Source organism: Eretmochelys imbricata, chromosome 7 (genome assembly GCF_965152235.1).
Source record: "Eretmochelys imbricata isolate rEreImb1 chromosome 7, rEreImb1.hap1, whole genome shotgun sequence".
NCBI lineage: Eukaryota > Metazoa > Chordata > Testudines > Cheloniidae > Eretmochelys > Eretmochelys imbricata.
The window spans coordinates 116,457,404-116,529,492 of NC_135578.1; the positions used below are offsets into that span (position 1 = coordinate 116,457,404).

Here is a 72,089-nt window from a genome sequence, read left to right on the forward strand (position 1 = left end):
ACCCTCCCCGTCTGTGGTCTAGTGGATCCAGGTATTTGTGAGAGACTTTGCCCCCTAATGGCTTTTTGGCTGCTGACACAACGTGCCCTACTTATGCAGACTTTTGGAGCTGAAAAGATGCAGTAGGGATTATTATTATTTTGGCATGGGTGTTTCCAAGGTTCAAGAGTACTGCTTACTGGAGCACGAGGCATCCTTTCTTCAATATCTCTTAATTCGGTAGAGTAAAAAGGAAAGTCTCTGTCTTAGATGATTTACAAATTTTTAGAGTCCTCTAATAAGGCTTGCCAGTATTTTCTCCTACTATTTCATCCAGTTTTTGGTTCAGCATTTGACAGCCTGTGAAAACGGACGCACACAAATTTAGTGTTTTTCTGCTGAGTCACAAATGGCATCTGGCTACAGAATTTGATACTTTTGTCTAAGCTGCAATTTGCACGGCATCCACTCTTGCATCATGCAAAGGAAAATAAATGGGAAGATAGATGTATACAGAAGAGAATGAGAGACATTATTTTGCCTCCTATTTCCTATGTGCAGCCAGATCCTACATGTCTACAGTCTTTACCTGGACTGATGGAAAGGGAATCCTGTAAAGAGAAGACAACTTCAAACAGCACATCTGAATTACAGCCATAAAACCAACTGTTTAATTGAAGCTATTTAAAAAAACAAGTGAGGCAGTATAAATGATAAAATTATAATTAGGAAGGAATAGCTAGCACTTTTCAAAAAAGCTTTAAAACAGCAACAGGACACTTTACAAAAAGATTTGTAGGGATAAAGTTTTCAAACTACAGGTATTGTATAAAGGTAACACAGGTATCTTATAAAAGAATACAGCAACAGAGACAAAATGGGTACTCAAGCTCCTCTGAAACTAATAATCTTCCGGTGGTCTTGGTTAAAATGTATGTTCAAAAACTATTTTAACAATGACTAAATATTTCAGATTTTAATTTACAGCTCCCCGGTGTAGGCATCACACTATACACATCTTCCAAGCAAACTGGCAATACATTTCCATTTAACCATGAGTAGTATCATCTTCCACAAAGTCTTTGGCCATCTCTGCTGTGATCACATCAATATGACTAACCTAATGGGGGGAAAAATATATATATATTAAAAGTAATGTCTCCTAGATAGTGAAGGCCTCACTTTGAGAAAGTGCCAAATGAGACCCAGTGATGGGACTATAATAGTGTCAATTGAGATGAATGGCTCTAGAACACTGAAGATTGGGATTCTGTGAACTGCAGGTTTTAACTCCTTTTAAAAAGAGACTGATGACAACAGTCAGAACTGGTACTCTTCAAGCGCAGACACCAACAGCTCAAATGCATCTCTGTTGTGAATGTATTACAGACATACAACAAATGAATCCTTGCTATTTTAATCATAATTCTGTCATGCAGGAAGTGGAGACTTCCAACCATGCTGCACAGTCCCAAATCAAGTAGCGGCTATGTGATGTGGACACAGATCCACTAGACACTGAGTAGCCTAAGGTCTCTGTCTACCACTTGTGACTCTAAACAAAACTGAAAATTTAATTTTCCACCCCACTGGGTTAACTTAGTCTCACCTAATGTTCAATATCAGCAACATAATTTTATATGTTATGTTTATTTATATAGACATATTTAAAAAATATTTACCTTGTTTCTGAATTTTACACCATAGAACTTATCCGCTGACTCAAGCAGTTCAGGCCTAAAAGTTGTTGTAATAAACTGGGCGTGTTCAGCTAGTTCCATAATCATATCTGAAAAATAAGGACATCCTTAAGCCAGCTATCTTTTCAATAAACAGGCCACAATTCTTACTAAGAGGCAAATAACAGCTGCTCTTTTCTTGATAAACTAGAGTGTCCAATTTTTATTAGATTTTACATAGTAACATCAATTATGTGTTGCAAGAAATACCACCATTTGGTGTACCAATGAATTGACCCTTTATGAGGAGTCACGGGAGTTTGATTTAGTAAGCATTTACTCCATTTCAGTCATAAGATACGCATGCTGCAAAAAGTTGGATTCAGAAAAATCTGTTTTCTACAAGTAATTTGCCAATTTCAGAACCAGAGTAAAACTTTTCCCCAATTGTAATCTTTTAAGCTGATCTTTTAGAAATTGTATGCTATATGTAGACATTTCCTAAAATTAATTTTGCAGTGACTTTTTGAAGATAACACAGCCAAAGAAATACAATTTATATTCTGTATTCACTGCATGCTGTCAAGTACATGGAAACAATAACATATGTCCCTTTACTATGAAAAAAATATTTTATTTGAATATGAAATAAACAAACAAACAAACATCATTTTAACCAGATTATTCTTTATTGAGGAACAAACAAAACCAAACCTTTACCTGAAACAGCCTTTCTGTGCTGAGCATCCAGAGCTTGGTCAATTTCATCGAACAGGTAAAAAGGTGCTGGATCACATTTCTGGATAGCAAAAATCAGGGCTAGGGCCACCAAGGACTTCTGTCCACCTGAAAGTTGCTGCATTTCTCTCATTTCACCCTGTTTTCCTGTAAATGACACCTAAGAACATGCCATAAAAGGAGTTAACTCTACCGTATTAGGACATCAAATATTGCTGTATGGTGTTTGAATTTAATTATTCATTATAACTGCAGTTTCTAGAGCTCATTTTTAGAAATATAATTACTGGTCTACTAAAAGAGTACCACAAATATTGAAATGCAAAGATTTTCTTTACCCTAATCCCAACTCCAGTGAACTGGTCTACAGATGGCACGCTGCTCTGAGATCCAGATCCCCTCTCACTTTCAGCACTGCCTTCACCCTCATCCTGGGATTGACTGCCCTCCACATCTCCTTTCTTCATCACTAGCGTGGCTTTGCCACCAGGTACTAACTTCTGGAACACCTCACTGAAGTTTTTTGACACCTTGGAAAACAAAAAAGTCAGTGTCAATTCAGGTTCATCTATATGCAAATAGATACAGTCTAATCTGAAAAGCAGATTAGAACAGCTATTTTTACATATTATGACAATAGATTATCCTTAAAGAACAGAGATATGCTTGAATACTATAATCTATAGCATTTACTGTAGAAATCCAGTCAACCAGAAAAATTGGCTTTTTAAAGTTTTTCATCCTTTTTGGAAGGTCTATGGAAAGGGACAAGACTCATAATATTGTAAGACAGTAAATACCATAGGATAAACTTGCGGCTTCCCCAGGGCACGATCCAAAGCCCAGTGAAGCCAATGGAAACTCATGGATGTCAATGGGCTTTAGAGCAGGCCCAAATTAAACAGGGTCTGGGAGTGCTGTAGAGAGAGTTCACCTTGCATTGTATGCAAAGTATGCCCTCACATCCTTGGCCAATATTAGGAGCAGCTTTGATGAGTTCCAAAAAGAATCTTACCCAGTTCTAAGGTGAATTCTGAAGGTAGAGGATTTAAACTAGGGGATTCTCTATAGATGGCTCTTATTCATAGTACATAATGAGGAGTACGAGCCAAAAAGAAAAAGGTGTTTTAAAGTGCTCTGAGAATCTTACTGGCTCTTAACACACTCAAGCACTGATCTATTCCACCCTACAGAGCTACAGCATTGCAAAACTAATTTTCTTCTGACTTCATAGTCTTTATCTAATGGTTTCCAGTATTACCTGTTTGAAAGTAAGTTGGATAGCTTCATATTTTCTGAGTTCAAGGACATTCATCAGCTCCATAATAGATTTGTAGCCCCTGTCCAGCTCCTCCTGTCTTTTTATCAGCTTCTCCTTCTGCTCTGAGAAGTTAACAAACTGGTCTAAAGCTTTTTTATTGACATGGCTGTATTTTTTCAGCTCTGTGTTGCACTGCTCCAGCTTACGGAATAACTGAGGAAAAAACAACAAACACATCACGATGACTTTGGGTTCTGTTCCAGTTTGACATTCAACACGTGTGGCGCTACATTCCCAGGCAAGATCATGTTATGCTTTTGCAATAAAACCAAGCACACTTGCTACCTGTTTTAAACTCAATGTCTGATATTTTTCAAAGGCCTCCTGTGGAAGTGAGCCCAATTCCCTGATTTTCTTCATGCATTCCTCCTTCTTCTTGAGAAGCATGCCTTGCCGATTGGTCATCTTTTCAAGTTCTTTTGTGTCATGGTTAATTGCATCCATGTGTTCCTTCTCCATGTTCTTCCAGCGTTCCATACTTTTTTGGAGATCTTTAATCCCTGCTTCTGTTTTGTCAATTGAGTTATCCAGATCTGAGATGAGAAAAAGCAAAGTGGAATATGCCTGTGTAAAATTAGCAGTTATCCAGCCACTGACCTATTAAAAAAAATAATCAGAAAGCCCACAGAGTAAACATGTTTTTTTGTGGTTGTTGGTTTGTTTTTTGAATATAAAATTACCCATGAGGTTAAAAAGTTGAAAAAAGAAAAAAGTTTCATGGGTATTTTATATAATTAAAAATCTCACTGAAGAAAGTATACAGAATTCTTAGTCAAAATGAACATACTATGGGACTATTTCTTACATTAAAGAAACTCTAGTGTAAGGCTGTGCTAAACTTGGCTATTTGGCTTCACAAGGATTTATGGGGGAAAAAATCTTCAATTTTGAGCCTTTGGGGTTTAACAAACCCAAAATCTTGGGGGTGAAAGCAGATTAAATCGATGAATTCTGCATGAAAACCACTGAGATCTGTGACTGTCACATGACTTCATGCAAAACCCTAAGACAGACCAGGTTTGCCTGAAACTGAGGTCATGATCACAAACCTTAAAGAGGCACACAGTGTAAGTCAGGACCCAGGTTAGACCCTTGAATCATTTAAGTACAGTATCCTGTCTAACACTGGCTAATATTATATAGTTTAGGAGAACATGTCAAGACTCCATAAACAATTATGCAAGAATGTGCCCATAAGGAAGGTTTCTTCCCAACTCCCAGGAGTTAGTGGCTGACTTGTCTTTAAGTCTGACAGCTGATATCTCCTTCACAATTACTTACTAGGATTAAAATATCATACACATTTTTATCCTTTATTGATTACTACAAAATTATTTGCTTCAATAATATTTTGTTAAATGAGTTCCCCAGGTTAATTATATATTGTGTAAAAATGTTCTTTTATCAGTTTGAAATTTGTTTCAATGTTATTTGTTGACTCTTAATCTCATGTTATGCTCAATTCTTTAACCAAAATGAATACCATTGTGATGTTACACCCCATATTCTTCATAGAAATATAGTTATGGCATATTCATATCATAACTAAGATATACTTTATGCAAGGTGGCTCATGTAGGATATCACTGGAAAGGTTATGATTTAATGAATGTGATTATCCAATCTGTATGCATGTATCATATTCTGTTAGGAATATTGACTATGTAACAATTACAAGTGTGTGTGTGTACTTGGGGGAAAACACCCACCAGACAGTAAGCAATCATCCTAAATGACCCATTTAAGAAAGACAATAGAACTCTGAAGATCCTAATCTCCCACTTTCCTGAGGTGCTTCCTGGGATGCTGCATTGACACAACAAGGTCAGGTGATAATGTCACCCGATGAAAAATACCCCCCTTGGACACTGCAGGTACTTTTCCACTGTAGGGGGATGAGGATCAAACAGAGGATTCCCCCTTATGTAAATCCTTTTTAAAGGCTGGAGAGGTGGTTGATCTGGACTGTCCTTCATTGCCTACCCAAGAAGACAAACTGCTGAAAGTACCTGAGGGGAAAGGTAGGGATGAGTCCAGACTGAGACAGGGGTCCAGTCTGTAAGAAAAGGTAACTGGAACTCTAATCTACAGAAACTCTGCATCCTGCCTAATTCAACATTTAGGGTGAGAAATTGCATTTTGTAACCTGTTTCTTTAGTGAATCAAGCTTGTTTTGTTTTATTTGCTTAGTAATTTGCTTTGTTCTGTTTGCTATCCCTTATATTCACTTAAAATCTGCCTTTATACTCAAATTTGTTTTATTATTAGACCCAGTTTGTGTGGTTTCTGGGGGTGGGGGGTGGCAACAAGCTGTGCATACCTCTCTTCACATTGAGGGAGAGGGAGAATTTGTATGAGGTTGCGCTGTGCAGATTTTTCTATACAGCGCAAGACAGTATTATTTTGCTGCAAGAGGCCAGAGAGCCTAATTCAGCAAAACAGGGAGAGGGAATCCAGGCCAGTGGAGCAGAAGGGGCATCTCAAAAGGGGGGGAGGGAGGGAGAGTCCAACCCATTACAAACACATTTATAAGTACTGTAAAGTGTAGAGTATCTTCGTTCCAAGAATCAGTATTACCAACCATCTGATCGTGCCAGGGTATCCTTCACTCGTTTGTTGATGGCCTCGAGTTCTGATGTTGTGGCAGTAAGAACAGTGCCCCCTTCTGTCTCTCGTAGCTCATTCAACTCCTATGGGACAAAAAATAAAACAGTAAGAATAACCATAGCAGGGAATCAAAGTATAAGCCCACACTGCAGATGACATGGGTTAGTTTCTACTACACTGGTCAATATGTCTGACTATAGCCATTAAAATTCTTTTCATAGAGGAACAGATTTTGTTTTAAATTAAATCTAAACCCCCAAAAAATCCACAGCCAGTGCTGTACAGTTCTGTTATAATGTGAACTTGTGTTTAATAATATACACTGTACTTCTGCAAGCTTGGATACACTGTCAGCCACACCTCAAATACGTCCTTAAAAAATTCTGCTTCAATCCTAAAAAAACCCAAAAAACCATAGCTCAGGTTGCATGTTGGATAAACAGACGTAGAAAAGCTATATATAATTATCAGCAGTATATCCGGTGCATAGTTAAGAGAAGAATAGTCTGCCAAATCTCTGAAGGTGCAAGGCAAGAATATTTTACAAAATGGATCTAAGAAAATCAATAATCTTACTTGTTCCACTTGGTCCAAGCGTTTTCTGAGATTCTCATTGAGGTACGTCTCTACTCTTGTGATGATGCCTTCCAGTTTAATCCTCTCATTCAAAAGCTGTCTATTTTCCTGAAAGAAAGTAGGAGAGAATCTTAATTGTATCAAACAAAGGCTCCCAGTGAAGGTTCTTATTTTTTGAGGGAAGAAAACTTTGTAGAATACCAAAAAAATGAAAATATTACACAATTCCTTACATGCGTGGAATTATTTTAATATGTAAGAACGTTTAATATTTAATATTTGTACAGCTATCTAGAATCAAAACAGAGCAAACAGAACCCAACTTTTACACTATTAAACATGGAAAGCTATGTGAAACTTTAGCCTTGTCCAATTCTTTACCAAGACCAAAACAGTTCCAATATTTTATGTCCTTAAAACGTCATGTTCTTTCAACTGACCCAGATGAAACAAAAACTGAGTTGGTTTGTTTATTTCATAGCATAGTTCTGTCTCCCCACACCCTGCAGGGTTTGCTGAAGGAGATGCTGCCCGTTTCAAAACCAAAGCATGGGAACGAGTCAATTTTAACATGACGACTGCATAATAAAAGGTCTTATTGAAAAGCAAAATACACCTAAGTTAAAGAAAAAGTCTAGACAGTATCTGAAAAAAGCATAAATATAGAACGTACAAATATATAGCACAGACAGCAATTAAACAAAACATCTCCCTCATACCACGCAAAGATCACAGATCTACATAGCTGTGGATTAACAATGACACCTCACTTTTCCTACATAAGAAGAAAAAATTTCAATTAAAAGAATGTCTTCTCAGTAAGAAATTTTCCACGTTTAGTGTCATGACATCTTTCCTCTTAGTTCTCCTTACTTGTTGCAGTTGTCGAATCTCATCATTAAGTGCATCCACTCGTTTCTGATCATCTAGGCTGAGCTGAGACAGCAAGTCCGTTCCCAATTCTGCTTTTAACGATTCTCGAGTTGATTCCATGGCATGTAAACTTGCCTCCAAGCTTTGCAAGCTGCGTTGCTACAGAACAGATTATTGTATTAAATTGGATCATCATTCATATAAAACTGCAGGCTTCTCTAAACTTGTCTTTCTACTTGTATGGAGTAAATCCAATGTGGTAGTTTTACAGACAACATGAACAGTCCAGGCAGACCAGTCCAACTTGTAACCTGTCAGAAATGCCAGACTACCAACTCTTTTCTAATGACACTTCTATCAGCATGCATGCTACAGTCTCCAATGAGAAACAATTTTTAATTTTTTAAAAGACAGCTTATAGAAAGGAGAAAACTTCATTTTTAATTGAAAATCATCCCCTTTGATTGCCCCTCCTGAGCCCTGCATGATACTTTCCAACATATGGTTAACTAGTGCATTGTGTGTACCAATTTTTTATTGGTCTACTCAGACTATAAATTCTTTGGGACAGGAAGTATGTCTACTCAGACAATGATACAATAACAATTAACTAAGAAGTCACTAACAAGTTCTTACATATGCTATATACCTTTGGCATAAAGGTTTTTTCAGACTGCTGCCTCTTCTCTTTCAGCATTTTCATCTCTGACAAGATGCTGTCCCGGGAAGCTTTGAATTTTCTCTGTTGGGTCTCAATCTGCTGCATCTGATTCATCAGTTGGTCAATTTCATTATTAATCCATACAGTGGGCTAAGGAAAATTCCAAGTTTTAAATATAAGAGGTACTTTAAACCCACACTATTACTGCAGTTTCTCATTTTTGCTCACTTCCCATCATACCACAACTTCCATAGATATAGAACCAGTCACATTCAGCTGCTCTCAGAGGTCAACACAAAGCCTTCAATTGACCGGAAGAGATTAAATAGGTCAGTTTAGACTCTTGTGGTGCTTTATCCCATTTCCTCTCAGATGTCAAATATGTTGCCTCAGCAGCAACCCCAAGACAGACATATCAGTAGCAGTTTTATAGCACTGTAATCAGTAGGCTCTAGAAACAAATGCAAAGAAAAATTAGTGTGCCTGATTTATTAAGTGCTATTAGGATTAGGCCAAACATTGATGGGGGACAGATTATCCAACATCTGCCCGTTGTAAGGTTTCTTGCAACTTCCTCTGAAGCATCCGGTGCTTGTCAATGGTCACAGACTGGAATATATGGACCACAGGCTGATCCAGTATGGCAATTCCTATCTTCCTCTGCCTTAGATCACAAGGATGAAATCTTGACCCTACTGAAGTCAGTGGGAGCTTTACCAGTTTTAATGGGACCAAGATTTCACCTACGTGTCCACATTACAAATGCTACCATTTGTTAGTCAGAGAGAGAGAGGGAGGGGGTGCCCAAAACAAAAAGACCTTGGAAACATAACTAGACTTTTTGATCCCAAAAGAGGTCCAACACTTTGGTCAGGAATTAGGAATACAGTAGAGAATTTTAGCGCTCTTGAACAGGGCCAGTATTAATTCGTCTCTTAAAAAAAAAAAAAACAACCTTTTCTATAAACTGTAGTGTGCTAGTCTGGAATCTGATGCTGAAAGCAGGTGTGGGCAGACTGGGAGTCTACACATCATTAGAAGCGGGAAACACTGAGCATTAGAAGTTTAATCTTGCTAAAGCTTTTGATTCTACTCCAAGTCTTTATTTATGGCGTTTCCCATGAAACTAAAAGTTTTTAAAAACTTCTTCAATGTTGCCAGAGGTGCTACTTACATACAAATGTTATTTACAAATGAAAAAATTAAGTCACAATTATTCACTCTGGCCTTAAAAGTCTCACCAATTCCTTCTGAAATCCTCCTGCAATAGCTACAATAGCATCCATGTTGTTAGTCATGTAATCTGCATCAGTTGACATATATTGAGACAGCTTGATAACTCTCTATTCTACATATCAACAATTTGAGAAAGCTATAATTTACCTGCTTATAAAGAAACAGCTGTTCTGTCATGACTAAAGAGGTTTACAAAAAGCTAGTGAAATACAGAGATTTAGAAAACTAACTTCAACTTCTCCCCTTTTCCATATGATATTCTTCTGTATTTTAAAACATCTTACTGCTATCCACCTACATATTAGTTTCCTTTCTATTATTTTAGACACGTATTACACATACCATGTTAACAACTGACCTAATTCTATATTTACCTTATGGGTGAACAGAATATATATCTTGGCTAAATAATTACTAAAATCAGAAAAGACAGCTATCTCAAAAGCTTATTTAGAAGAATGCAATAGACACCGAAGGAGAGAAATAATTAAGGGTAGCACAACGGGGTAGAAACAGAAGAAACTGCATGAGATTAAGAAAAGACTAACTGTCAGAAAAAGCTTCCAGACCATGACATCTAGCAGACAACGAAACAGCGGGATGTGGTAGAATCCCCGTTACTTTGTGTAGTTTAAGCCTAAATGCCCTAACACTAAAAATAACTCCGTATGGAACAACCTTGTAGTGACTATGGGATACATCTCAAGAGTTAACAGACCCTTCCCAGCTCTAATATCTATGAGCCTCTATATAAAATAAATAAATAAATTATATAATTCAACATAGGATTGCTTTTACTTTACAGCACTTTGCTATAGCAATATCCTTTACAATGTTATAATGTTGCTATAAGAAGCAGAGTTATGAAAACTTCACTCCAAGCACTGAAAATACTGAGGATTCTCAAAACTAGACTAAAATATTTTATTAGGACTACAATATTATGCACACAGCTTATGGTTTCAAGATGATTTTTTTAACAATTGTTATAATCTAGTAGAGATGTTCAGAAAACAACTTTACTAATTTTTGCCCCTTTTAAATCTAAGGATGCTAGAGCCTAGTAATATTTTCTGAAAGGACATCATGCAGCTGTCTTTAAGATCTAGTCGCTAGTATCTAATAAAATTAACCTTGCTGACATTTTTTTATAGTATAAAATCATGTTTTAAGACCTAGAGATATTGGTCTCTTTATATTAAAAATACAGGTATAGTTTATAGAAAGTTAATAAATTGATAATAGAGGACAAAAGCATGTCAGACATGAGCAGTATGTGTTAAAGGTGGTTATAACTATATCAGTAAAGGTGTTATAAGTAACCTATTGACCTGTGGGTGTCTATATCACTTAATCATTTATTAAAACATCTCCTGAGCACTGACTAATGTCAAACACTATTTACAGATGTACAACTAATCAAGGGTAATTGAGAGACACGTTATATTAGAAATTAAATTCTCCAACAATATAAATCTGGCATAAAATTTATTAACAGATTCATTTATGTGGGCTCTGTTGCATTTTTAATATAGTAATTTTCCTGTTTTGTTTTGTTTTAAAATGTTGACTCTACTCTCATTGGAGCCTCTATACCAGTATATAGAAGAAAGCCTGCATAGGCAGCAATTACAACTAATGCCACAGAAAATAGACAATCTGTAAAAATAAAGTATTAAAACAATTTTTCATTGTGTAATGAAGGTGGGAGAAAATAGAAAGCTCACGAGGCCTTATTACCATGCAACTTTTTCCACACAACATGCACAAATACATCAAAAAGGATATTTTCAATGTTTCTGCGCAAGTTTTCATTGAGTTTTGCTTCAAGTTCACCAAGTTCTTCTTCTGCCTTTCTAACATCTTTTTGTAGTTCAAGCCGAGACTTTCTTGTGTCATAATAACCTCCAGTCAGAGCACCACGATGGCTGACTTGATCACCTATGAACAGAACACAATTAAAATGGTACTTTTGTACTGCACACCCATAGGACATGTTGTTCAAAGCAATTCCTAGAAGCTAATGATTATTCTGCTAATATGTACTTTAAGTACTGTCAATTTCCTAAAGAGATTCTATACAATTCTGAGGAGTCATGCATGCATGTAATGTTTGCAATTAATTTACAAAATGTCACTTTCAAATGTTAACAAGGCAAAAAAAAAATCACATTTATTTTTGTAAAGCTTTTAAAAAGTGTATTTCATGCCTCAAGACTAGCAGATTCCTAGCATGATGAACTGCCTTCTCTCATCATCAAGAAGTTCAATTTCTTTTAACAACTTCTGAAAACATGTAATCTACATGAAAGTCAATTTATACGAACAATGGGGACATCCAAACACCATATCACCACCAGTTTTTTAAAATGCATCATGGTAGAGCACTTTTGAGAAAAGTGGCCAAAACAGGCAGACACAACCAAGGCAAACTGGGCTAACCTGAAACAACTAGTGTGCGCTCTATTAAAACACTCCACTCAAAAAGGAGCAAGATCCAACCTTCTCTTAACAGTTGCTGTTACACTGCATCCTTTTTACCAAGTCTTCTGCCGTACCTTGATCTGTAATTGCCGGCCCGGTTGATCAAAACCTTAGTCTGCTTTAGGCCTGACAGATCTTATGGTTAACTGTTTTGCCCAAGAAACGTTACTTGTCACTAACTGGGATTCTTAAAGAACTGCCTCTGAAGATGCACTCTGGATGAAAACAGCAACAATGCTGCTGGACCCAGAATCTTCTATAATGCAATGACTGTTTGGGTCGTGCAAGTAACATGTGTGGATCCCAACATTTGGACTCCAGGATATAAAATGGACTGTGGCCTCAACTGCCCTTAGTTTGTTCTTACACACTGAAAGATTCATTAAAGTACTCTGGAAAAATACAGGAAAGTGACAGAGTGGATTTGCAGAAGACACCTCACCACAAGAACCAGTTATTGTTAAATAATCTTTTTCTCTCAGAGTGGGTATCTGAGGAACATCTCAAAGGAGAGAGAACCTAGCAGCGTAGCCCATGGGGAGCCACTAAACAGAAGATTGCTCTCCAAAAAACAGGCAGATATCTTGTCAAGACAGACATGTGTCTAGTATACCAAAGTAGCAAACTGCACTTTGTAGTCATTAAGCGGTACATAAGAATGCCATGGAAGTTGTTTTAAACTGAGTGGAATAAGCTTCTCAATTCCTCAGGGACATCAATACCTGATAAAATTGGATACAAGTCTAATCCATTTTGTAAGTCTCTGGGATGAGGAGAAATTCCTACTGATTTGTCACTCAAGTCACAAAAAACCTAGAGAACTTACCATTTAGTTTGTTTCATCGAGCTTACCCAGGTAAATTACCATAGCATCAGGTTTTGCAAAGAACACTAGGAAAGTAATAGACTGGTTTCAATGAACCTCAATCTGCCAAAGACCCTGTTTTTCCATTAAATTCATTATATAATTATGATACATACCTTCCAAAGTAATACAATCCATAGTGAAAGCTCTGGCCAACTGGGTAGACACCTCCATGCTACGACAAATGAGTGTCTTTCCAAAAACATGTTTGAAGGCTTTGTCAAATCTGGGATTGTATCTCAGTTTACTGATCATAGGAATAGCGTCCTAAAAATGTAGCAGTCTCATCAATAAAGCAGTACATACCAACAATAAGAACAAAAAGTTGCACGAATGTGTCACACACAGCCTGAAGCATCCTCTGAGTGCACTGTGCAATTGCCAGAGAAAAATAATTTACAGAGAACCCTTGGCAACCCAACAAAAAGAACAAAATAAAATAAACACTCAAATTTACAATAAGAACTTTTGTAATCTTTTGTAATGTAAACATTAGGAACAGGTCATTCCTATGTATTGAAAATTAATGAAGCAAGTCCATTTAGAACTGTGCATGCCATCATAATTTACATAAATGTCTGTGACTGTGAACCCAAATTACTGTCTCTGTGTATGGCCATGGTGTTCTTTAAACTGCTGCACAATCAATTAGGGGGTATCTTATTACAATTTCCCAGACACACCACAAAATATTGTACATGCAAGTAAGGCACAAATAATTCTGAAAATCTGAAGGGACTGATTTAAGGTTTGATCTTACTCTCACTGGAGCAATGACAGGTCTGCCAGTAATTTCAACAGGAACAGGATCAGGTGCTAAGTAGCAACTGAGTGAGTTTAAATGATTTTTGTTACTGTAACTGTCAATTTAACCTTTTCTGTACAAGGAATAAGATATTGTGGGTGCCACCAGAAACAAATGTATTTCCAAAGTAAACGTGTGTGAAGAATCAGGTTATTCCTATCATTTATGTTTCATTGTTTATGCAAAATTAAATAGACTGTGTAAAAAGTCTACCTGACCTACCTCACCATAGGAAATCAGTAATTTTCTAGCCTACAATTTCAAATAGATATTTACTGTAAGTATAGTATATATTTACTAGTGGAAATAATGGTCTTAACAAAATTTTCATAGTGGCAATAGAGCACAACTTATTTCAAATAATAAATTTCGCTGTCTTATACTACATCATACTATCCTCTTGTCCAGGTCTTGTAAAAAGGCTGCCTTCCAACTTGAGGAAAGTACATTTGACAACTCTTATAACAAATTACCATTTCTATTACGATAACAATGAAATTGTTTCATTCTCACCTCTGTATCTTTTTAAATGCATGAAGTTTAACATTACTTTTTTGAATCTGCCAGGTGTTAGAGATTCTTGAAGAAGTGCAATACTGAAAAAAATATTTAGTTGGACATGGCCAGCCTGAAGAAAATGGCATTATAGAGTAGCACCAGCAAGAGTACGTAGCATCTGTGTGACATAAACATGCGACTTATATGTAATCTACTGGGAGAAAAAACAGAAGTCAGTATCAACACAGTGACTCACATTGGTTTCAGGGTAAGCAGTATCTCTAACATCCAGCTTGTTGAGAGGCAGAAAAGTTACTTCTCCAGGAAGGTTCATTTTATTAAACTCCATTAAGATCTTTGTACTGACCTCATCGGAATCCACAATATGATAAAATAACCTAATTTAACAGACCAAAGAAAAAAAAAACACCAAGATTTTATTATGCCAAAATCATTGATATTTTCTACCCCAAACTCAAATTTCCAGGAACCACTAAACAAGACAAAACCATGTTTTATTCTCTCTACAGGTTTTGGCATTACCACACCTCAGAAAATACAAATGGAAAAAATAATGGTCACAGAAGTTTTTAAAATAGGAAGATAATTTATACAATACTAAAATCTGCTGAAACACCATTTAAGTAGTTGGGACAGGGGTGTTTTTTTGTACTTGTTTTTTTTTTTAAATAGTCATCTTATTCAGTTTCATCCAGATGAAGCCACCCAAGAACTTACTAGCATTGGTCACAGGGAAAGCCCAATAAACGTTTGACCTCAGGTCTTTTTTCTCATCAGCTGTGCATACCTGTCACGTACCCCTGCAATAGCAAGCCTATTCAGTCTACCTTTCTTCCCTGTAAGAGTTTACACAGAAACACCTTGTCCAAGGATAGGATCATGGGTAGACAAAATTAAAATACTCTATTCCATGCAATCAACTTTCAGCCAGGTGCTGAAAGGGTAATAAAAAGCATTTTCCCAGTGGCAGTGGGTGCTATCATCATTAATCAAAGGGAGTCAAAAAGTGTAATTTTAACTGCTTCTGAGATTAACTCTCTTCCTATTGTTTAGGACATCGAACACAGCATCCCACTACACTTTAAAAGGAAAAGAAAAAAAAATGATAAAAACCACCATTGCCAATAATTTTTATTAAAAAGGTGTGTGTTTGGACTTAAAGAAAATAATCAGGAAGTTTACAAGAATAAATACTAGAACAAATTGTGCATGGCTAGGAGATTGTTAGCCTTCTTAGGAAATGTGGACTTCACCACCAATACTCATGCCTTTGCTACCTCCAGATTGGATCATTGTGACATACTCTCCTTGAGGCTATTAACCACTTGGAAATTTCAGCTGGTCCACAGACTGCAGTTAAATGCTTGGTTAAATGCTTACTTAGTATTCTTTCTGGGAGCATATCTCAAACTCCTACTCTAAAGACAACAGTGGCTTCCAATTAATTTCCAAGTACTATTCAAACGATAGCCCGATGGTTTTGAGCCTATGTATCCTACAAGAAAAGGAGGACTTGTGGCACCTTAGAGACTAACAAATGTATTTGAGCATAAGCTTTCATGAGCTACAGCTCACTTCTTTGGAGGCATTCAGTGGAAAATACAGTGGGGAGATTTATATATGTAGAGAACATGAAACAATGGGTGTTACCATAGACACTGTGAGGAGAGTGATCACTTAAGGTGAGCTATTATCAGCGGGGGGGGGGGAAGGGGGAAATATCTTTTGTAGTGATAATCAAGGTGGGCCATTTCCAGCAGTTGACAAGAATGTCTGAGGAACAGTGGGGTAGGGGGGGAATAAACATGGGGAAATAGCTTACTTTGTGTAATGACCCATCCACTCCCAGTCTCTATTCAAGCCTAAGTTAATTGTATCCAGTTTGCAAATTAATTCCAATTCAGTAGTCTCTCGTTGAAGTCTGTTTTTGAAGTTTTTTTGTTGAAGAATTGCAACTTTTAGATCTGTAATCGAGTGACGAAAGAGATTGAAGTGTTCTCCAACTGGTTTTTGAATGTTACAATTCTTGACGTCTGATTTGTGTCCATTTATTCTTTTACATAGAGACTGTCCAGTTTGACCAATGTACATGGCAGAGGGGCATTGCTGGCACCTATCACATTGGTAGATGTGCAGGTGAACGAGCCTCTGATAGTGTGGCTGATGTGATTCGGCCCTATGATGGTGTCCCCTAAATAGATATGTGGACACAGTTGGCAACGGGCTTTGTTGCAAGGATAGGTTCCTGGGTTAGTGGTTCTGTTGTGTGGTGTGTGGTTGCTGGTGAGTATTTGCTTCAGGTTGGGGGGCTGTCTGTAAGCAAAGACTGGCCTATCTCTCAAGATCTGTGAGAATGAGGGATCATCCTTCAGGATAGGTTGTAGATCCTCGATAAAGCGCTGGAGAGGTTTTAGTTGGGGGTTGAAGGTGACGGCTAGTGGCGTTCTGTTACTTTCTTTGTTGGACCTGTCAAGAATTATAACATTCAAAAACCAGTTGGAGAACACTTCAATCTCTATGGTCCCTCGATTACAGACCTAACAGTTGCAATTCTTCAACAAAAAAACTGCAAAAAAACAGACTCCAACGAGAGACTGCTGAACTGGAATTAATTTGCAAACTGGATACAATTAACTTAGGCTTGAATAGAGACTGGGAGTGGATGGGTCATTACACAAAGTAAGCTATTTCCCCATGTTTATTCCCCCCTTCCCCCACTGTTCCTCAGACGTTCTTGTCAACTGCTGGAAATGGTCCACCTTGATTATCACTACAAAAGATATTTCCCCCTTCCCCCCCCCCGCTGATAATAGCTCACCTTAAGTGATCACTCTCCTTACAGTGTCTTTGGTAACACCCATTGTTTCATGTTCTCTGTGTATATAAAATCTCCCCACTGTATTTTCCACTGAATGCAGCCGATGAAGTGAACTGTAGCTCATGAAAGCTTATGCTCAAATAAATTTGTTAGTTAGTCTCTAAGGTGCCACAAGTACTCCTTTTCTTTTTGCGAATACAGACTAACACGGCTCCTACTCTGAAACCTATGTATCCTACAGAGTACCATTTCTGTCGTACCCTGACATTTACCAGGTTATGTGGGCAAATAACCTCTAGATATTTACATAATGGACTATGGGAAGGACTCAGTGAAGAGCTCTTGAGTCTGGAATTTGCTCTTCTCCCCAGTTTTGCTCAGTACAGCCCAAGCCTACCGAGCTTTTGGGCATACAGCAAGGATTTTCCTAAAGGGACAGGTTGAGAGAAGGAAGGGTGTAGTTTGGGTAGTGAGTTTTACTTGGGTAAAGAGCTCTTTTCAGTGTCTTTTTGATACTGTGTGGATTTGATTATTGTACATACACGCAACTAAAGTTGACAGCAGGCCCAATGTATTCATCAAAAAATAAACCCTCCTATGGCAAGCTTGTCCCAGCAACTGGCTTTCAACATGCATGAAGTTGAACGTCCTCCTCTTACCCTTTCAAACTCAAGAAGAATTCAATACGGTATAATTTACCTGTTCCCTGCAGTAACTTCAACACAAGTGTAGAAAGCAGGCTCACACTCAAAATTATTCATCACAATTCCATGGTACCCATTTAGAACATGTTGGTTTATGCCTTTCCGGCGAAAGTGCTCCAAGACTTTGTTTATGCTGTCTATACCATTTAGAATGGCCTGTCATAAAAAAAAATATAATGAATAACTCATATTACTAGACTTTAAGGATCACATGACCTACAAATAATGCTAATCTAGAATTTTTTGTCCTTTGTCTTGCCAGTTTAAAACATAAACTGACAAAATATTTGTAAGCTTATTGCTTGGATTTCAAGTTTGTTAGTGATTTCTAATTGAAATCATGGGTCATTCACGATCTGCCTCTCAGCTGCTCAGTGTCAGCCATTGGGCCTTATGAAGGCCACAGTCACTGATCAATTCTTGTTAGGACTGCAGACAACACATGGCTACCCCATATGGGTGGTGCATGTGAGCTGTCACTGACTTCTCTAAGGCCACCACAAGTTCCCTCCCAGCCACTGACAGCAAGCTCCTGCTTTGGATACAGGAACCAACAGGCACGGTAATTTGAGAGTCTGAGAGCCACCAGTTTTTCAATGCTTTGATAAACTCAAACTGAATTTCAACAAAAAATTTCTCCCTCCAAAACCTGGCTTTAGGCTGAGAATAAATAGGAGATATTTCAGCCCAAAAATCATTCTTTTTCAGAGAGCGATAAGTATTTGAAAAATAAGGCTTATGAAAAAGTTCTGATACTGTGATCTGCAGCCGTAGACTGTTTTTTCCCCTAAAAGATGTGGCAATTATCTTTAAAAGATATGAAACCTTTCCTCATGTCAGATAATCAATTAGTAACTTTCACAAATGCACAGTATCTCACCTTTCCTGTTGCTGCTCTAAGAAGTTGCTGTTTCTTCTCCAAATCCTCTCGTTTTGCAGCAAGAGCTTGTTGTTCTGCATTCTCCTCTCTCCATAGATAACTACAAAATGAGACAAAAACCAGGTTAACATTATTAAGCACTTTGATTACCAGAAAATTCTTAGCAAGTAAAACTGGGTTAAATTCCTTCTAGAGTAGTAATTTTTTACAAATTGAAATGTAGATGTTTAAACCTCCAAAACATGACTGTATTTAAAAATACTTAAGTAGTTATGCCAAGTTAACGACTACACAGCTGGCACTCTTTACATTTTACACATAATAAAACAAATTTTAAATAAATTTACTAACTTTCTTTCACTCTGTAGTTCATCTTTTTTGTTCTTCACCTCATAATACTTTCTGTCCAGTTCTTCAACACGAGCTTTCACCTCATTAAGATCTTGGTCCAATTTCTAATGCACATAAAAAAAATACATCTTTCAACTGTAAAACTCTAGCTTTAAATCCCTCTATTATCCAATTCTAGCTTTAAATCCCTATATTACAATTCAGAATTAATTCCTGTAACTTTTTCCATGATTTGCACTAAAATTACTCAAGTGGTAAGAAAAACAGATCTTCAGAGGTCAGCAGCAGCAGCATGGAGCCTATGAAGAAACTGGGTGCTAACAGCCAGGCAAGAAGGACAAAGAAGAAAACGAGATTTATTTTGTTGATTTGGATGTTCCAGCCACCTTTGGAACTAAAAGGATTAGAGAATTGGCAGAAATACTCAAAACCACCATAGGTTACACTATTAACTGGAATCAAAGAGACACATTACTCCCATCTGCTTGGAAGTTTGTTCCTTCACAACACAAAAATAATAAGCCTCTGAGGCTAAGAATATATTGCATGTTAGCCTTCCATGCTACTCTTGCTATAATCAAGGTTCTAGTGTGTTCCCCAATAAAGTCAAGTACTGGTATTACTTAGCTGCAGGTACTCTGCTAATGCAGCATATCTGGAGAACTTGCCAGTGGATATTCCTCTGTCCCCATTGTCTGGGAATTAAGAGCTTTCATTTATTTCAGCAGCTCAATGACTAGGAATTTACAAGTAATAACTTTATGATTCTTAATATTAGTACTACTATTTTCTGCAGTCTTAAAATCTCTTATTTTTATTGCTCACTTTTCCAGTCTCCAGACCAATTTCTCCAAAACACCTCCATGTTACAAAAAAGCCAGCCAATTATTTCAGCTTGGTTAGAAGCACTTGTGTATATGTCATTTTACACACACGTACGTTTCAGCACTGACAAGATCCTTTTCACTTCCAGAAGAAACAGAGGCTTGAGAGTGGTTTATTGCAGGAACTCTGCCAGTAAAAACAGCCAGACTGGTATGCCATTTCCCTCACTCAACCAACTAAAGAGAATTGCTCGAGTAGCATGGCTCTCTTCCAAAATATGGTTTACACTGGCAGAACACCTTCTTCCTCAGTGTGACTATGTTCATAAACTTTATCAGGTTTCACATTTATCACCAAGTTCAGGAGATTTATTATGCAATAGAGATTGTAAAAGCTGCATCTGTCAGCACATCAAGCATATGGCATTAGCAGTGGGCATACTCCCTGCATGGCCATGTAACTGGTTAGAACTGATTCTTCATTTGTATGGTTTCTCCTGACATACTGGGGGTGTTAAACAGTCTGGAAAAATCAACAACATTAGAATAGGCCACCGTTCAACCTTGATTAAAGGCTCCAACAAAACAGCCAGCATAGTGCCATCACAGCTGCTGTCAATTCTCCCATCCAGAATCAGCAACATTCCTTAACCCTTCATTAATACTCTGCAGTCTTGCTGAACCTTTAGAAAATATGCACGATCTCAGTTGGACAGCAACACAGGACAGACCAATATTCTGCTCAACGTATGTTCTGCAGTGGCTTTTAGCCACAGGACTCATAGGCCTGGGGTAAAGAAGAAATATTTGATCTTTGATCATACGATAAGACAAAATACAATGTCATTATGTAAATGCATGGTAGACAATATAAATGCCCAAACCTTGAATACTGTGTGCAGTTCTGGTCACCCTATTTCAAAAAGATATATTAGAATTGGAAAAAGTACAAAGAAGGGCAACAAAAAAGAGTAGAGGAATGGAACTACCACCATCTGAGAAGAGATTAAAAAGATTGGTACTGTTCATTTTAGAAGAGAGATAACGTGGGGATACGATAGAGATCTATAAAATCACAAATGGTAGAGAGAAAAAGTATTATTTACCTCATCACATAACAAGAACCAGGGGTCACACAATGAAATTAATAGACAAGTTTAAAAACAAAAAAAAAAAAGAAGTACTTCATACAATTCATAATCAACCTGTGGAACTCATTGCCAGGGATGTTGTGAAGGCCAAAAGTATAACTGGGTTCAAAAAATAATTAGATAAGCACATGGAGGATAGGTCCATCAATGGCTATTGGCCAAGGCGCTCAGGGATGGAACCCCATGCTCTCACTGCCCCTAAACCTCTGACTGCCAGAAGCTGGTACTGGATGACAGTCGATGAATCACTTGATGACAACCCTTTTCTGTACATTCCCTCCGAAGCATCTGGCACCGGCCACTGTCAGAAGACAGGATATTGGGCTAGATGGACCATTGGTCTGACCCAGTAGGGCCATTCTTATATTCTTATGTAGTGCCCCAGGTGGAGCATTTAGAAGGCATTGCTACCAATGCCTTCTGGAGTTGTCATATACAAAAAAGGGAAAACACCCATAGTTAGACCGCACAAAACGGTACAGAATATACTCCGCTGTATGGCTGGCCAGCTCCTGTGGCTGGTGCAAAGGAAGGCAAAGTAACGATTCCTCTGGACACCCTTCTAGGGAAGCTAAAGCCCTGTGGGACACTAACATAGTGAATAAGGAATATGACTATATTTTGCTCCTATGCCAAGTATTTAAAAGATGTGGGGGGAGCAAAAATCACCTAATTTTTGAGCCTGTGTTTCAAATGCCTTGTAAAGTTTTCTAGGAAAATTATACCTTAACCTACCACATGTGAAACTTCAGGCAGATTGATTTAGTACTGAACAAAAAAGTTAGGTGTAAGTGTAAAAAGTCAGGTCTAAAAATAAATCCTTGTTTTGAAGTAGGTAGAAACTAGCTTCCCTCCACATGTGAGAGTAAAAGGTAATTTATAAGTGGTTCATATTAAATAGGCACACCCTTATAAGGCTGTAGGGCTTAAACCTGTGCAAAAACAATTACAATTCAAGAGAGACATATAAAAATGAAAATCTAACAAAGCACACAAGATTGCGGAGTGACAACTGATATTTAGCTTTAAACTGGAAACAGGAAAGCATGCAGTGCTAAAGGCCATAGGAAAGGAGAAACAAAGCAAAGAAACAGGCCTCAAGGACTAAAGTTACACCAGACAGTAAACAAAAATATTCACAGAAGCTTTAAAGTCACAATGTGGAAGATAAGAATTTATTTTCATAAATAATATCCACAAAGTTATTATTATTAGGTGATAATTATTATTATTAGGTGATAACGTATGCAGCGTGTCGTTGCCAACATTACACAGAAAAGGTTTTCCTCATGATTGCAAGCGCTTTGGAGGATAGGATTAAAATTCAAAATGATCTGGACAAACGGGAGAAACGATCTGAAGCAAACAGGATGAAATTCAATAAAGACAAATGCAAAGTACTCCACTTAGGAAGGAACAATCAATCAGCTGCACACATACAAAATAGAAAATGACCTCCTAGGAAGAAGTACTATGGAAAGTGACGTAGGGGCATAGTGGATCACAAGCTAAATATGAGTCAAGAGTGTAACACTGTTGTAAAAAAAGCAATCATCATTTTCAGATGTACCAACAGGAGTGTTGTAAGCAAGACACGAGAAGTATTCGTTCCACTCTACTCCACGCTGATTAGGCCTCAGCTGTAGTATTGTGTCCACTTCTGGGCACCACATTTCAGGAAGGATGTGGACAAATTGAAGAAAGTCCAGAGAAGAGCAACAAAAATGATTAAAGGTCTAGAAAACATGACCTCTGAGGGAAGATTGAAAAAATTGGATTTGTTTAGTCTGGAAAAGAGAAGACCGAGACGGGACATGATAATAGTTTCAAGTACATAAAAGGTTGTTACAAGGAGGAGGGTGAAAAATTGTTCTCAACCTCTGAGAACAGACAAGAAGCAATGGGCTTAAATTGCAGCAAGGACGGTTTAGGTTGGACATTAGGAAAAACTTCCTAACTGTCAGGGTGGTTAAGCACTGGAATAAACTGCTCAGGCAGGTTATGGAATCTCCATCATTGGAGATTTAAGAGAAGGTTAGATGAACACCTATCAGGAACGGTCTAGGCAATACTTAGTCCTGCCACGAGCTCAGAGGACAGGACGAGATGACTTCTCAAGGTCCCTTCCAGTCCTATGATTCTATGATAACAGTTACTTAATGTATCCACTGCAAAGATACCCCACACGCTGTATTTAAGTTTGATCCTCCTCCACATGTCTTTCATCAGAGATTTAGTGAAGTGAATGATCAGACTCCATAATGGTGATAATTTCTTTATTTTTTTCTAGAGAACTTTTCCTTTAATACTACAGCAGCACAGAGTACGTGACAGAATTTAAGGAAACTTCTTCTGCACCAGTATTTCTCTTAGGTATTACGATTCAGTGTTCTCCAAATTCTTATCCTTCCCTAAAGCATCACACAGAAGATTTTGAAAGCAGATGTTCTGAATAACAAAGGGCACACATTAAAACACAAGATAGTCCCTCTTCTCTTTTGTGCAGATGGGAACTGATTCCTGTTGCATACAAAGTGCTTTGCCTATATTAAGGCTTGTATAATTATCTAACAGGGTTCAAAGGAACACGCTCTCAAGCCAAATGCAAAATCCATGCAAGATGCAGTTGAAAGAACAGTGTTTTTGTTTTAAATAAAAAATTAACAGAAATATTTCTAAGACTTAAGAAAAATTTTGGATCAAATTATCCATGAGTGTTGTTAACTGGCAGAAACAGTAATACATGGGCATGCTGTCTTAGAGGATGTTGCTGAATGCTGTCTAGCTAATTTTTTTCCTCCCTCCAAAATCAGGAAAAAAGAAATATATGGTGTTGAAGAAAAATATCTGAGAACAGGACTCTAAAATTAGTGTTAGCATGCAAACATTTACAATAGTGCAGGACACAATAAGACCCTCCTCTTGTCCTCTAGATTTTAAATAGAAATAAAACTCATTCATTGAAACAAATCCAATTATGAACACAGAGTTTTGCCCAGTAGTGGGCAACCTGTGGCCATCAGGGTAATCCGATTGTGGGCCGTGAGGTATTTTGCTGACATTGACTGTCTGCAGGCACCGCCCCCCTCAACTCCCAGTGGCCACGGTACTGTGTTCCCGGCCAGTGGAAGCTGTGGAAAGCGGCACCTGCAGGCAAAGGGGCTGCAGGGACATACTGGCCGCCGCTTCCCACAGCTCCCATTGGCCGAGGAACAGAGAACTGCGGCCACTGGGAGCTGCAGGGGGTGGTGCCTAAGGACAGTCAACATCAGCAAAATGTCTCACGGCCCCCAATCAGATTACCCTGATGGGCCGCATGCGGCCCAGGGGCTGCAGGTTGCTCACCAGTGGTTTAGCCTTTCCTCTCAAAATATCTCTGCAGTAATAACTCAGAACTCCTTACACTGTATTGCTCCAGATTCTTCTCTTTATTAGCCTCTGTATCTTCTAAATCTTTGTGTATTGCTGCAATCTGTCGTTTTTTGTCATTGATTGCCTGATCTAGAGACTTGAGTTCCTTTTTAATCCATTTATCCCTCTCTTCTTTGGAAGTAAACTGGCTTCCTCGGCCTTGTTTTGCATAAAGATCTGTTCTTTCCTGGGTAGCTTGTGCTAGTCTAGATCAGAGAGAGAGAGAGAAAAAATAAGTTTCTTTATAATATGTCAAACATATTTCATTTGAAGATTTTATTCAGAAGATCTTCAAGAACAAAGTGCTATCAAATTAATTTTAAACTGTTAACAGTGGTCAAAAGACACTTTGAATTATTTTTTGCAAGCTGTATAATCATCTCAGAGAAAGCTTTAAAATGAGCAAAGCAATTAAGAGGCACCAATTTACTGTTGTACTGAATTTTCATTTACTCTCCATGGGTTTTTTAAAACTTGAAAACAAGTTCCTTTTCACTTATCAAGTTTGCCTTTTTCTAATAAGTAAAAGATCCTCACTTTGTTTCTTCAAGAACAGGGCAACATGGCTCTGATGCCTCCTTGTTCACTAGTAAATCACTGATTCTTTGAACAAAGCTTTAATAAGGTTCTTGAGAAACAACAATTATCTTCAAACTCAGTGCCGCTCCAAGCAACAAGCAAATATAACACAGGGCCACATAAGCACCAAATGTGTGTGCTTTTCATTTTATTTTTTTAATTTGTTGGCAAAAGGGGTATTTCTTTGTAAATAAAAAACCATTTAGACAAGTGCATTCTCTCACTTTATAACAGCTGTAATGTATGTACAATTTTCATTATATACTGCTTTGGCATTATTTTTCTTGCTCCTTTTAAAATGGTTTAATTCCTTGTACTGTGAGCCACAGACCTAGCAATTCCTCGCTCTTCTTTTTCTTTTACACTGTTGAATTTGGGTTCCGTTTCTGCTAGCTCTTTCTGCTTCTCCTCAATTTTCTCAAGAAGCTTCTGTCTCTCCTTTAAAAGTCTTTTCTAAAAGTAAACAAAGTAATATTTAATACCAGTAACTTAGTAGATCAACTTTGTATAATCATTAAATTAGTGAACTTAGTACGTCATTTCTGGAACATATTTTATTATCTGTAAAAATGCTAGATGCTTGTCTGACACTACACAGCTTTGTTACATGACAGAGGTAGGTTCAGAAGCAACCCTGAATCAGCAAGATTTGAGAAGGTGCAGCTACACTAGGAGGGTAACAAAGATAGTACAGGCCGAACAGTTGTACTCAGTGCTGCTACACTGACTAATCTTCTTTCAGACAATTCACAACATCGTCCCTTTAGTATTTACCATATGCTTGAAAAAGATGAGGACAACAGCTACAGCTAGTTGATTTTACAGTATGGGGGCAGAAAGAAATAACTGATCTATTATCATGTTTTACAGCACTCAAAAGTACGCTACACACTTCAGGGCACAGAACTCTTGTATTGTTGTGAAGTTCTTCCAATGTAATTAAATCTTACATCTACCCAGGGTTGTGAGTTCAAACCTTGAGGGGGCCATTTAGGGATCTGGGGCAAAAATTGAGGATTGGTCCTGCTTTGAGAAGGGGGTTGGACTAGATGACCTCCTAAGGTCCCTTCCTACCCTGATATTCTAGGATTCTATTAGTAGGTATCATAATACCTTAGTATTGATAATACACGCATAAGTTATAGCCAAAAATGTGATCCATACAAAATATTGAATTTGTACATTTTATTCTTGCAGCTGCTTCTCACCCTTTGTTCACTGTTGCCAGCTAGTTCATCTTGCAAGTCCTTAGCTTTAAGTTCTAATTTGGTCCTCTGCTTAATCTGCTCCTGTCGCTCAGCACTGAGTTGTTCCTTCTCCTCTTTCATCGCTGAAATCTTTGTTTTTAGTTCTCGAACTTGTCGTTCAATATCCTACACAGACAGAATTATGTAATTAAACACACACAAACACAGCTTGATCTAATCCATATTTCAGTACCCATTAAGGGAATTAGCACAAGACAGCTTTATTATTTAACCCTTAAGATTAAAGAGAATGTGAGAAGAAAAGAATAGTCACCACAATATGAAGTCCAAAAATCTTTAAAATTAACCTTAAAAATAAGTTGCTTCTTTAATTTGCTTTAAAATTTAGGAACACCCATAGGATAACTCAGATTCCTAGGCCAGAGGAGTCTGTTGTGATCAACTAGTCCATTGGTTCCCAAACGGCGGGAGGGGGGTGGGGGGGGAGGGGGGGTGAAGTGAGTGAAGAAATTCCAAGAGGGGCATAGGCTAGCTCCCGGCCCCTCCCCTCCTATCCACCTCCCCCGCAGCCATGCTGCCACAGAGGCAGCAGCTTGCGCCCATCCACCTCCCAGGCTTTCCAATAAGCCTGTCCTGCTCTTCTGAGGGGCCTGTTAAGGGGGCAGGGAGAGCGGGGGTTGGATAAGGGGCAGGTGGTCCCGGGGGGTGGGGTGGGGCAGTCAGGGGATAGGGAGTGCTTGGATGGGATGGAAGGTTCTCGGGGAGAGGTCAGGAGACGGTGGGGGGGGGAGCTGTGGATAGGCGTGGGAGTCTGGGGGGGTCCTGTCGGGGGTGGGTGTGTGGACAGGGGTCGGGGGCAGTCAGGGAACAAGGAGCAGGGAGGGTTGGATAGGGGGTGGGGTCCCGGAAAGGGGCTGTCAGGTGACAAAGAGCAAGGGGTTGGATGATGGTAAAGGAGAGGTGCGGGGTGAGGGTTTCTCAAAAATTAAAGGGGGAGTGATGCCAAAAAATTTGGGAACCACTGATCTAGTCTGACCTCCTGTAAAATACAAGCCATAGAACTCCCTCAAACTAATTCCTTTTGAATTAGAGTACATCTTTTTAACTATACAGCCTTGATTTATAAATGGTCCGTGATGGGGAATCCACTATCACCCATGGTAAACTGTTCCAATGACTAATGACTGTTTTAAAAATGTACATCTTATTTCCAGTCTGAATTTGCATACCTTCAACTTCCACCCATTAAATTGGTTTATCCCTTTCTCTCCTAAACTGAAGAGACCATTATTAAATATTTGTTCCCCATGTAGATACCTGTAAGGTTGAACAAGTCACACCTTAACCATCTCTAGGTAGACTAAATTCTTTGAGTCTATCACTATAAGGCATGTTTCAGAGTAACAGCCGTGTTAGTCTGTATTCGCAAAAAGAAAAGGAGTACTTGTGGCACCTTAGAGACTAACCAATTTATCTGAGCATGAGCTTTCGTGAGCTACAGCTCACTTCATCGGCTGCATACCGTGGAAACTGCAGAAGACATTATATACACACAAAGACCATGAACTATAAGGCATGTTTTCTAATTCTTTAATCATTCTCATGGCTCTTCTCTGAACCCACTCCAATTTATCACTATCCCTCTTGAATTGTGGACTCCACAATTCAGTATAATATTCCAGCAGCGGTTGCAACAGCGCCAAATACAGACTTAAAATAACCTTTCTACTCCTACTCGAGAGTCCCCTGTTCATGCATCCAAGGATCACATTAGCTCTTTTGACTACAGCATCACACTGGATGCTCAAATTCAGCTGATAAAAGACCACGAACTGCAAATCTTTTCCAGGGTCCTGATTCCCAAGATAGAGGCCCTCATCCTGTAAGTATGGCCTACATTCTTTACTCCTACATGTATATATTTGCATTTAGGCATATTATTTGTCTGGGCCCAGCTTACCAAGCAATGCAGATCAGTCTGTATCACTGACCCGTCCTTCATTATTTACCACTCCCCAATCTTTGTGTTGTCTGTAAATGTTATAAGTTATGATTTTATGTTTTCTTCAAGGTCATTAATAAAAATGTTAAATAATGTAAGGCTAAATACCAATCTCTGAGGGTCCCCACTAGAAACACACCCGCTCAATGATGATCCCGCATTTACAACTACATTTTGAGACCTAGATCAACACTACTACCTTTATAAATCAAACCTGTGATCTCATTTTATATGTATCAAATTGGTTTGACAGGATTCATTTTCCATTGATCGGCATTAAATAATCAAATAACTCCAAATTCTGTGTTTAAATTCACTCAGATTTGAGATATCTGACTGAAATGTTCACACACACAAAAAGTGACCCGAAAGACTTTTCAAGGCAATTAGACTATGTATAGTCAATGCAAAAACCTTGAGTTGCTCATGTTAGTACACTGCTTCTAGATTTTACCTCCATTTTATCTCTAGCATCTTGTTGTGCATCTCTCAACTGCCTTGATTTTTCTCCACTTGTCTCTCGTTTGGCAGAAAGCTGTACAGAAATAATATTGCTTAATGAATAAGTTCCATTTTTGAAATCACTCATTGATTCAGAAAGAAAATGTTAATTTGGTACATTAACGAGCACAAAAATTTCACAATTTAACTATTCTATTTACGGTAAGCAAATGTCCATACAAGACTATGTACGTTTAAATATTAAGTGTTCGTCACAAAGGAAATATGTAATGAAGGGTAACAAGATGCTTTACCTCATCAAGTTTAGCACGTGTTTCATTGAGTTCCTGGTTATAAATGGTGTATTCTAATGCTCTCCTCATTTTATCCCACTTCTGATACTGAGCTAGCTCTTCTTTCTCCTCTTCCAGGGTATGTAATCGCTCTTCAATGTACTTCAACAACTCATTGATTTTCTCTCGTTTACCCTCTTTAGAAAATGAGAAGCAAGACAAAGACAGCAACTAAATTATTATTATATTCAGAATATTTGTTTTTCTTTTTACATCATTCTCTTATCTTTGATTCATAAGTAAAGCTTTTGATTTGAAAAAACAGATGGACTGAAATGAAGATCTAGGTCTGGACACCTCTTTCCAAAAATTCCCATCTTCCAAGGCTCATGCTATTCCAACTCTACTTCCGTTTCTCAGTAGGGGATAGTTAATGGGCAACTGTTCTGAGCATAAATGTAACAGAATGAAGCCATCGCTGGACTTTGCCAAAAATATTATATGTGGGTATTTTCTGGAATCAAATTATCAAAAATTGAAAGCTCTATTTATAAAGCTATTGCACTCTAGTCTCTGCTCTAAATCTAATATAAATTCCATGCCTCACAAGTACAAGGTAACTTAAGTCAATTCAAATGTGTGCTCTACAAGCTCACACTCCAGAAATCTAACAAAGATAATTAAATTGCAAATGAAAGTTTAGTCAGAAGACTACACAAACCACAGCAACAGCCTTTTATGGACATCCTCTTCCATAAAGTAAAGGGGATGTAAAGGGACTCTAGGAGCCCTGGATCCAGCTGGGGGACAATTTCACCAGTGCAGAAACTGTAGAATACAGTCACAGGCTGCCTTCCAGGGACCTCCTCACAAACTCTGGCAGAAGGACCATAATGGGGCGGAGAAGTGTGTCACTGCAAGGCAAATGGGTATGTCTTCTAGGTAACAAAGACAGCAGACTCTCAAGAGTCAACAGGTTCAGTGCCTTTTACACTTCCCATTGTGAAGAGCAAACAAATAAAACCACTCATTTAAACAGATCTCTAAAAGAAGAACAAAAGTGGGTGCTAGAATATTAATGCATGCCACAATGAAGTGCCCAAGATACAAGATTCATTCCAATGAAGCTAAAGCAGTTCACAGAATGCATAACATAGGTCTAGAAAAGGCAGCTGGTGTGCAACTTGCTGCTCGATCCATTAAACACCAGCACCAAAGGAAAAAGATCTATCCACTTCTACAGAAGCTAGAATACGGATAAAATTTACTACACTAAAGAACATTCTGGAGATATAGAGGGCAATGGGTTTCAGCAAACTAGTTTACACTACCAGAAAGTGACAGCTCCTGAAAGAGGCAAGAGAGTATGCTAACTATGCAAACAAAATTTTCATGGGAAGTTGATTACATACATAACCATAATTTCCCAAACAGTTCCCTTGAGCAGTTGATGAGGACTTTGAATAATCATGTCAATATGTTGCTATTAAACAGAATGTTTTACAGGCTTTCCTGAATGAACATGAAGCTGCACTGAAGAGTCTTAATACACTGTTTTTGAAGCCTGGTATAAATACAACTAAATTACATAAATGAACCAACCAACTTTCAAAAGCTTTAAAAAAAAAAGTCAGGAATTTTCAGTAAACTAGATCAGTATTTTTGTCTGTGTTGGACTGTATGACTGCACAAACTGATGCTTTCTAAAGGCACTCGTCATCTACAAATTAGCAACATATATACATCGAAAGTATTGGGCAGGTACTATTTTGGATGATGTAAGGATCGTTGTGTTTAAATTGACTTTGGTGTTAAATTCTAATACAAATCGATACCATAGGTCATTTTCAATGCATGGCAATTTTTGATATATCTGAAAAATAAATGCTAATTCTACTTATAGCAAAGTCTTTTGTAAGTAAAAAAAAACATTTACATTTAGTCAACATGAAGATCATGAAAGACAAAGGCCAGACAATTTGGAGATAGAGCTGTCTGTCCATTGAGTATTCCTGAATTGTTGGGGATTGTGTTTTGGATGTAAAGGTTGAACCTCTCTAGTCCGGCACCCTCGGAACCTGATCGGTGCCGAACCAGAGAATTTGCTGAACCACAGCAGGTCAATGCAGAGTGCCAGTGGGTCTCCATAGGCACGGGAAGTGGAGGTGCGGGGGGGGTGCTACAGCACCCTGAGGCTTTGCAACCAGCGTGGCCCCCCGCCGCCACCCGGGGTCCCAGCCACTGGCCCCCTGCCTGGGGGCTCTACTGCCAGCCCCTGGTCCTTGTCCTCCCTCCCGGAGCCTGAACGCTGCAAATCAGCTGTTCGCAGCGCTGCAGAAGTGCTCGGAGGGAGGAGGAGGTGGTGGTGGTGGTACGTGCAGGGTCACCAGCGCACAAGAAGCATGGAGGGAAGGGGGAGCTTGGCTCCGTTGGATGCTCCACACCTACTAATTTTTCCCCGTGGGTGCTCCAGGCCCAGAGCACCCATGGAGTCGGCGCCTATGCTGGAGCATAGATGTTGCCAGACCAGGGAGTGACGGATTACAGAGGTTCAACCTGTATAAGAAAACGGGTAAGATAGGGAGATGAGAGGGAGAATGAGATTCAGATATCAGAACGTGAATTGAAAGTGTAACTGTTGCCTTAAAACCAGGGGCCATGTACTCCCTTGCATAATGAGACCAAATTCCATGACAACCACAGCTAAATCCAGCTGCAACATTGATCTATTCTCTCGCCACTCCCCACCACAAATGCACACAACTATGGCTCTTAGCTGAAGTCATCCATTGCTGTAAAAGCAGTCAATCATTTCCGAGGATTTTTTTTTTTGCATAATGCTCATCAGGCAACCTAGCTCCAGTTCCCAGGCCTTGAATACTCTGATATGGTCCAGGCAGCCAAAAACTCAGAATCCCCCCGCTGCATGTATACCAGTGAAGGGGTCAGCTAGAAGCCATTTTCATAGATTTGGCTCCTGGGCCTCAGCTGCTGTTGTTGTGCTTTCCAGACAGTCCAACATGCCAGCCTGCACTTCCAGCTCCCCCACTCCTTAAGTGCAAATTAGGCTCCAATTCTGGCTCCATGGAACAGTGCAGGGAGAACACACAGTAATCCAATTACCTCCCACTCATGGGGAAAGTTGGAGAACAAGTGACAGCTGCAGCCAGGACCAGCTAGGACAGGGATTCTCAAACTGGGGGTCGGGACCCCTCAGGGGGTCACGAGGTAATTACGTGGGGGGGGTTCTGAGCTGTCAACCTCCACCCCAAATCCCACTTTGCCTTCAGCATTTATAATGGTGTTAAATATATAAAAAAGTGTTTTTAATTTATAGGGGGGGGGTCACACTCAGAGGCTTGCTACGTTAAAGCAGTCACCAGTAAAAAAGTTTGAGAGCCACTGAGCTATGGAAAGAAGATAGAACCAAACACTGGAAGTCTGTTTATAGCAAGAGTGAATTCTATTGTAAAAAAAAAAATTTTTATTTCTGTGGCATCTTGGGAAAAAGTGTCAAATTCTGCATTTGTGGAGTCCACAGGTGCCTGACTGAAATGAACGGGGAAGTTCACAAAATTTAGAGGTATTGTTTCAGGATTCCTCAGGAAGACATCAATGCCAGTTTGCATGGACAAGTTATGTCCACAAATAAGGGCTAGAAATGTAACTTTTAGGAAGTGAAAATTGACTCTGGAGCACAACCCGGTAGCAAATTTCATAGCTGAATATATGATACTCTGGCCCTAACTCTGAATTTTCTGGCTTTTTTAAGTTTGTAAGCATTATAACCCAAGCTTTTTTTAAACATTGTTTATTTTAGCAGTGCCAGTGGATAAAAATTTCCCCTCCCACTGTTTTGGTGCAGCATTCTGTGTACTGGTTAACTGCCACCTGCAACCTAGCAGTAGGTTACATGTGTAGATGTTCTATAGAGTTTGTAAAGCCCTTTGGAATCTTTGGAGTGAAAGAAAACAATTAAAATATTAAATTTATCAAACATTTACAAATAAAACTAAAGAATTAATTTTAACAAGCAAGTTATAAACCCTGAAATTAGTGGAACTATGCTGGCATGAACTAGGACATTCCTTATATAAAAGAAACACAGGGGATAAAGATAACTATTTTTACCCGTTTCTTTCATTAAGGAAATACTTTCTTCTTTACGCTCATCATACACTCTAGTACCAGCTACTTCTCTTAACAACTTCAGTCTCTGAGAGTCAGGAGCTGTTGCCATCTGGTTGATCTAAGAATTCAAGAAAACAAAGTTACAAGATTACATTTTGAACATCATGTTCCTTATATAGTAATAATGATCAACATCCCATAAGAGATCTAATATGGCGCATGTCTCTTGTAATTGTTTAATTACAGCAGAACTTCATTAATTCTCATTTAGTTTACCAACAGACCTGATAACTCTTTCCAGTCAGGTATCATATGCTTAAAATCAAGCTAGTATGAAACATTCAGCTGAAAACCCACCCTGCCCAATTTCTGATATATACTTGCTTAAGGATACAATTCTTCAGGACTGGGTTTTCTCAGGAAGATTAGAAATTCTCATTTACCCTACTTTCCCCCTTTTAAGACATGAATTACTTTTTAAGAGACAGGAAGTTGTATACTTTTATGAATCTGCTTGTAATTCATTTTTATTAATTTTCAAATGCTAGCAGCGTCAGTCAGTATTTCTTGGACTTCAAAGGGAGAAAATACATCAGCTTAACGGATTTTCATAGAAACTTAACTATGCGCATTAATATTCTGCTGCAGCAAGACTACCTCTTACTTTCCCTATCTCCATAAGGCCATGTACTTCAACATATGTCAAAAATAAAAAAACACAACCACCAGCTCACACTGCAGTCGTCCTTCACACCACCAGCACCTGGCGCTCTAACATTACTGAAATGGTGTATGGGCTTTAAATAATTAATACCATGCCAGGTTCACTATTCTTCTCTAGAACTTTACCATTCTTCATAAGAATTTTAGTTGTTCCATCTTTATGGTATGCTTGTAGATAAAGGTTTTCAATTTATGCAGAGCATGAAGACTAGTATATCTACTTCGACTTTTAACCGGTGATAGGATCCACGTTGGCTGACGCCTGCACTAGCACAGAGTTACTTTCTAACTCAAGTTTTTTATTTGTTCCTCAATTTCGCAAATTCAGTGCATAGCAAAAACATATCCTGTGTTGCTAAATGGGAATTATTAATATTGCTCTTATTTTTTCAGTTTTTCTTGTCAGTCAAGTACTTGAGATAAAATGAGTTTTTCAGTAATTGGTCAAGAGAACTATGTTTAGGATTGTGAAGTCAAATTCATGAATATAGACAATTGGCAGATTCAGCCGTTAGACATGATATTAAACGGGTCTTGCCCCACAGTGAAAGTCAAACAAGTTCAATACTGACAATTCTGTAAAACGTTCTGAACTGGAAAATATAAAACATAGAAATACAAACAAAAAATGGTTCTAATTATTTTCAGGGCTCTTCTTGGAAGTCAAGGATTTCGAAAGCTACACTGATACGCCTGTTATGATTCAGTTTTCTCTGTACTTAAATAAAGCTGGTAGATTACAGCAACATTATATGTGGGAACACTTATAAAATAGGGGCTTCTAATCAGAATGATGGAGGAACACAATTACTTTTCTTTATAATTACAACTACTTTATTTCTATATAAAGGAGCCGTACTTTGAGGAATCATTTTCAAAATAAGAATGCACAGGAAGAATTAGTCATTTCTACATTGTTTAAAAGTAAAAAGAAAGCCTGATTATTCATTTGCAATAATTAAGTTAAATTGTAGTCCTCCAAAAAGTCTGAACTTTATAAATGAGTGATTTAATTTTGCTTTGTGATAACCAATCTTACCTTTCCTTGTTTGACAATATAGTAGGGATTACTGCGAGAAAACCCAGCACTTTCAAGAAGGTTCATCACATCATTTTTCCTGTAAATAATTTCTCAAATAGTAAGTATATTTTTAAAAAACTACATATGACAAATATGACCACTCAACAAATTCAGCAAAACAGTACTAAACCTACATATATGAAAATTGCACGTGGTGTACTCTCCCCATTACGGTATCTCTTCAAATAAGTTTCTGTATATGATCATGTCTAATCATGTACTAAAACCTAAACTGATAAACAATAAATGAGAAAATAAAAGCAGAAAGAAACTAAGCAAGACATATGGGGCTGGGAAGAGATTACAACCAAGAAAGGTACCCCACACCACCAACAGACTAGTACAGGTAACTGAGAAACTGATGCCACAAATAATTTGGAATTTAGCATAAAATTTTGCTTCTTTTCTTCTCATTTTCAGTTATTAAAAGCAAGTTGCTGAGGATTATTTAATTAATGCAACAACATTAACACTATCCAATAATTAGTTAGGTCAGCTGATGACTCCTAAAACACCGAAGGGAAGTGATAAAGTAGTATGACCATTTGGACGAGTGGAGACATCAGCAAGTATTAGCCATACTGAGAAGAGCTGAGTTGTCAGAAAAATTGTAAAGCCATAGTTTAGTTTAACATAGGTATTTTAAAATAAAGTGTCATATGTCAAGATAGCTCATATTAGAATTTTACAATTAGTTTCGTTCAATTTTGGTGAAGAGGAATCTACCAGTTTTACCGGGCAATTTAAACATGAAGAGGTACTAAGAATAAAAATATACTTAGCTCTGGCTCTGTTGGCCAACTTTGTCTTCGTGCCTGAACAATAAAACTTAAACAAGAGAAACAAGATACTATATTTTCTTTTCTGTGAGCCAAATTTTAAAAAGGATTTGTATTGCTAATGCATTACTGTGGTTTAACTCACTAATCTTTCGACTCTGGAGGCTAAGATTCAAATATTGGTAAAGTCAAGTCTTTTCTAGACTGTACTTATTCACATAATCCCTTGCCCCATTAATGTAGCAAGATTCGAAGTGTCCAGTCATGAGAAAGAGATGCCTGGAATAGTTGGTGAGAACTGAGGACTATTGGTAAAGCAAGTTTAGAAAGAATACAGTGCCCATGCTATGACTGCCTCAAGCTAGTAATATTAATCCTCACTTTCATGAGCATTCAAATTCATCTTTAAGTGTAAAAAAAGTTTCAGAGAAACTTTTAAAGTTTACAGGTGATAAGAATGGCCCTTAAACTTGACAGCCTTCAATCTCTAACACCAATGCGGGGGAAGCTGAATTCAGATAAATGAAAAAACTCAAGTGATTTATCATCTAACCTTCCATGAGTAAATAAAGTTTCATGAAAAAAAAAAATGTGCATATACACACATGCACTCCCATAAAATCTCTCTACTGGATTCAATAGGAGGAGGGGGAGGAGCATTGCTGTTTGCATGCAAGTTGGAGTATGTTTTGAAATACTTTTATCACTGTATAAAGGTTTGTTTTTTCAATAACTATTTTCTTCATACACAGATCATGTACAGGAGTTTGAGAGCACAATCGGAAACACCAAACAAGGTGCTCCACATCGCCACCAATCATACCAAATATGCCTCTTTCTCGGCAGCTGTACATTCCTGGTGACAAAGGAGGATAAGAGAAGGCTTCAAGTGCATAAGTGGTTGGGATCAGAGGACTGGGAATGAAATTCTGTGCTATTTACAACCTGTACAATTCCACTAACTTCACAAGATAGTTGTGTGGAACAGAAGTAAGTGCAGTTTGGTGCTAAAGCAGAAAACCTTGCCTTTGAGGAGATGGGAATGGAAAGAAGATGGAACTACTTTGTGGAAGTTTGAGGTATGCTAGTTATATGTAGTCTTAAAACTACTGAATGCCATGTGCCTAGGAATAAAAAAATTAGTTAAAGAAAAAAACAACTTGGCATATAAAAAAAGTTATTTCAAAACAGATTCCAATTTAAAAATAGAAAAGTATTGTTCCTTCCATTGAATCTAGTGGAGTTCTTCTCTTCCTGTCCTTCGGCCTCAACATACAAGCACTAGCAGGAATAGTGAACTTCCTACTAGGCCTAACCCCACTGAACAGGCCTAATGGTAAGAATTACTCTTGAAGAAGTATTTATAGAATCAGACCCCTAACTTGTCATGCAGGAAATGGCATCTTCATGTTCAAACTGTACAAATGGTAAATATTTAAATTTTAAAATAAATGTCAATTTAGTTTTTTTTAAAAAGAATGGTGACTTTTGGAAATACACAGAAGTTTTCTTTTATGAAATTAAGTGGGTATCAAATTCAGCCCACTCACACAGTTCAGATATTATATAAGGACTAAAAATAAAGTTTTATTAGCAGACTCTATTAGTATTAAATATTGCTGACAAAGGAACTCATATGTTATAAATTAATTCAATCTAAAGGTAGGAATAAATACACATGCTGAATGATTCCACCACACTTTACAATATTATGTATTCAGTTCATTTTGGGGGAGGAAAAGTAGTACCTACGTCACCATTTTCTTGTCTAAGAAATACTGGTCCTTTTTGGCTCCAATAACTCTGCGAAGTGAAACTTCCTCTTTATCAATCTTAAGAAAAAGAAAAAGCACAAACTCAACTGCCTGTGATAGTGATTTATGATTAATCCACAGTATTTACAGTATTTTCCACTAAGAGTGAACCAAAAGGTAATTACTTTAACGAAGATTTGAATAACTAAGGCTGCAGTCTAATGAGAAGATGTGTTTTCTAGAAAAGTTTTTAAACTTACTGGTAACCTGTTGTCTGAGTTGTCAAAAATAATTTCCACAAATGCTGAAATAACACGAGGACCTGTGCCTTCCTAAAGAAAAAAAGATATTTATTTTGGTTAGATTACTCCCTCTTTAAATTGATTTTAAAATGTATATTTTTCTTGATTTCTCAAAGACTCCGAAGTAATTTATATACACGTTACTTATCTGACAATTTTCAAACTTACATTTCTGAAAATAAACTTGAAATGTATACAGCTCAAAAGGTCATATGTACATTTTGCCCTCTGTCTATAGTGCAGGAATTATGTAAGATGTATAATAATCATGTGCCAAAATGACAGGTTTCAGAGTAACAGCCATGTTAGTCTGCATTCGCAAAAAGAAAAGGAGTACTTGTGGCACCTTAGAGACTAACCAATTTATTTGAGCATAAGCTTTCGTGAGCTACAGCTTACTTCATCGGATGGATACTGTGGAAAGTGTAGAAGATCTTTTCATACACACAAAGCATGAAAAAATACCTCTCCCCACCCCACTCTCCTGCTGGTAATAGCTTATCTAAAGGGACCACTCTCCTTACAATGTGTATGATGATCAAGGCGGGCCATTTCCAGCACAAATCCAGGGTTTAACAAGAACGTCGGAGGGGCGGGGGGTAGGAAAAAACAAGGGGAAATAGGCTTGAATAGAGACTGGGAGTGGCTAAGTCATTATGCAAGGTAACCTAAGTTAATTGTATCCAATTTGCGAATGAATTCCAATTCAACAGTTTCTCGCTGGAGTCTGGATTTGAAGTTTTTTTGTTGTAATATCGCAACTTTCATGTCTGTAATTGCGTGACCAGAGAGATTGAAGTGTTCTCCGACTGGTTTATGAATGTTATAATTCTTGACGTCTGATTTGTGTCCATTTATTCTTTTACGTAGAGACTGCCAGTTTGACCAATGTACATGGCAGAGGGGCATTGTTGGCACATGATGGCATATATCACACTGGTGGATGTGCAGGTGAACGAGCCTCTGATAGTGTGGCTGATGTTATTAGGCCCTGTGATGGTGTCCCCTGAATAGATATGTGGGCACGGTTGGCAACGGGCTTTGTTGCAAGGATAGGTTCCTGGGTTAGTGGTTCTGTTGTGTGGTATGTGGTTGCTGGTGAGTATTTGCTTCAGGTTGGGCGGCTGTCTGTAGGTAAGGACTGGCCTATCTCTCAAGATTTGTGAGAGTGTTGGGTCATCCTTCAGGATAGGTTGATAGGATAGATCCTTAATAATGCATTGGAGGGGTTTTAGTTGGGGGCTGAAGGTGACGGCTAGCTTACCCATAACTATTTTACATTTGGGGACAATGTATACCTTCAGATCAGCGGCACTGATATGGGTACCCACATGGCCCCACAGTATGCCAACATTTTTATGGCTGACTGAGAACAACGCTTCCTCAGCTCTCGTCCCCTAACGCCCCTACTCTACTTGCGCTATATTGATGACATCTTCATCATCTGGACCCATGGAAAAGAAGCCCTTGAGGAATTCCACCATGATTTCAACAATTTCCATCCCACCATCAACCTCAGCCTGGTCCAGTCCACACAAGAGATCCACTTCCTGGACACTACAGTGCTAATAAACAATGGTCACATAAACACCACCCTATACCGGAAACCTACTGACCGCTATTCCTACCTACATGCCTCCAGCTTTCACCCTGAACACACCACACGATCCATCGTCTACAGCCAAGCTCTGCGATACAACCGCATTTGTCTCTGTCTGAGGGGTTGGAGCAAACGCCTACAAGATCTCTATCAAGCATTCTTACAACTACAATACCCACCTGCGGAAGCGAAGAAACAGATTGATAGAGCCAGAAGAGTTCCCAGAAGTCACCTACTACAGGACAGGCCTAACAAAGAAAACAACAGAACGCCACTAGCCGTCACCTTCAGCCCCCAACTAAAACCCCTCCAACGCATCATCAGGGATCTACAACCTATCCTGAAGGATGACCCAACAGTCTCACAAATCTTGGGAGACAGGCCAGTCCTTGCCTACAGACAGCCCCCCAACCTGAAGCAAATACTCACCAGCAACCACATACCACACAACAGAACCACTAACCCAGGAACCTATCCTTGCAACAAAGCCCGTTGCCAACTGTGCCCACAGATCTATTCAGGGGACACCATCACAGGGCCTAATAACATCAGCCACACTATCAGAGGCTCGTTCACCTGCACATCCACCAATGTGATATATGCCATCATGTGCCAGCAATGCCCCTCTGCCATGTACATTGGTCAAACTGGACAGTCTCTATGTAAAAGAATAAATGGACACAAATCAGATGTCAAGAATTATAACATTCATAAACCAGTCGGAGAACACTTCAATCTCTCTGGTCACGCGATTACAGACATGAAAGTTGCGATATTACAACAAAAAAACTTCAAATCCAGACTTCAGAGAGAAACTGTTGAATTGGAATTCATTTGCAAATTGGATACAATTAACTTAGGCTTGAATAGAGACTGGGAGTGGCTAAGTCATTATGCAAGGTAGCCTATTTCCCCTTGTTTTTTCCTACCCACCCCCCCCAGACGTTCTTGTTAAACCCTGGATTTGTGCTGGAAATGGACCACCTTGATTATCATACACATTGTAAGGAGAGTGGTCACTTTAGATAAGCTATTACCAGCAGGAGAGTGGGGTGGGGAGGGGGTATTTTTTCATGCTTTGTGTGTATAAAAAGATCTTCTACACTTTCCCCAGTATGCATCCGATGAAGTGAGCTATAGCTCACAAAAGCTTATGCTCAAATAAATTGGTTAGTCTCTAAGGTGCCACAAGTACTCCTTTTCCATGTGCCAAAACAGTATCATATCCAATTTTCTGCTGCACCGTTGTAGACATTTAATGAGGTTGAAGATATGGAATTTCAAATATTTTTTAAAAATCAAATATTGATTATATCAGTAATTTGTAGTACTGCAACTTTTTTGACTGACTGTATTACGGAATAGTTAGGTCTATAAGCTGAAAAGGCAATTGCCTACTAAACAGTGAAATGCATATGAGAATTTTGTACTACTTAATTAGAAAATCAGTGGTTCCCTTGCCATGTTACAAAAAGGCAGAATTATGTTAATTTATAGCAAAATAACTTCTGCCAGGAGGCAGTGAGGAAAAGCTGCTATACACACTTTCAACAAGAGCTGTTTTTAAGTCTTTGCTTTTCAGTGAGTTGCCTACTTTACAACAACAAAATACTTTAACACATATTACATAATTTTGTTTTGTTTTAAAGTATCTTCACTTACATGCAACAAAGCCAGTCTCTGCTCTGGGCGAAGATGACTAAACTCATCACTGAGGACAAACTGAATTGCTGTAATTTAAAAAAAAAAAAAAAAAAAGAGTAGTAGTACAAAAGGTCTGTTCTTTCTTTTAAGAGCAGTACTCAGTATGTTTCTTTATAACCAAATTGTATCCTTCTTTAGTTCATATATTAAAAGTAACATAGAAGCATTAAATCAGTGTCTCACTTTTTAAAATAAACTGTTCTTGGGTCTTGGTCATTTGGCCTTGTCTATGCTAAATGTTGCTCTGAAAAATTTTCCATTGTTGCCAACCCCAGAGCAATGAACTGTTGAAATAATAGTAATGTAAACAGTCACCAGGATTTGCACCATGTCACGTAGACCTGCTCAGAGCAGGTTTAGAATACACAGTACTTAAAAATGCAGGAGGCACTTGGAGCTTTGTATATACTACCTCCACCACCACCACCGCAGCTGCTATCAGTTAAGCAACACTGGTGTTAGAAAAGGTGATAAATATTTCCCAAAAAGCCACATGTAGATGTAGCCTTGAGACAGCATAAGTGATAGTAAGCAATCTACACTATATTGCTCGTCGCACAAGTTACAGTCAAAAATGATAAAGCACAATGGGGAAGCATCACAACTGCCGAAGACTCACAGAACAACTACCTGATCTCACCTAAAATACTCTGATGTTTGTTTTTATGACACAGACAACTTAGAATTTACTCAATTAAAAGTATTAAAAAAGTCGCTGGTATTACACTTGCCTGATTTTCCTGTCTTCTTATTTTTAAAGATTTCCCCACCCCTTCCCCCCTCTTTTGCAATGTGAAAAAAATACAAAGGAAACTTAATAGTAAATAAGTGCATAATGTAAAACTGAAAGAAAAAAAGTTTACAGCTTTTCAATCATTTAGTTGTTACATGTAGCAACAGTAATACATACCATAGAAAAAGTTACTTTTCCCAGATCCATTTCTTCCCACTAAACATGAAAGGTAACAGTTATAAATTCAGAAGTTTTCATGAATTTAAATAAATTAAATGGTATGGCAATACATGAAAATTCAGCAATGAATTTAAGAATCCAACTTTAGTAGATCTAGACAAAATACAACCTTCTAGGAATCAAAGCATCTTTTACAGGATGGATCAGGGAGTCATTACCAGAACAAGATAGAATGGCGCCTAGCCCCAGTTCCCTCCTGCCCCAAAACAGAGACATTACTATGATCTACAAAACCTATGATAGAGCATTTTATACCCAAAACATTTATGATATTAAACCAATCCAGATTATTATAATAATCATTCTCTGTATTTTTACTACTAACTTTTGGCCAGGTTACATCAATTTTAACCCTGGATCCATTTCTTAGATCCTTCAGTTTCAATCCCTCATATTTTACAAGATCTTGAGACTGATCCACACATACAAATATTTAAGTCCTCAACTTGCTGATGCATTCATTTCTTTGCACCTGACAAGAAGAGTACAGCTTTAATTATATTTAACCAGCATTGAAACTATTGGTATAAGCCAACAGGTCTACACCAATACATATACAATAGTTTCCTATAATCAAATCAACACCTGTGAATATTCCTATCACATTGATATGACATTTTAAGAGAGAAATAATGGTAAGACAACATTTTTCTTTTAAAAACAAATGTCTGGATGATTTTTTTTTAAACTCTCATTGAGGTGAGACTCAAGATGTATGTGACATAAGCAGGCACAGTGTCATTTAACAAATTTTTTTAAATGTGCACGAATGAATTCACTCAGCCCTTTAAATATACAATTAAATTACCAACAGCTCATTTCTGATAGATTTTGCACTTTGGTATATATTAACACTTGAAGCATCAAATATTATTTGACCACAATATTACTACTCATTTTTTGACATTTTTCTTTCAAGTCTGTCAGTTTTTAAGTGGCAGAATACGTAACACCCCTCGAAGTATTTTAATCAAACTGAATCTTAGAAGGTATTACCAGACATCCAGAATGTAATTCACGAGACACAGTTCAAGTATTCCACAACCCTGATCCTACAACAAGCTCCATGCAGGTGAACCTCTGTGTCTGTGTGGAGCCTCACTGACCTCAATGGAGCTCTGCACAGGTGGAGGGGTCCACCTATCCTATACTGAAGCTTATTGCAAGATTAGAACCAATGAACAATCATTATGGCAAAATTAAAATTAAATTATCTGCAAATTATAATAATTCTTCCTGTAATACGTATCTGACATTACTGGAGAGAACAGTTTCAAATTTAGTTAATATGTACACAACTGCCTCTGAAATCTGAAGGGTTCTCAAAAATCATAAAGACCACTGACTTGACCCTTGATAAAAAATGAGGTAATGATAGTTCATACTGTAATATGTTTATAAGAACTTACCAATGACATTGTGTTTTGAACTGAAAGGATCTACAATTGTTTGATCTCTGTAGCTTCGAAATCCCTGAATGATCACCTGATGGATAAACAAATAAAATAATCTTAAAAATCAAGAAAACTAAGTTAGGTTTGTTTGTTTTTTTTTAAAGAGGTACAAGATTTTAAATTTGTAACTCAAATGAATAGGTTTCTATTTTTTTTAAAAATCACAATACATTTAGTCATTTTTTCTTTCCGGTCTTGCAGTTCAGATCCAAGTACATTTTAAGAAATTAAGGGTGAGATTTCAAAAAACAAAACAAAACCAATGTAAGTTTATGAGTAGCTTTTCTCTATCATAGAAGGTACACTTGTACACATTTAGGTCAAAGAATAATAAATAAGGAAATATTCAAATAAACTCAACCTTGCTGTCACAGCATAAAGCAACATGAAAGGATGTACTTACAATGACAGATTAGAGTAAAAAAAGTAAAGGGCTCAGTTCTAGCAGGACAGGAATGTTTTTTTTTAATTAATTTCATACCCCAATTAGCATATTTAGCATAAGAGTTCAACTTGCAAGCTCTAAGCAGAGCAGTGGCTGCATGTAAAAATTATAGACTACAGACCTATTTCTATATAGGAAGTAGACAAACATGCTCAGTAAGCTTTTTTGGCGTGTAGTGCTAAAACTGGTGAGCAAGATCAAAACCTCTCAACGTTAAGAAGGCTGCCAGTTTCAAATGGAATAAAATCAGTCTTCCTTTTCTACCATTTATGTTAACCTTTTTGTGAAAATGTGCATTTACATAGTGCTAGTAGTCCAAGTATTTTCCAGCCAGGAAGAAAAAGGTCTTTGTCCCAATGAGCTCACTTAGTACATACGCACAAAAACTACAGGAAAGGGATTAACTGAAGGTGAGACACAAATCGGTAAATTCAGAAATATCTCTCAGATCTATTAGAGACACAAGGTGGGAGCAGTAATATCTTTTATTGGACTAAATCCTGTTGGTGAAGAGACAAGCTTTCGCTGCACAGAATGGTTCTCCAGGTCTGGGAAAGGTACTCAGCTTGTTATACATAAATATTTAACATATACTCTAAAGGACCATTCAAGGAGAAGTTGCCTGTTAACACCCCGGCAGCCATAGGACAAAAAGGGGAGTTAATAGGTTACAGATTATTGTAATAAGCCATAAATCCAGTGTCGTTATTAATCCCATGATTTTTAGTATCTACCAGAGAATTATTAATTTAAGTTCCAAAGCTCATCTTTTGAAGATGTTGTGCAGGTTTCCTTTGAGGATGAGGACTGAGAGGTCAGATACGGAGTGATCATTTTGTGAAAAGTGTTTGCCCACAGGTGACATAGTGCTTTTGTCTTATATTTCTGTGTGAGTTCATTCAAGTGCATACTGACTGTCTGGTTTCACCCACACATTTTTTATTGGGACATTTAGTGCACAGGTAATGATAGGCATATGTAGGACCCATGGATCTTGAAAGATCATATTGAACTGCTCCGCGTAGGAGTGTGCTACTGGTAGCAGTTACGGAGAGCAATTTACTACACTACACCGGCACAACGCTCTGGGCGGCACAGCTGTAGCACCGCCAGCCACCAGTGCTCTGTGTTGCGTGGTAAGGGGGCAGGGAGCAGGGGGGGGTGGATAGAGGGCAGGGGAGTTCGGGGTGGTGGTCAGGGATATGGATGGGGTCAGAGCGGTTGGAGGGCAGGGAATGGGGGGGTTGAATGAGAGTAGGGGTCCGGGGGGGCAGTCAGGGAATGGGGGGGGGTTGGACGGGGCAGGAGTCCTGGGGGGAGGAGGGGGCGTCAGGGGGCGGAGGCACAGCTTGGCACAGCCTCCCCTAACCAGCCCTCTATACAATTTCTGAAACCCAATGTGGCCCTCAGGCCAAAAAGTTTGCCCGCCCCTGTGTTACAGGGTGTATCGCAGACTTTCTCCTTGGAGATTATTCTGTGGTATCTCAGGGCCAGGCTATAGATGGCAGATTTTCTTCATGAATGGTCCCTTAGACTGCGTGTTAACTATTTATGCTAAACAATCTGTTCCATCTTCTATTTAGCTGTGACACTCTGGGCTCGTCTACACTGGCCACAGCGCGGCTGCAATCGATGCAGTGGTATCGATTTAGCGGGTCTGGTGAAGACACAATAAGTCAATGGGAAAGCACTCTCCCATCAACTTCAGTACTCCGCCTCCCTGAGAGGCGGAAGCTAGGTCGGCGGGAGAGCATCTCCTGCCAACATAACGCAGTGTAGACACGCAGTGTAGACACGTGTAGGTCGATGTAAGCTACGTAGCTCAAGGGGTGATTTTGTCACCCCCCTGAGCGACTTAATTTACATCAACTTAAGCGGCAGTGTAGACCAGCCCTCTGACTACCCTTCCTAAACCTGAAGAAAAGCTCTGTGTAGCTAAAAAGCTTAAATTTTTTGGACCAATTTCTACAGGTGAAGGACATTACTTCATTCACCTTGTCTCTCTCATATCCTGGGACCAACACAGCTACAACAACACTGCAAAATTCAGATACTCTGTCAGTTCCACATTTTTTTTCTTTGTATGTAGTGGAGATTTCAGTCTGGTAAGCTGAAGTAAAATATAGTACATAGAGTATTTGTATCTTAAAACTGGCTCTGCATACCAGAAAAACTCAGCTAGCTTTTGGAGTATATGTCTATCTCAAGCAAACCCCTCCAATCACAAAAGCACATAAGAACGGCCACACTGGGTCAGACCAAATGCCCATCTAGCCCAGTATCCTGTCTTCCAACAGTGGCCAATGCTTCAGAGGGAATGAACAGAACAGGTAATCATCAAGTGATCCATCCCCTGTAACCCATTCTCAGCTTCTGGCAAACAGAGGCTAGGGACACCATCAGGAGACTCCTTTAACTCTCCCCAGTAAGCCTAATGTCTTTAACTCTCCCCATGTCTGCCTAATACAAGACTGGGTGAAGTGAGAGACAAAAAGGAGGACATGAGGGAAAACTATAGAACCCACTTTTAAAAAATTACATTTCTCCAGCCTAGTTTTTAGGGAGAATACTTGTAGGAGAAACAGCGCTGGTGTTGTTTTCATCTTCCTCCCTCTAGCTTATTCCCTCAATTGAAAATTGTAATTGTGTCTCAAATAGGTAATTATAACTATGGGTAGGAGCTAGGGCTGCCAGATATCCAATTTTCGACCGGAAAGTCCAGTTGAAAAGGGAACCTGATAAGTGTCCAGTCAGCACGGTAACCATCTTCTGCTGCCAGAGGGCAGGAAGAGCAGCAGCTGCTGCTGGAGCCTGGAGGAGCACACAGGAACGGCTCTGGAAGAGAGGTACTGGAAGCTCCCACGTCCTGCCCCAAGCGTGGCTCTCCCTCCCTCACCCTGCCGCAGTTACCCCTCCACCCCTGTAGCATGGTTCTCCCTCCACCGCCCTGCCCCAGTCACCCCACCCCCAGAGCTCTGCTCAGCTGGCAGGGGGAGGGAGGTGGAGAGAGCATCCACTAAAGGTGGGGGAAGAGGAGCGGGGGGAGGGACTGGTTCCAGTGCTCAGTGTCCGATTTTCACAAATGAGAAAGTTGGTCACCCTAGTAGGAACAGATGAGCTATTAAACACCAATACTGTTTTCCTACTAATATTCTCACTACTGAAGAAAAGAAGAAATAGATTATATAAGCAAAACTGCTTCTAAGCAGAATAGTTTTGTTGGCATCTTCCTTTCCAGTATTCTGACCCCAGCATCCCTGCGTATTTATTCAAAATTGATAAAAAGCACCTATTCTGGGACTTAGGCACCATACATACAATCATCAAAAACGCATACAAATTCATGAGATTAAAAAGACTAGAAAAATCCTCTTGACATGCCAAAACAATCTTTCCTTCTACTACAAAACTCCCATTCAAATTCTACCCTGAAAAATCCTGATAAAATACAATAAATGCTGCAAAGCTCATGTATTCCAGTAGCACCTAAAGACCCCATTGTGCTATGAACTGTACAAACAGAATAGAAGACACTCCTACTGCCAAAAGCTTATAGGCTTAATAGACAAGACAAAGAATTGGGAAGATGGGGGAGGGAAGAGAATGGCCTAATTCATTCTTTAATTATTTTTTTTAAAAGCCTCTGTCAAACAGCAGGGGTAAGTCTGAGTTTATGAATCAAGGACTCTTCATGGAAAACAACTCTTGTTTAAATTCATGTGCTGTAAGCTTGGATACTTCCGATTATAACTCCACTGATATCAGACAAAGTGAAGCAATCCCTAAGGCAGACAGGACACAACACATATAGGGACTTAGAGGTTAAGACCAAAACTTCACAAGAAATCAGATAGTTGGCCCTCTCACAGAAGAAATTTATTCTTCATCTGCAGAGCACAAACACCACACATCACTACTGGCAACTACAGCTAGTTATCTGGATATCCAGAAAAATTGGTGATACCAGACCATTAAATTGAAAACCTGAGAAACAGCATGTATACCCTTCATTCAGGAAAAATGACACAATCTTGACCATTCCTCTGGCTACATCTCCCACTGTATAAAGTCTTCTATGGATTAACATACAGAGATACAGACATTCAGGCTTCAATCACTGTTAAGCACTGAGTAAGTCACTTTCTCATCTGACCCAGTCAATGAAGTTTAAATATCAAACTAATATTCTCCAACATACTAAGACACCATAGCCAGTACCTTCTTATTAACAGCCACATACAAAATGGGAAGGGGAGAGGTAACAAAATGGAACCCTCACACAACACATCCCTCAGGGAAGATGGGAAATAGCTCAGTACTAACTACTCTTTGGCCCATCTCAAAAAGAAAGAAATGTAGCCACTAAACATCACATGTCCCTGTGCTAGGGTAACAAGTGAATCAACACCACAACAGTTGCAAAGGTAACGGATAGATCTGAAATATTCTTTTACAGGGTTCCTGGCCAAGTGGATAGGGGAAAAGGACTAGATTTCAATCAGGCTTTTTGACACAGCCCCACAGGACATTCTCATAAGGAACCTAGGGAAATCTGGTCTTGATGAAATTACTATAAGGGGGGTGGATTTTAGTAAAGCTTCTGAGACTGTCCCACATGACCTTCTCATAAAACTAGGGAAATGCAACCTAGATGGAGATACTAAAAGGTGGGTGCAAAACTGGTTGGAAAACCCTTCCCAGAGAGTAGTTATCAGTGGTTCACAGTCATGCTGGAAGGGCACAAGCAGGGTCTCGCAGGGATCAGTTCTGGGTCCAGTTCTGTTCAATATCTTCACCAATGATTTAGATAATGGCATACAGAGTACACTTACAAACTTTGCGTATGATACCAAGCTGGGAGGGATTTCAAGTGCTTTGGAGGACAGGATTAAAATTCAAAATGATCTGGACAAACTGGAGAAATGGTCTGAAGTAAACAGGATGAAATTCAATAAGGACAAATGCAAAGTACTCCATTTAGGAAGCAATAATCAGTTGCACACATACAAAATGGGAAATGACTGCCTAGGAAGGAGTACTGCGGAAAGGGGTCTGGGGGTCATAGTGGACCACAAGCTAAATATGAGTCAACAGTGTACCACTGTTTAAAAAAAAAAACAAAAAAAACAAACATCATTCTGGGATGTATTAGCAGGAGTGTTGTAAGCAAGACATGAGAAGTAATTTGTCCGCTCTGGTTAGGCCTCAACTGGAGTATTGTGTCTAGTTCTGGGCACCACATTTCAGGAAGGATGTGGCCAACTTGGAGAGAGTCCAGAGAAGAGCAACAAAAACGATTAAAGGTCTAGAAAAGATGACCTATGAGGGAAGATTGAAGAAACTGGGTTTGTTTAGTCTGGAAAAGAGAAGACTGAGAGGGGACATGATAACAGTTTTTAAGTATGTAAAAGGTTATTACAAGGAGGAGGAATAAAAATTGTTTTTCTTAGCCTCTGAGGATAGGACTAGAAGCAATGGGCTTAAATTACAGCAAGGGCAGTTTAGGTTGGACATTAGGAAAAACTTCCTAACTGTCAGGGTGGTTAAGCACTCTAATAAATTGCCTAAGGAGGTCGTAGAATCTCCATCATTGGATATTTTTAAAAGCAGGTTAGACAAACACCTGTCAGGAATGATCTCAATAATTAGTCCTGCCACAAGTGCAGGGGACTGGACTAGACGACCTCTCAAGGTCCCTTCCAGTTCTATGATTCTGTAACTGAAAGACCACACTCAAAGAGTAGTTATCAATGGTTTGCTGTCAAACTGGGAGTGTATCTAGTAGGGTCCCAAAGTGGTCTGTCCTGCATCCATCAGAAGTCAATATTTTTATTAATGACTTGAATAATGGACTGGAGAGTATGCTTATAAAATTTGCAAATGACACCAAGCCGAGAAGGATTGCTAGCAAGCACTTTGCAAGACAGGATTAGAATTAAAGTGCAAAGAATTACACTTGTGCATCTGATTTTTCCTTCTTAATTACAAAATGGGGAGTAGCTGGCTAGGTGGCAGTACTACTGTGAAGCCTCTGTGGATTCCAGGGGATCACAAATTGAACATGAGTTAATGTGATGCAGCTGCAAAAAAGGTTAATATTCTAAAGCGTATTAACAGAAGAGTTGTATGTAAGACCCGCTCCACTCGACACTGGTGAGACCTCAGCTGGAGTACTGTGTCCAGTTCTGGGTACCACACTTTAGAAAAGATGCAGATAAATTGGAGAGAGAGTCCAGAGGGAAGCAACCAAAATGATAAAAGGTTTAGAAAACTAGACCTACAAGGAAAAGTTTAAAAAACTGGCATGTTTACTCTTGAATTTTATTAACCCAGTTAGTTTGGTTTTAGAACTAAGGACTCCAGGTTTTGCTGGATTTGCCTAATAAACAATCCCCCCCCCCCCCCAAATCTGAGACGGCAACAATTTAAGAATTTCTCAGTCTGAATAGATGGTTTTAATGAGAGAAGGCCTCTAAACACTTTTTTTCTGAAAGAAGTGGGTTTATTTTGCAGTCCTGAATGGAGAGCTTGACAAACATCAGCAATGATTCCAGCACCTCTTAATGTCCTTAGAAAAGTCTTGGCCCACAAATCCCCCAACCAGCACCAGACCCTCAATGAATGGCACTAGTGAACACTCAAATACGTAACACATTGTTTGTTTCCTCCAAACAATACTTTGTTCCCAATGAGGTATGTCTAGAATAGGGTTGTGTTTTTTTAAAAGATGGTTAAAATTATTAGCTAGTATATTTTGTAAAAATCCACCTTTTTATCTTAGTCTATCATATTTTGGAAGAATAACTCCAATCTCGACATCCAGCTACTTTATCTATAAAGTAATCTGAAAACACTCACGGTCGTCAAACAGACTAAGCAAGTTACTTGCCATCTGGAATAATTCCCCAGTCAAGACTTCACGGACTGTATGGGGGACGCACAAATATTCTTTAGCTCTTGCCCAGTCGCATAAAATTTCAATCACTGTCATGCTCAGAATAGAACTTGTCACCAGTATGCCTCACACTGAGGCTTCACACATCTCTATTTTCAAGGGCCTGAATGATTTTGCTCCCACTAACATCTGATGTTCTTTTCTCAATGTCTGCCTCCTCTTCACCCTTTGCTTTGTGCTCTTCTTTTAAACTGCCCTAAAAAGCTTGTCTCGCTCACCCACAAAAGTTGATCCAATAAATCACCAGTTCTCAACCAGTGGTCCAGGGGCTCCTGGGGGGCTGCAAGCAGGATTCAGGGGGTGCTCTAAGCAAGGCCGGCATTAGACTCACTAGGGCCCAGGGAAGAAAGTCAAAGCCCCACTGTTCATGGCTTAACCCCGCAGCCCCACCACCTGGGGCCCCACCACCTGGGGCAGAAGCCAAAGCCTGAGCAACTTAGCTTCATGAAAGCCCCCCCCCATGGTAGCGGGCCCCGGGCAAGTGCCCTGCTTGCTACCCCCTAACACCGGCCCTGGCTTTTATAGGCACAGGTGGGCCATGGTGTTTTTATAACATTTCGGGTGGGCCTCAGAACAAGGTTGAGAACCCCTGCAATGAATACCATTACCCCACCCACCTTGTCTCCCCACTACACGGGGCACAGTCGGCCACAGCTGGGCCGCCTAGCATCCTCCTCATCCCTTCAAAGGCACATCTTGTCGGCTGCCCGCCCCGCCCACTTCTCCTTCTTTTCGCAGACGTTAGTTACATCGAGCTATGGGGAAGGGCTGAGCTCCGGGCCCGGGTACAATTCCCCCCTCTTCCCGCCAGCCCTACCTCCCTGCCGAGCAGGCGTGCAGCAAGCTCTGAACCGACCCACGCGGGCTTCGGCACCCGGTGGGCCCCAGCCGGCAGAAGACACTGGGAGGGCCCGGAGGCGCTCTCCCCTGCCAACAGCCCTCCAGGCCCCCACAACAGGGCCCGGCATTCACCCCAGAGCCGCTCCCCCCTGCTAGGGCCTGGGCCCCGCCGCCCCCGGCTCCCCAGGCCAGGCCCTCTCCCCGGCAGGGGGGACCGCGCGGAGCCCGCCGCCTTACCTGCTTGATGTACATGTCTCCGGAGGATGGGGGCGGCGGCGGCTGCCCCCGCCGCGCTCGGCCTCCCGGCTCCCTCCCCGCAGCCTCCCCCGCCTCCTCGCGGCGCGGCAGCCCGAGCCCGCTCGTCAGCCCACACACAAACAAAATGGCCGCCTCCCCTCGGAGCGGACCACTCGGGATGTGGAGCAGGGGCGGCAGGGGCAGGGCCGAGACGGGCACGGCAGCGAAGGTTGCGGGGGTGCCGCTCACTTACACCCCAAGACTGCGCTCCCGTCCCAGCCCAGCGCTGGGAAGCGAGCGAGTGGACACATTCAGGTCCGCTCCTCACACCCCCGCCCGGGTGCGACAGGTGGTGCCGTCCGCTAGGGTCAGGGTTGGGCGCCAAAGGCAAGTGCAGGCGGAGCCGGGGGCTGAGAGAAGGGAGATGGAGATAGGGGGTGGGCGGGGAGGTGGCAGGAGATGGCTGTAGGGGACGGTTCCCCCAGGGGGTGCTATGGGGTGGGAGTGACAGGGGATGGCTGTATGGGGGCATCGCCTATGGGGTGGCAGGGGGATAGCTGTATAGGAGGGTTCCCATAGGGGGGTACTATGGGGTGACAGGGTGGCTGTATAGGAGGGTTCCCATAGGGGGGTACTATGGGGTGACAGGGGGATGATTGTATAGGAGGGTTCCCATAGGGGGGCACTTTGGGGTGACAGGGGGATGGTTGTATAGAAGGGTTCCTATTGGGGGGCCACAATGGGTGGGGGCTTGGCAGGGGGATGGCTGTACGGGAGGGTTTCCACAGGATGCACTATGGAGTCACAGGGTGATTGTATGGGAGGGTTCCCATACCGAGTGCTGTGGGGAGATGGGGATGGCTATATAGAAGGGTTCCCATAGGGGGGCACTATGGGATCACAGGGTGGCTGTATGGGAGGGTTCCCATAGGGCTGCTATGGGGTGACAGGGGGATGGTTGTATAGGAGGGTTCCTATGTGGGAGCACAATGGAGTGGGAGGTTGGCAGGGGAGTGGCTGTATGGGAGGTTCCCACAGAGGGTGGCTCTATGGGATCGGGTGGTAGGGGGATGGCTGTATGGGAGGACTCTCACGGGGGCGCTATGGGGTGCGGGTGGCAATAATAAGCAGGCACCAGTTAGAAGTAAACTGAATGTTTGACAAAAATGGGGCACATTAAAGGCACTTGACTGCCTCAGTTACTACCGAAACCCAGCAGTGAACTGACGGATGTGACTACTAGAGTGTTAACATTGGTTCCTGTAAGCCCATGGTATGGGTTGGTAACAGCTTGTCATGTCTATGACACTTCAATGAAGTTTCACTGAATGGAAAAAAAATAAATAAATAATGAGTTTCAGCATAAATGCTATCTAAGGATTGTATACTGCTGCCCTGGTCTCTGATATCTGAGCGCTATCCATGCAAATTCAATAGCAATAGCCAAGTCCATAGTGAACTTCAGGGAGTCCCTGCCACTTCTCCTTTGCTATGAAAGCTTTGCACGCAGCTGCAGTAAAATGTATAAAAAAAGATGAATGAGTACCCACTGCTGAAAACTACACTTGTTTCATTACAGTGGGTGCAAAATGAGCCCAAGGGTCACATGTGGCTGTAGAAGGACAGAGGCAACTCACATTTGATACAGTGGAAGAGTAAGTACTAGGTGTGCTTGGTTTGAACAGAAGGCTCCAAATACACGTGGTAAAGTGTCTATAACTTATCTAGGGAACAAGATGCAAGATAGATCTGCTGAGGTGTTCAGTGGAATATCTACAAACCACTATAACTCCACCAGGTTTATAGGATCCTTCCAGTCAGTGATGGCAGGTTTGTATAATTTTTGGTGGTGCCCCAAAAGGGTCCAAGTCCTGCCCCGCCCGCCTTGTAAGCTGATATATATTTTTTTATATAATGTAAAAATGGACTGGAAACAGTAAGCATGTAACAGTTTCCTATATTGCACAATATCACTATCGTAAGAAAAAATTATTTAACTAAAAATATCAACTTTATTAATACTCTTGAATACGGAAACAACCAAGCACTTAGATCAATAACCCTCAAAAGCAAAAAGCTCTAAGTAGCTATTGTACCCCAACCACGTAGATCTTGATAGCCAAGACTGATGAAAACTCCTTATCTTTTAGATTTGCTGTATCTTTCTTTTGTATAACTTCAGCTTGCAAGCTGGGTGTCGAGCTCAGGCCGTCACTTGATAACGTCGCTTTTGTTCTTTTTCTCTGGGTAACTTTATTAAGAATTTATCCATTGATTATTATTTCACAAAATTAATGGGGTGAGGCTGCAGGGTTTGGCGTGAGGGAGGAGGCTCGGGTAGGGCAAAGGGTTGGGATGCAGGGGTGAGGGGTTCACGGTGCAGGAGGGGGCTCAAGACTGGGGCAGAGGGGTAAGATTCCTTTTCTCTCCCAGGCTGGAGAGCAGGCAGAACTGGATTATTGACATGGCGGTGCAGAGCATTACTACTGGGGATGGACACTGATTTAACTGGATTTGTTGTTTTAACTATTATACAAATATTTCAGACTAGTAACCAAGATGAAAGGAATCTAAAATTTTCATTAATGTGCACAGGGAGGTAAATGCGAAACTGTTATTGGGGACATGGCCAGCTGAAAGCCATATATTGTAAGCAAGTATTTATTTGCCTATTTATGACTCTCACAGTCTGCGCATCTTTTATCTTGGACAATGAAAATCAATTAAGGTGCTACCAAGTTCTCAGTTCTGTAATTTTTGGGTTGCGAACACTTGATGGAAATTTGACCTTGCTGTAAAACCAGTGTTTTCAGTGGAATTTAAAAGAATAATAGGGGGAACATTTTTCTGGCTGTCTTAAGGGTTTCTTTTTATAAAACTAATTTTTTAGATAAAGCGAAGTTGTCCCCTTACTAAGGGCTTGTCCACAATGGGGTTTCACACTGAGAAACTGTGCCAGCACAAGTCATGGTTAACTGGGCATGGATTGTCTACACTAGGGGCTTGCACAAATGCAGCTATGTTGGTGTAAAATAACCCAGTGCAAGCAAGGCCTACAAGTCAGATGGGGTGCATTGCTGTGGATGCTAGACTAAGAACCACTTATAAAGAACAAAGGAAAGAAATGCCAACTCCTAAGTAAAGAATGGGGCCAGGGATGAGGGGTTCACAGTGGAGGAGGAGGCGGCTCAGGGCTGGGGCAGTGGGTTGGGCTGCAGGAGGGTGAGGGCTCTGAGGTGTGGCTGGGGATGAGGGGTTTGGGAGGGGCTCAAGGCTAGGGCAGAGGGTTGGGGTGCAGGGGTGAGGGCTTTGGGGTGGGGCTGGGGAGGAGAGGTTCATAGTGCAGGAAGGGGCTCAGGGCTGTTGCAGAGGGTTGAGGTGCAGGGAGGCGAGGGCTCTGGCTGGGGGTGTGGGCTTTCTTTCCTGCAAGTTTAAACACTTTAATAGGCTTTAGAATCCTTTCCACTCCTACTAGATGTTCCTCCTGTGTTTGATGGAAAGAAATGAAGTCATCCAAGTTCATGAGGATGTCTTCATTTCTCTGAACTTGGGCTAGATCATTTACTACCCTCTGAAGCATCCCTAGTGCATTCATGCGTCTAAAAAGCATGCTTCAGAATTGAAACAATCCACAGGGTGTCAGAGGGTCTGTTTTTTCTTGATAGTCAGTTGCTACTTTCATCTGATGTTATCCAGGTATCAAAATGATACTGGAGTATTTGCTCCTGAAATTTTATCCAGGCTGTCTACTATGTGAGGAGATGGGTACCTATCTTGACTACAGGAGACTTCATTTATAGCCAGTTCAATGCCTATCCTCCAGTCTCCATTGGGCTTTTTCACAATTACAACTGGGGATGCTTAAGGTGATTCAGTCAGGCAATCCTGCAGCATGTGATTTACCTTCTTTCCTGATATGCCAGGGGAATCTGACAGAGGGGTTGCCTCACAGGAACACACTGTGGCTTAAGTACAGTCCAATGTTGCACCTGATCATATCTCCCAAATTCTTCATCATTCCTAGAGAACACGCATGCATACCATAAGAGCAGCTATTGTAATTGCTTCCTTTTGTTGCCTTCTACAGATGCTTCAGTCAAGTTACCCCCTAGCTCTTTTAGTGACTGGTCTGCTTCACAGTTCTTGACGTCTGCCCCGGCGAGAGGGTTTGAGACACCAGCAACTACATTGATCTCCAGTCTCCAGAAACAAGTAATCTGCAAAGACCTTCTCCTCATGGTGTAGCTTCAACAGGCAGGATTTTTGCATAACCAGAAGTGGGGAATTTACATTAAGCTCCCCCTAGGTATTCCCCAGGAAATCCATTTACCATGTATTATTCCAGAAGTCTATTATTGACTATCACATTTTCAATATTTTAACCATGTTTTCAGACCTGAAGGAGAGCTGTGTGGCTCAAAGGCATCTCTCTCTCTCTCTCTGCAGAAGTTGGTCCAATAAAAGATTCACCCACCTTGTCTATATTGAAAAATGTGAGACCTTTTAACTTCCAGGCCTTGGATCACATCTCCCCCTCGAAGAGGTTACATACTATCCTGGCCCACAATAATACATAAGCTTTGCCTTTAATACAATGTACCCCCAAAGATATTTAAATGTAATTCAATTAGGTTTTTCAAGGATATTGCAGGAAGTTGCCATCTCGGTCACAATCATGATATCGAAACACTAAGAGAAAGATATAGCACCACTTACTGGTGGAGCTGCTGTCTGCACGGATCATTACAATAATACATCGCATTGACAGAGCTGTCATTATTCCACCGAAGTTTTATGCCTCAAAGACCCAAGCCTAAGCTTGCATACTTTATTTGTGCACCCAGATATCTCTGAACTGAATGGAAATTTTGAGATCCTGATAGAAATTTTTACCTTTACTGAGTCATTGGCTTATGTGCTATAAACACAAAATATTTGGTACCAGTATAACTTTGTTGATGAGAGGCATGTTTTTTACCAAAATAATTATATGGGTAAAACCCTTAGTGTATAGGTGCCTTATAGCAGTATAGCATATTGCCATATAGAAATAAGCCGCTCCAGCATAACTGAATCCACACTAAGGCAGCTGTCCCACTTCAACCACACAAATAGGGTATAGTGTTTAGACAACACCTTAGTATCACAGGAAACTATGTAGCCTGTAGTGTATTCACATTTATTTTATAAAAGGTAAGAATGAGAGGAAAATACGACTCCCTTTCCATCTCCTACAAAGCGTTCAGAATTCTTCACTAAATGATTCTGAACACAGAAGAAAGTGGTAGATCTGTAAGTATCCTTCTTTGTTCCTATGCTCTCCATGTAGCTAGTTAGAAAATACCGTACAATTTTAAACCAATAGCATAAAATACTTTGAATTTATACAGAAGCTTTCATCCAAGGATCTCAAAGCATTTATTAAACACACACACACACACACACATTCTCTCTCTCTCTCATTTACTCGTCAGGCCTCTAACATCCCTGAAAGATAATCATCATCTCCATATTACTATTGGAGAAACAGAGGCACACCTGTTAAATGACTCACATTCGTACAGTGTATCATTAATAGGCTCAGGACTAGAACGCAGGAGAACGGCATATATCTTGCTCTGGCCAGTAGTAAATACTGCTTATCTGAATTTCAGACCCTAATACAGTTGAAACTGGATACTATGTTGAGAATTTCTAACAGCAGTACTTATAAAGAACGAGAAAAATCTATTAGATCTAAAATCTATTAGAATTTTTTGAGAGAGTATCAACAAACGTGGACAAGGGTGATCCCAATGGATTTAGTGTGTTGTATTTTCAGAAAGCCTTTAACAAGATCCCTCACCAAAGGCTCTTTAGCAAACTCATGGGATAAGAGATAAGGTCCTCTCATGGATTGGTAAATGGTTAAAAAGTAGGAAACAAAGGGTAGGAACAAATGGTCAGTTTTCACAGTGGAGACAGGTAAATGGCAGGGTCCCGCAAGGATCTGTACTGGGACAACAACATATTCATAAATGACCTGAAAAAGGGGTAACCAGTAAGATGGCAAGATTTGAAGACAATACAAAATTACTCAAAATAGTGAAGTCCAAAGCAGACTGTGAAGAGTTATAAAGGGATCTTACAAAATGGGGTGACTGGGCAACAAAATAGCAGATGAAATTCAGTGTCAATAAGTGCGAAGTAATGCGCATTGGAAAAATATAATGCCAACTATATATACAAAATGTTGGGGTCTAAATGTTACCACTCAAGAAAGAACTTGGAGTCATCTTGCTTAGTTCTGTGAAAACATCTGTTCAATGTGCATCAGCAAATCAAAAAAAAAAAGCTAATAAATTTTTCGGAACCATTAGGAAAGGGATAGATAGCCAGAAAATATCATAATGCCACTTTATGAATCCATGGTACACCCACACCTAGACTACTGTGTGCAGTTCTGGTCACCCCAGCTCAAAAACAGATATATTAGAACTGGAAAAGGTTGAGACAAGTGCAGCAAAACTGATTAGTGGTATGGAGCAGCTTCCATGTGTGGAGAGGATAAAAAGATTGGAACTTTTCAGCTTGGAAAAGAGATGACTGATGAGGAATAAAATAAAGATCCTTAAAATAATGAAAAGGTATGGAGCAAATGACAAGTTATTTACTTCTTATAACACAAGAGCCAGGAGTCACTCAATGAAATTTATAACCGTTTAAAACAAACAATGCACAGTCAACCTGTGGAACTCATTGCCAGACGATGTTGCGAAGGCCAAAAGTATAACTGGATTCAACAAAGAATTAGATAAATTCATGGAGGATTGGACCATCAATGGCTATTAGCCAATCTAGTCAGGGATGCAGCCCAATGCTCTGAGTGTCCCTAAACCTCTGACTGCTAGAAGCTGGGACTGGACAACAGGGGATGGATCACTCAGTAAATTGCCCTATTCCATTCATTCCCTCTGAAGCATGTGGCAGTGGCTACCACCATAAGACAGGATACTGGGCTAGATGGACCATTGGTCTGACCCAGTATGGCCATTCTTATGTTCTTCAATGCTTGTAGTTGTAAGCAGCTTCCCTTCTACAATAGGAATAAAGTAATAATACATTTTCAGAGAACAGTGCATTAAATTTAGAAGTTTTGCAACTTCTGATTTGAGAATACTACCATTAACACCAAGAAATCAGACTCCCTGGGCTAATTCTCTCTTTGTAACAGCATTAACTATTCTGGGATTGCATCTACTTACCCCAAGTCTTAAGTGAGGTACTCAAGTTATTCCAATGCCAAGGTGACAGAAGCAGGATAAGATCATCTTTAAAACAGCCCTTTTGGCTTTTCTGGGTTCTTAAAACCAGAAGTCCCTTTTTAATGTAATAAGTTTAAAAATATTTACTACAGCAAGGCTAGGATCTGAACGGCTAAAGAGAAACTCCAGAAGAGGCCCAGCATCAGCAGCTCAGAGCTCCCCCAGAACTTTCTGAAGTACTAGGATTCTTGTTAAACCAAATACAAAACAAAGTCTGACTATAACCATATTCATGCATCTCAACAGGCTGTATATTCCCAACAAACAATATAAAACCAGACAACACATACCAGACACCTGTTAGGTCTCCACAGCTCCCTTTCCCTCCAGGCCAACAAATCCCCAATTCCCACATCAAAAACAATCCAGCTCCACTTTCCTCTTCCACTGCCTTAAAGGGTTGAGTCCAAGTTGTCACAGCTGCACCTTATTGATTCAGCTCAAGAAAGTACTCCCAGCTGAGACACTGAACAGCTCTTCCTGAATAACTCCATGTGTGGGCACTCTTAGTCCAGAATAAGAGTGACCTGCTCCTGTTTCGCTTAACACATATAGATTGAGCAAAACAGGAACAAGGCACCTTTATTCCAGAATAAGGGTGTCCACGTGGAATTATTCAGGAAGAGCTGTTCCTGAACAGCTCCGAGTGTAGACAAGCCCTTAACCCCCCTGCTGTGATTTACCCTCCCACACAGCCGCAAAAACTTAAAACATACTGCTGTCTGGATCAGTGGGATTTCCTGCTAGGAGCATTACTGGTGTGGGACGAACTGGACTGGAACCTCCTCCCCAGAGCACTAACAATCCATATACCCTGTCATAGTTACACAATGGCTGCAGCTATACTGGCAAGTTTCAGAACAGTAATTTAACAGTAGGTGTGTACGTGTAAAGATATTGTAAAACTAACTTTGCATTTCCTTGATCCTGGGCAGCTGCATGTTGAGTCAGCTCCCTTGACATAAATTAGAACAGTGTAATCTACACACGCTGATAACACAACCCTAGGAACCAATACAGCAACTAAGCATTGCCAGCATCCCAGAGAAGAGCTGGCTGAGGAGCTGCTGCACCATCTCCATCCACTAGAGGATCCCCTACACAGGGGTGATCTTCCATTAGCAGGTTAGGCTAGCTCTACATTCATGGTCCTCCAGTTGTGCACTGAGAAGCAATGCAGAATATGATATTTTCCACGGCATGCATCCAATGAAGTGAGCTGTAGCTCACGAAAGCTTATGCTCAAATAAATTTGTTAGTCTCTCAGGTGCCACAAGTACTCCTTTTCTTTTTGCGGATACAGACTAACACGGCTGCTACTCTGAATCCTGAGAATATGATCTGGTAACTCCTAGGTGTTTTGAAAGACAGTCCAAATGCACATTCTTGGGAAAGGATTTTTTATGTGTTGGGGGTTAAGACACTCAGAGCTGGAAGCAGTGACCTTCAATAGTGTGGATAACCAGATTGGTTGACTGAAGATGTTCAAACATATTTGCTTTTACCAGTGTTCTGAAATTGAAGCTATACATGTGAATAGCACGCTTGGCTTTGCTGCAGCATTTGCTGTTAATCCGTCTTTGTTCAAGGCAATAACAGGAATGATACGCATATTCTTCGGAAAAATAGATCAGGCAAAACTAGCCTGAGACTATATCCACTCATTTATCTCCCAGAGAGCAAATGATCCACTCAACAAAGTGTTGTCAAATGCACAAAGTAAACAAACCGAAGAAAGAGAAAAAATAGTTTTCTTCTAATCTCTTTCAATTACAGTAATTTTAGACGTTACTTGTAACAATTGGGGGGGGGGCGGATTTTCAGAAGGAAATGTCATTTGCAACTTGACAGTGCCCCTTCAAAAATTATAACTATTATCAAAATTAAAGTATCTGTATAACAGAATCCCTACTGCTATCCTCTTTCTCATTAATAAAAATTTGTTCAAAACATAATTGGCTGGTTCCTGCCGCTCCTAGAATAATAGTTTGGTAAATTACTTCCTCTGATCAATGTCAACATCTCCAGTGCACCTAGCCATCTTAACTTCCCCTTAATTAAGTGTTTGTTAATGAATATCCATCAGAAGTACATTTTACCTATTCCTTTAAAAGAAATTGTCTATTGCAGTTTCTGCAGAAAATAGAACATATTGCCCAATAAACAAAGAACGAACAATTACAGAAAGAGATGTTAGCAAATGACACACTCAGCACCTCTGCACTGCATGCTCCTAACACACTCAGATTACTACTAAAATCAATGGGACTAAGAAGCAAAAATTAACTTTGCACAAGTTGCACTTGCAGAAGCACCTTTCATTTGGATTTCAAAGGGCTTTAGGTACATTATTAAATTCAAAGAGTCTCACAGAACCTCTCTGAGGTATGTGCTACTATAGTTTTTAATCCTTATTTTACAGAAGTGTGAACTGAACTACAAAGAGGTTAAGGGATTTTGCCCGAGGTCAGTGCCAGAGTCTTGGATCCCAACCCCCGATCAACCCAACAGATCATACAACACTAGAGCTGGTTGGGAGGTGGCGAAGGTTGCAGACAATACAAAATTACTCAAGATAGTTAAGTCCAAAGCAGACTGGTGAAGAGTTATAAAGGGATCTTACAAAACGGGGTGAGTGGGCAACAAAATGGCAGACGAATTCAATGTTGATAAGTGCAAAGTAACGCACATTGGAAACCATAATCCTAACTATACATACAAAAGGATGGGGTCTAAATGAGCTGTTACCACTCAAGAAAGAGAACGTGGTGTCGTGGTGGATAGTTCTCTGAAAACATCTGCTCAATGTGGATGAGCAATCTAAAAAGCTAACAAATTGTTAGGAAGCATTAGGAATGGGTTAGATAATAAGACAGAAAATATCAGTGCTATTATATAAATCCATGGTATGCCACACTTCTGGTCACCCCATCTCGAAAAATATACATTAGAATTGGCAAAGGTAGAGAGAAGGGCAGCAAAACTGATTAGAGGTATGGAGCAGCTTCCATGTGTGGAGAGATTAAAAAACAGGGACTGTTCATCTTGGAAAAGAGATGACTGAAGGGGAGTCTGAGAGGTCCTTAAAATCATGAATGACATGGAGAAAGTGAATAGGGGAGTGTTATTTACCCCTTTATATAACACAAGAACCCGGGGTCACCCTATGAAATAGGCAGCAGGTTTAAAACAAACAGAAGGAAATACTTTGTCACACAATGCACTGTCAACCTGTGAAACTTGTTTGTGAAGGCCAAAAACTGGGTTAAAAAAGAATTAGGTAAGTTCATGGAGGATAGGTCCATGAATGGCTATTAGCCAAGATGGTCAGAGATACAATCCCATGCTATAAAATTACCCTATTTGTAAAAGAGCGTGATGAGTGATAACTGGAGTAAGGGCGTGGTGGGTGTTTCAAACACCTGGGGAATACAGTTTTTCTGCTCAGTGCATGGAGCTTTAGCTACACACCTCCCATTAAGATGAACTGGAGGTTTGTGACTAAATTTTGTTTGTAGAGCATGCTGGAAATGTACCCACCCTCCCGTCCCCCCGCACTCCCATTGAAATATGGTGTGTCACTTCTTTATTCTGTCACGCTGCTGTTGCTGTAGGAGTACAGCAAAATGGCAGCTCATACTACAGCACACTTTAATAAGTACCTGCAAACATATAATCAGCGCTTACTACATGTGGAGTTCACATCAATGCAGCTCTTTCAATACATGCTGTGGTGCATACATCTTTTTTCATGGTCCTATTTTATAAGTGGTGGTTTTCTATAAATATACTAGAACTAAACATTAGCATTAGAAAGGGGACAACAAGTAGGCATGACAATTTAATTCATTCGGATTCCACAAGTGAAAAACATACACTCATTATCCCTTTCACCAATCAAGTTCAGTGCAAAAGAATGTAAATAGGATTTCTCTTTTCCTGTGTTTATTTTTTTCTCAGTTCTGTTTTTTATTGTCAAATGTTTGAAACACAGTAAATATCTTATAAAAACAGTGGATTTTGTGTGTGTGCGTATTTACATAAAAAGCCATCAAAATTCATTATTCATACATTTTAAACCACCTAAGATATTAAAAAGTTATTTTAAAACATTGATTTTAAAAGTCAGAACTTAACAGTGTCACTGAACAATATAAAGGGTTAAGGCTAGATTATTCAACTTTGTTAAAGCCAATCATATTTTTAAGGGAGTCTTTAGTCAATCTTGCTTTCTTTTTATTCATTAACAACAGATTAGTTTTAGAAATTCATTACCCCATGTAGGCACTTGATACAGAAAGAGTTAAGATCCTCAGTGCGCAATCCACCAACTCTGTCCAGCAAAGATCTGCAGTTCAACACTATTCAGAGAAAACTTAGCAAACTAGATTAAAAATTTTAAGAGCACAATATTAGTCTCATTAAAATGATCAAACAGAAATATTCAATTTCCATAATTATAGAAAATTCTCCCTGCTGAAGAGTGTTAAATACCTGAATACATTACCACAATGAAGCTTGATTGACAGCACAGGGCATGGGCAGTGATGCTACACTGTTATGGGGCATCATTGCTGACCATTTATCATGCCCGATGGAAAAAAAAAGAGCAAAAAGTTTCCTCCAGGAGCTGCTGCTTCTTAAATGGCAAGCAGACCACTGAAGCACACGTTGATGAAGCATACTTACAAAAATTGCCCTTAAGGTTGCTCTTAAGCAATAGTGTGGTATGCTCCCCAACCATGTTAAAAATCTGATGTACAAAGATGTATTCTCATTCTAGCTGCTTCTTACTATCCATAGTGGAAGTCATACTTTAGGTTAATTTTTCATAGAATATAGTATACCGTTATTCCTTTTTGTCCAGAGCACTTCACCAAAATTTGGGGTGCTGGGGGTTGTTCTGGTTTGGAGGAGAAATTGATGATGGAGACAGATATCTTTGATGCACTCTTGTTTATTTACAATAAAAAATGTTCATAGTCCTGTTTCCCTTAACACAGGAGGAATCAAACAACAAGAGACAGTTTCTTTGCTCACCATTCCAAATCTCTTTTAGCCAGAACTTAGTCCAAAAAGTTCTCTCTCCGATTTTCTCAGGGCCATGCTCCCACTGCTTGGTCAGGTTGTGTCTTTGGCTTTCTACTCCTTTTTTATCTCTGTCTCTATGGTGTTTCTCAGGGTTTCTCCCTCTCATACACACCTCTATTAACACTACCCAGTAAAACCCTCTCCACCCAGGTGTGTGCCTTGAAGGTATCTTTGTTTTGGGTAGAGGCTCCTATTTGTTTCAGCTATCAGGTTCCATAAAGAAGCTTAACAGTTTCTTACATTCATCCTACATGAAAGATGGTTGTTGCTCCCCGCCCCCACCACCCCACCCAGTTTCAATGAGGTTTAGCCCAACCTATCACGGCATTTTTCTTCAGCTGACTGTTTAATGGCAGGGTAAATCTTCCCACTTCTTTCCTATGGCCGCCTCCCTTAGTAAAAACCTTAGAAACTGGGCTCCACACAGCAATTTGTTTAGTGCGGCCAGCACAGAAACTCATGTGTCTGTGAAAACTAGTGATATCACTATTATTTTGCCTTCTTCCCTGCTGGGTGCATACGTATGAGCTCACGTGTGTAGTTAAGTTAGTGCCCTCGACTACATCAGGAAGTTAAGTGTATTTTGAAAAAATGGAGATTATTGCGATGCAGACTTAAAAACACCATCCAGTAGATAGCAATGGGCCACACAACAGACAGGGTTGGTATTAATTTGAATTTCCTCATGTGGTTTTCTGAGTTGCGGCAAGTGCAAGCAATGTCTTCCCAGTTATTCCCCCTGGTTTGGGATTACCTGGGTTCCAATTCTGCTTACACCAGTATTTACTTCTAATGCTTTTTAAACAACATTTGCAATAGCATTTAGTATACTTTGGGAGGGGTTGAAATAATAATTAATTACATATTAGGGAAATAGTTACTTTTAAAAAATGACATATTGTATTGTCAAAACAACGTGGAGTCCTTGTGGCACCTTAGAGACTAACAAATGTATTTGGGCATAAGCTTTCATGTGCTAAAACCCACTTCATCAGATGCAACCCACTTCATCAGATGCATCTGATGAAGCAGGTTTTAGCCCACGAAAGCTTATGCCCAAATAAATTTGTTAATCTCTAAGGTGCCACAGTACTCCTTGTTCTTTTCGCTGATACAGACTAACACTGCTACCACTCTGATGGTATTGTCAATGTCCAAATGTTTTGAATGTTTATTATGGGGAAAGCAATGTTTCTGCGCATTGCCTTTGAACACAACCTCTTTATAAATAAAATATTGCTTGTGGATGAATTAAAGTATTGCATGTTTCCCTAATTTTATGAGGCAAACCATTCACCAGTAAAAAATTAAATACAGAGCTCAGAGATAATTCTGAACACATGTAATGGATTTCTACCAGCAGGTGGCGCAGGTGAAATCTCACAGCATATTCCCTACACAAAGTTGATGTTTAAATGACATTAGAAGACCTGATGTTAGCCGGCAAAAACCAAAGGTGTTTCTATAATTTTTCTAGACTTGTAAATTAAACATGGACAAAAAGTTTGCAGCTTTGGTGAAGGCGAAGCTATTGCTCCAAGTTTTGAGCCAGAGAAATTTTTTTCCACTTAGAGCTCTATAAAAAAAACAAACAAATGAAGGCCTGATCCTGCTAAGTGCTGACTAAGCCCCCCCGCAACACACACACACACTTTCCCTGACATGATAGTGCATTGAGTATACACAAGATCCTCAGCACCTCATAGGATCAGACCCAAATAGTATTAGCCCCTACAACAGTGGTTCTCAACCCTTTTGGTCATCTCTAGCAGATGATCGGACTGAGGACTTATCTTCCCTGCAAAGTTAACTTGCGGTATATCTCAGATGCTGCCCCTAACTTGAGGCCCACCCACACCTAAAACCTCTTAGCTCAAGTGCGGTGGTGCTTTTTACTCAAGTTGCCTGGCCCAAGGAGGTTACAGGCTAAAACCTGAGTGGATACCACTCATCAGTGGCTAGCACAACCATTCAGTATAGAGACACTACGCTAATACCTTACCACAATTCCTCTTATGTGCGAGACCGGAGAGACAAGCTCTCCCACAATTCCCTGGGAAAGAATTCATAAAGCGTCTCAGCTGAGTGGAGAGCTAAGAACCACGGGTTGTGCCCATGTGTTTTAGTGTCACAGTCAGTGTGAACCCAGCAGCTCTAGTGTTATTTCACCGCATGGCCACTTGAGCTAATTCAAGTGAACGCTGCTGTGAAGACATGCTCAAAGACTGCATCTGCATGAGCTATTTCCTTCACTCCTCCCATTCATTGTCTCCCCCACTACAGAGCCTGGGCTGTGCCAACCACCTCTTCTGCCATTTGCGAGACGTATGGCTCATGGGAGAGGCAGTGTGGTCCAGTGGCTAGGGAACAGGACTGGAACTCAGAAGACCTGGGTATTCTCAGCTTGGCTGTGAGTCCTGGGGCAAGTCACCTCACCCATCTGTGCCTCTACCCCAGATGGGAGGCATGCAGCAGTGCATTGAGCTCAGCCCGGTGGCCTATTATTAAGGCAGACAGGAGGCGCCTAGAGTAACATGCACAAAAGACTGATATATTTATGCATTCAGCAGTGTACCAGCATCCAGGCAAATATCTGCATTACTGACAGGTCCTATATTTCTGGAGATTGGATTTGTACATCCGCCATTAACTTGAGTGTACTCAGGGAGTGCCCCGGGGCTGGGAATGGGGATGAGCTGTTCCTTGTCAGAATAATAATGATGCTAACAGTAGCCTTCTTCACTTACAGAGAATTTCCCCACACTAAGGTGCTCAGCAAGCTGAACAAGCAATTACAAGTCTTCCTGGTATAAAGGAGAGAACTAGTGAACATGAATGAAAACATTACAGAGGCATGATCACTGCTTGCACTGAAACCACGTCTGGGAAAAGACTCATTTTCAGAGACTGGGGAACGGTGGGCGAAGGCCTGTGGGAAATCCAGTAACTATTTGAGGGAAGGACAGGCACATTTCAAGGTACTGTAGGTGTCTCCTCTGGGCTGATGTCAGTTGAAAAACCACCGGACAGTGGGCAGCTTAACCTAAGAGATATTTTGAAACCCCTATCCCCCATTCCCGGCTGCACAGGGATATTCTCTAACAATGGGCTGCGGTGACACCTCAGCCTGTAAGGAAACCAGCATGCTGCCACAGAGAAGTGTCTGAAAATCCCTAGGAGTCATATGTCGTAAGCTGAGCTGTGGGAGGAGGAGGAGGAGGAAAGTTTATGTGCATGAGCTCAACTGGTGCCATATAATTAAAGGGCAGAGTTTTGATTGTTTGTTTGTCTTCAGATGCCAGCTCATTCCTTACTGATTCACTAACAGGGCATTTGACTTCCACAAAAAGCTAAGAAACACAGAAAAGTCCCTCTTCCCATCCCAGTGCCCACTTACTGGCCCCTTGAATGGAAGAATTTTGTATTAAGGTTAAATCTGAGGTCCCTCACCAGAAGCTCTTAAGCAAATAGTACTCAGGGATAAAAGGGAAGGTCCTCTCATGGGTCAGTAACTGGTTAAAAGATAGGAAACCAAGGGTAGAAATAACTGGTCAGTTTTCACAGTGGAGAGAGGTAAATAGTGGGGTTTCCCAAGGATCTGCACTGGGTGGGACCACATATTCATAAATAATCTGGAAAAAGAGGTAAACAGTGAGATTGCAAAATTTGCAGACGATACAAAATTACTCAAGGTAGTTAAATCCAAAGCAGACTGTGAAGAGTTACAAGGGATCTCACAAAACTGGATAACTGGGCAGCAAAATGGCAGATGAAATTCAATGTTGATAAATGCAAAGTGATGCGCATTGGAAAACATCATCTCAACTATACATATAAAATGATGGGGTCTAAATTAGCTGTTGCCACTCAAGAAGAAAATGCTGGAGTCATCATGGATAGTCCTCTGAAAACACCTGCTCAGTGTGCAGCAGTGCCAAAAAAGCTAACAGAATGTTAGGAACCATTAGGAAAGGGATAGATAAAAAGACAGAAAATATTATAATACCACTATGTAAATCCATAGTATGCCCACACCTTGAATACTGCACACAGTTCTGGGCACCCCATCTCAGAAAAGATATGTGAGAATTGGAAAAAGTACAGAGAAGGGCAACAAAATTTATTAGGGGTATGGACCAGCTTTCCTCTGAGGAGAGATTAAAAAGACTAGGACTGTTCAGCTTGGAAAAGAGACAACTACGAAGGAAGAGACGTCTATAACATCATGACTGGTGTGGAGAAAATGAATAAGGAAGTGTTATTTCTCTCTTCACATAACAGAAGAACCAGCAGTCACCCAATGAAATTAATAGGCAGCAGGTTTAAAACAAATGTAAGGAAATACTTCTTCGCCCAATGCACAGTCAACCTGTGGAACTCCTTGCCAGGAGATGTTGTGAAGGCCAAAACTGTAACTGGATTCAAAAAAGAATTAGATAAATTAATGGAGGATAGCTCCATCAATGGATATTAGCCAAGATGGCCAGGGATGCAACCCCCATGCTCTGGGTGTCCCTAAACCTCTGACTACTAGAAGCTTGGACTGGACAACAGGGGATTTATCACTCCATAATGGCCCTATTCTGTTCCTTCCCTCTGAAGCATGTGGCACTGGCCACTGTCGGAAAACAGGATACTGGGCTAGATGGACCATTGGTCTGACCCAGTATGGATATTCTTATGTTCTGAGTTTCAACTTCAAGCCCAATATTGGGTCACCCGCTTACATCCACCAGAATGTCAGATTGGCCTCTACATTACATCTGGAATCATGTTATTCTACCTGGATCTAACTCCCCTTTTGATCAAGTGATGATCACTACACCCAGATCCGTAAAATCACAAGCTTCCCAAATAAAACATACAGATGGAACCAAAATCAGCATCATGAAAGGGTAGATAAAGTTTTTTTAGGCGTTTTAATGCCAAGGCAGAGGCGCCATTTTAAAATTGGCACTAACTGGCTCCCACAAACAACAGCATCCTTTATGGGCAGCTGAGTGGCCCTCAAAATGAGTGAAATTTATTTTCATCCTTTGAAGATCAAAGGGAAACAAAGATGACTTGCAGTCTGATCCTTGCAGCTAACTGCCACACAGTGTTACACCCAGGAGCGCTTGGTCCTCTCTCTCCCTGGGCCCTGATGGCAACATTACTTAGCACTCTTATCTCACTACTCCTTCTCATGGAAGGCAATGGAAAGAGCAGCTTCCTCTCTTATCATGTGAACATTGCCCCTGTCTTACCAGTACTGCTGAAAGTGACAAATTTCATTCAATCCAATTCATCATAGGCATCCAAATTACTTTTTCTGGTCACTCTTTCACCTCTGCAAGGAAGTGAGTTACCACAATCCACATGTGTTTGTACATTTTTCTATAGCTAACTGGTAATACAGCTTTATTTTATAGAAAGACTCTCACACAAATTGTATCTCAAAATGCTTTACAGAGTTAACTGGGACAAGGCAATTTTTGGTAATAAATTACAGAAATCAAAAGGTGTTCGCTCCAAATTCTGCCCTCTTTTACACCGACTTCCGTGGGGTCCCCTCTGGAGTCTACCGCGGAGCTATTGATACCTTCCAGCATTGCAATATTGGTTTTTTGTATAGGAATTGTCTCTCTGCTGAGTTAGAGCATTTCAGGGAGTCAGGGATTGCTCGCTTTGTCTTCTCACTTTATTGGTTTTATTCATTGGTTGTTGCCTCATTTTCTGAACCCCTTTTCCCACTCCTTCCTCTCTGCCTCCATCAAAATTCCCAGCCTCCTTCCCAAAGCAGGAATTGCCACAAAAGGGGATTCTCTGTTCGCTCTCAGGAGAGGGCTGAAGAAGACGGCAGTGGGAAGGGAGGCCAGATGGGAAAAATATCTGTAGTGGAAGACTTGGCACCTTTCTACTAATGTCTGTAGGCATCTCTCACTCGTCCTGGTGACCCTTCCCCACAAACCAGCAAGTCAGACATTCAGGCGATGCAATGCAAGGTTACTCAAAAGCATTCAGTTTCTCTCCTCCTTGCAGGTTCCCCGCCCCCACACACACTTTCTCTTTCACACATTTTTTGAAGCACATCCTCACCAGCCGTCATGCTAAACGCCAAAAAAGCAAGTACTCTTCACAGCTGGGTTTAGTCATCGGAACCGTGAGAAGCCACTTCAAGCTTCATAGCTCACAGACTAATACACTCTCCCATTTTAATTCCCCCCTACAAGTGGCCCCCTGATCAATTCTCTGAAGCATATCCGCCTGCGTATGTCATGCTGACAGCCAGAAAACCAGCTGCTGTTCACAGCTGGATTTAGGAAGCTGAACCATGTCCATGCTTTAGCACTCTGTAGCCCACAGACTTTTCACTACCCACCCAGGGCTTTGCACTGTCTACTTACTGGTGGAGTGGTTGGCAGGCCCTGTAGTTTATTAAGCTATTTTATAAAGTGCTGCCTGCTGGTTTTGATTTGAAGTAAAACATATACTGGAAAAATCAGTTGAACATTAACAATCTTATCTCTTATTGAACGTATGGGTTCAGGGAGGACAGAACTTACTAAATAACAGTACTTTACACTTCTGTAGCACCTTCTGTCTCAAAGTGCTTTGCAAACATTGACATTTTTCTAAAAGATAGGCACTTGTTCAAACAAGGATTAATTCAGGGAAATCCTATGGCCTGTGCTGGACAGAAGGTCAGACTCGATTATCACAGTGTTTCCTTCTGGCTTTATAATCTATGGATAAAGCTTCAAAGCTCTGCTCAGAAATAGGTGAGTATCACTATTATGAGATGAGACACCGAGTTTGAATGAGATTCCCCAAGCTAGCCCAGGGAATCAGTGGCAGAACCCGGAACCGTTCCCAGCTCACCTGACTCCTAGCCCTGTACATTAACCACATAAACATCCTCCCTCTTTGTCAATTGTTTGAGGGCGCTGTGAACATTGCACAAGAGACCACAGTTCGTAGGATTCAGAACATCCCTAAAAGTAACGAGCACAAGTTTACTCCATCGTTGTTAGAAACCTACACACTTAAGCAACCATGTTTGTTATTAAATCACTCCTTGGAGTGCTCAGTTCCAGGCTTGCCTAGATGACAGCTTTTCATTATATTATAAATGCAGTGAATTGCTTTCCAATTAGCTTGACTTAACTAACATGATTGCAAGTGCTAATGTAGACACTCAGAAAACATTGACTCTTGGGTGTGGTTCTCTCTAGTCTGAGTTCTATAAAAAGAAATAAATAGACAAATACAGCACAAATTGGAATTCTAGTTACAGTGACCCACTTTTAAAGTAAAGCTATTCTGGGCATGGGAAGAGATTCTTTTGCCATATGCCTTACCCAGAACCCAGTTAAATCAATGGAAAGACTCCCACTTCCCACAGTGGGTTTTGGGTTAGGCCCTATCAGTGGAATCCAGTCCAGTACAGTTTAAGGACTATTGCTGTCATGTTATCCAATCCTGTCAGCCTTGCACAGAAAGCTCAGAAACTGAGTATCACTTGATGACAGACATAAACCACAAGTCATTCGTTTAACAAAAAGAATAGGTACATGAAAAAAACTACAATCCAGCTTTGCTTTGGGGACACGGGGACCAGATCTGTAAACACTCACCCACGTGAGTAACTTTTCTAATACGAGTAGCCCAGGGACTTCAAGGTTGGGAACGATGACCACATAACATATTTTGCTGAAAAGTTAATTGAGGC

At 40.1% G+C, this 72,089-nt stretch overlaps 1 protein-coding gene across 2 annotated transcripts; it reads right to left on the reverse strand.

Annotated features, from left to right (window-relative positions):
• Positions 1-686: 686 nt before the first annotated feature.
• SMC3 (structural maintenance of chromosomes 3) lies at positions 687-52,332 on the reverse strand. Of its 2 annotated transcripts, XM_077823175.1 has the most exons (29): positions 51,984-52,332; positions 43,462-43,537; positions 41,990-42,028; positions 41,038-41,105; positions 37,734-37,805; positions 37,472-37,551; positions 34,899-34,977; positions 33,137-33,254; positions 29,027-29,202; positions 28,726-28,806; positions 26,270-26,434; positions 25,393-25,514; positions 24,475-24,688; positions 19,097-19,200; positions 18,746-18,845; positions 17,861-18,021; positions 14,579-14,720; positions 13,136-13,286; positions 11,459-11,611; positions 8,423-8,574; positions 7,774-7,932; positions 6,901-7,008; positions 6,299-6,407; positions 4,003-4,250; positions 3,658-3,870; positions 2,735-2,926; positions 2,379-2,556; positions 1,662-1,768; positions 687-1,099 (listed from the first exon to the last, which is right to left on the reverse strand). In XM_077823175.1, the coding sequence occupies exons 1-29, from the start codon at positions 51,996-51,998 to the stop codon at positions 1,028-1,030; spliced, it is 3,654 nt and encodes a 1,217-aa protein (XP_077679301.1). In that variant the 5' UTR covers positions 51,999-52,332; the 3' UTR covers positions 687-1,027. The 2 variants fall into 2 exon arrangements, with proteins under 2 accessions (XP_077679301.1, XP_077679302.1); XM_077823176.1 differs by lacking the exons at positions 37,734-37,805; positions 41,038-41,105; positions 41,990-42,028; positions 43,462-43,537; positions 51,984-52,332 and having other exon boundaries at positions 37,468-37,485.
• Positions 52,333-72,089: the final 19,757 nt, after the last annotated feature.

Excerpts from the sequence above, each read along its gene's own strand:
- SMC3 (XM_077823175.1), bottom strand. Across the intron at positions 25,515-26,269 it reads CTGGCAACAGTGAACAAAGG|AAAAGACTTTTAAAGGAGAG; the intron begins GTGAGAAGCAGC and ends GTTTACTTTTAG. Across the intron at positions 11,612-13,135 it reads GGATTGTATTACTTTGGAAG|GTGATCAAGTCAGCCATCGT; the intron begins GTATGTATCATA and ends TTCTGTTCATAG.